Below are 69,893 nucleotides of genomic sequence, written 5' to 3' on the forward strand. Positions count from 1 at the left end.
TTTGGTGAGGATGGCAGAAGCTTTGCAGTCCCCATGGCACAGGCTAAGCCCCCTTGATGCTCAGCCATACTGGGCACCCTGTGCCAGCACCTCACCACCCTCACAGGGGAGAACTTCTGCCTAAGAGCTCATCTCAGTCTCCAGAGCGAAGCTGGATTAACTCCAGGCTGATCCAGACAAGGACAGGTGGCACAAGCACATCTGAGGGCTGCCTTGCCACCAGCAGCAGAGAGAAACTGCATCTACCCCATGTGCTAGGGGCTGGGCAGCACTCACTGCCACATGGGTAGAGGGTTGGTGACACTGGTGTGGTGTGGGGACATCCCCAGCAGCTCTGTGCTCCTTGATGGGGCCGGGGTTTTCCCACAGTTCCTGTGGGAACCCTGAGCGGTGTTCCCTTTGCAGGTGCTCTGCTCAGCACCACATCACTAACACCAACACTGCGGCTGTCTTTCCAGGAGAACAATAACAGGTGGAGGAATACTGAAGCTGCAGCCCAGGACAGGCACCCGGGAGGTGAGGCACAGCAGCCTAAGGAGGTGGCATTGACTGATGGGCAGGACAAGGGTGACCTAGGCATGCTGGTGAAGGCAGGGGAGGATGGGAACGGAGGGGAAGGATGGCAGCAGCTGAGGGATGTAAGTGAGGAGCAGGGGGACCTGCGGGGGTCCTGCTGAGGTCGGGAAGTGGCAATGATGATGGTTCCCATTACACAGTCTCTGCTTGAATGCTTAGGGCACCAGCCATGGCTCCACTTTGGAAGAGGCAGATGATGGTCAGGCACCATTATAGAGGGCTGGATCCTTTCATCTGGTTGTGATTAAAGCCTTCAAACCTGGAGGAGCTGAAGCTGCACAGACCTTGCATCCCCAGATCACCTATGCTGATAACTCCTTGAGTGACACTGCCCCATTGCTGAGGGTGCACCACTAATAGGTGCTCGGGGACACTTTCCTGCTGAGTGCAGACTGTGCTCACTGCTGATGGCTCCGCACCCCTGTTTCAGTATCTCACGGAACAGGACAGGCCCTGCAGACGTACCCCTATGCCCCAGCTTGCACACCGTGTCCAAACACAGGAATGCCATGTCCTGGGCAGTGGGAAGCGTGCTGTGAACAGCCCCACAACACCGACCTGGCACAGCTCAGGCCGCCTGCCCTCTGCCACTGGGATGGGGGTGCTGGCCATGAAGAGAACCCAGCCACTGGGCACTTCAAAAGCAGAGGCAGTAGGAGCTCCAGGGCTCCATGACCAGAGTGTTCAACCCATGTTTAATAAAGGCTAACTAACCTAGTTAGACTGACTGACTAATAGAGCACGATTCTCACCACTGAGCACACACACCCTTCCCCAACCTGAAAACCACACAGCTGAAACCAGACCTTCACCAGATGCTCCTGCACCAATGCCAGAGCCTTGGTGCCCAACAGTTTGCTATGGAGGAACAGGCACATGGCACTGTGCTGGGCGCAGGGGGGACAGACAGCTCACCCTCCTGTCCCTCCCTGTGCCTATCCTAGCCCTCTGCCCTGCCCTTGGGGCTATTCCCTGCCCAAGCACCCCCTAAGGCTGAGCCCCCCATGTAGCCACAGTGCCTGAGCCTGCAGCAGGGCTGTGCTCACCCACCCCTGTCCTTCAGCAAAGCACCTGCTCCTCAAGTCTGTACCTACCCCCATATCCCAGATCCTTCCCCAGCAGCCAAGACAGGCAGCCACAAGCCACTGGGAATTTCAGCCTAGGCAGTTTAAGGTCTGACAAAATGAGGCTTAATGCAGGCAAGCTTTATGGGAAGCACCACTGAACCCATCTTTGCTGACTGTGAGCTGCTGTGCTTTCCATGTAACTCCTACAGCTCCTTACAGAAGCAACAGGAATCTTCCACAGCCGTTCTTAAACTTAACACTCAACTTATGCCATTAAATCTCGGTTCTGTTAGCAGCAGTTAGCAATAACAAATGGGCCCATAATAAAGCCTTAGATACCTCAGCATTAATTTTATGGTCTATATATGGTCTATGAAGAGATCAAAGGAATAGAAACACATGGAATAGACAAACTGGAGGCGTTAGCAGTGCTCCCAGGGAATCATTCCAGACACCCAGGTGCTCCCCACTTCCCTGTTTACTCACTGTGGTAGTATGGCAGCAGGGAGCTGGGTCACCAGTGGGTCCTGCCCCTGCCCACATTCCAGGCAGGATGGGCATGGGCAGGATGGGCAGCACTGTGGCAGGACACAGGAGCTACTTGAGAAACAAGGGTCAAAGAAAGGCCTTTGCTGGGATAAAGCCAGGCAGGGGATGCACGTGGGACCAGACAGGAGGCTTGCACTGTGTGGATGAATTTGGAGGTGACTGAGTTTAGGCTGAGCCAAGCACAGCAGGACACCAACGTTTCATGTAAGAAGGACAAGCCCAACTTTAGCTCATCCAGTGTGCAGTTGATTTCTGTTGTATTCTCTCTCCAAGCATACTGCTGGATCCACACATTGCACCCTGTAGACAGAGGGATGCATTTGTAGCGGCATCCATCAGTAGGCACTTTTATTCTATCAATTAACTTTCTTCCTATGTTACAGTATTTACCACTATCTCTTGCCTGTTAAACAATCATTTAGAATGCTGTGGAAAACACTATTGATTTCTGCATGCCCACAGACACCATGTTCTGCGCCTTAACTGGTGTGTTACAGCGATACTCAAAGCACAAACCTCTCTGCTCCAAGATTACAAACATCTCAAACAAATGAATGTCCTAAGAAAGGCAATGGTTTTATTGCTCCATCAGCACAAATGATGTGGTCCTTCCCCTAATAAAGTAACCTGGTAAATACACAATAATAATAAATGCAGATACCCCTGCTCATGCCAACCCCTCTGGGGCAAACAGCACCCAGTGTGGGTGAGGATCATGAGTGTAAGACAGCAAGACAGCAAGGAGCAGGAGGAGCAGGGGAACAGGGGCTGGAGGTGTAACAATGGACAAGAAGTGGAGTTCAGGGTGGACTGCAGCTCCCAGGGCTAGAGATGGGACAGACACCCAAGCTGTGCCTTGGCATGGCCCTTGTGAGCTGTTCTAACTCATACTGCAGTAAATGATAGGTCTTAATAAGCTTCTACCCCATTCTGTGACAGCTTCAGGGTTTAAACAGTACATAATTTATACATAAAAGGGTTCACTGAGGACCAAAAGTGACTGGGAAAGGCAGGAAAATACCAAAATCAGGCAGGTGCTGCTCCTGTTGCCCAGCAGAGATATTTTCCACAGACACATGCAGCTGTTAAACAGAAAAGCTGAGTATTTATATTCAAAAAGTGATAAAGTCTAATGTATTATACAGATTTGTAGGAACATAAAATTGTCATCTGGTATCTTGTGTGACAGCTGAGGGAGGCCAGGGGACACCGCATGAGAAAAGAGATGGGAAAACTCAGGGTGTGAGTACCCACAGCAGTTGAAAACAGTAATATATCTCATTAATTATCTTCTGCATCACCCCAGGGATGTTAGTGGTTAGCTAAATGGACTCTGGGGTCCTTTCATCCCATTAAAGTGATGGGAAAAGGCCCCCATGTTCCTGAGAGCCAGGCTGTAAGTGAGCACCACTGAGCAGAGCAGAACTCCATCAAACCAAAACGGGGTTTAGTTCATTCAGCCCAAAGGGAGAGTGCAAACTGTCATTAACTCAATAGCCGTCAAGAGCTTGGAGACCTGCACATTAATGGCATTGGCTGCAAGCCTGCAGAGCATCAGCAGCACAGGCCAGCCCCGGCACAGTGGAGGGATGCTCCTGGGGATGGGAAGCAATAGTGCAGACAGCACAAACCCTGCCTCTGCCCACATGGCAGGGCTGTAGTGAAGTGCAATTCCTGCCCTGCCACAGCCAGTACCTCCCAAAGCTGCTCTGGCAGCAGAAACCCAGCAACACAGGGATGTTACTCAGGAGGACACCAGCGTGAGCTTGTTCAGGGCCCCCAGGAACAGAGAACCAGAACACAAGTCACTGACAGCCCTGAATATGCTTCTGCATGTCAAGCTCTGCCCCTTTCCTGGCTAGTTTGTGGCTGACACTGCTGAGCTGGCATAAAGTTATCTCTGAGCAAGGGAGGAGAACCCACATCACCCTGTGGGTGCCACTAGCTCCAGTCACACACATGGACTCTTAGTCCACCAAATCGTGGGCCTTTTCAGGATACACGTTCCCTATGGGCTCTGTGACCCTCAGGTGACAGCACAGTTCCCACATGGAACAAAAAGCAAAACCTTTTGGCTTTTGTCAGGCCAAGAATGGCAACTTGGTGCCAGTCCTGCACCTCAGGTCCTGGTGGAGCTCCAGCCGGGAGCAGGTTCATCTGTGTGCTCACACCGAAGGCTGGCAGCATAGACATGTTTGCTGTTATTCCCACTATCTTCAGTCCTAGATGAAGCCTCGGGGATCAGGAAATGCCTATGTTGGCATTGGTTTTGCATCATTTATGCAAAAGTTATGCTTTTTCAGTGCAGATTTGATGCGCGGATAGACCCCACAACTAAAGTTGTAAAGTAGGTAGGCTTTTATTCAGTGCTGAGGTGCATGGGGATGGCTCCTCCAAAGCATGCATCCCTCAGGGTTGTTCTCCCTTTCTCTTAAGGTATACACAGACATGAGGTTGCTCAATCCGCCTATACATATTTAGTATCTATCCCTGCTTCGTATTATAATGAGCCAGAAGGTCCTTTGCACCTGCGCAGTGCCCCCTCTGGTCATGGGCAGGGGTCTGAGGATGGAGTAAATGAGTCTTCCTCTTAAACTTTACACCTTTTAACCTTCAGACATGGCCTTAGGGTTTGGTCGGTGCCCAGTCTGCCTCTCCCTGGCTTACCAGTAGAACCAATCATCTGCTTTTGTCCCTTGTCAGTAGAACTGCATCTGCTTCTCCCCCTCCAGCAGTAATCAATGCCTTGGCAAGATGGCAATGGCAGGTACTTAGGACAGACAATACTTTTGTTTAAGCACAGGAATTCCTTTAACCCCCTGGTACAATTTCTCTGTATTACCCCCTGTACATTGGCCACCCCTGTATCAAATCCATCACGGGAGGATCCAACACCTCCACTCCAGCTCGTACCACTGCTGTGCCTGACTCCACAGCTCCTTAGCGGAGCTCAATTCACTCCACACAGTTTAATCAGCTTGCCACGGCTGCTGCTGCTCCCCCGAGCTGCTCCCGGGCGCCAGAGCAGCAGCAGCGTCCGGGATTGCTACAGCTCACACAGAGCTGCCCTCCGGTCACCCAGAAGGGGTCGGAGGGAGCCGCACCGGGCTCGTACGGCGGCGAGGGCCCGAGCTGCTGCCTGCGGCCCACAGCCCACACCGGCAGACGCGGCCTCCATGTGCGATGCTCGAGTTACACCGGATCCAAGCGGCTCCACCGCAGCCACGGTTTGTGCTCCCTCTTTCCGCCGGGCCCGTGACGGGCACGGAGCCCCGGAGCCAGCCCCGGAGCCAGCCCCGGAGCCTATCCCGGCCCTCACACACCGCGGCTGCGCACACAGAACGGCTCCCGCTGCCCTCACACCGGGCTCCGGACCGGAACCACGGCGCCTGCGCAGCTGCACTGCCCTGGGGGCGTGGCTTGACCCGGCCCCGCCCCTCGCCCCGGCCCCGCCCCAGGCTCCGCCCCCTTTAAGAGGCGGGGTCAGCACGAGCGGGCCGCGGAGGACAAAGCTGGGCGCGCGGCCTCGCCGCGGTACCCGGATGTGCGGGGGGCGTGGCCGCGCGCTGATTGGCCACCGCGGGGAGGGGGGCGGGCGGATAACGGGGACACAAAATGGCGCCGCGCTCGCTGCCGCTTACATAACGCGACCTCTCACCTCGCGCGCCGGGGGGGCGGGGCGAGCCTCAGCGATCGACAGGCGGAGCAGCCAATCGGGAGCCGGAGGCGCCGGCAGCCCACCAATCGGCTCGCGGATCGGCGGGGCGGGCCCCGCGGGGGCGGGAGCAGGTTGGGGTGCGCGCGGCCAGGCCCGCCCCGCCCCGCCGGCCGCCGCGGGGGGAGGGGAATCTCCCGCCATTTTTCAACCGTCCCGCCATGGCGCCGCTGCTGGGCCGCAAACCGTTCCCGCTGGCGCGGCCGCTGCCGCCGGGGGAGCCCGGGGAGCGCTTCGTGATCGCGCACACGCAGGAGGCGTTCCGCAGCCGCGAGTATCCGACGGGAACGGGGACGGGAACGGGAACGGGAATGGGGGGGGACGGGAACGGGATCCGGCCGGGCCCGGAGCCGGGCTCTGCAGCGCACCCGGGCCTCCGCGGGGGGATGGCGGAGAGGTGATTGTGCCGTGGCGAGGTTGTGCCCCGGGTCAGGACCGTGCTCCGGGGCGGCCGTGGAGAGCGGCGGACGGGGCACGGCTGCGGGAGCGGGGCTCCTTAACGCAGTGAACGCCGGAGCCGGTCTCGGGCTGCAGCCGGGTGGTGGGGGTCGGTATCGTACCCCCCGAAGGAACAGATGGGCGCAGCAAGGGGCTGTGCAGAGCCCAGGGTTTCCCTCCGGACGGAGCCTGTTCCTCGTGGCCGGTTTTACATGAAACCCGTCTTTACTCGTTACCTTCCTTCACGGGTTGCCGTGTGACAGCGGCAGGAAGCGGCCTTGGGCCCGGCCGGGAGCGGGGCAGGCGCTGGGCACCGGCGGAGGCAGAGCCATGGTCCAGGTGCCCTCAGACCGCTGTGAGCGGCCTGCTCAGGGCTTGCGTTGGGACCTAAACCTGAGACTGGGAGCGGGGAATGCATGAACCTCAACGGGGACGTACCCCGGAGGTCCTGGCGGTGCAGAGGACAAAGGGGCTCCAGAACTTGCACAGGGCCTTGTGCTGGAGCAGGTCTTGTTCCTTCAGATGAACAGCAGCTGCTGGAAGCCCCTGGGAAGGTTTAGGCAGCTTTGGAAGCAGAAATGCACCTCTTAACGCAGATAAGCATCGCTGGCGTATTCAGCCCAATAAAACGCTCTTGGGTACGGGGTTAGATACTTGCTTTTCACCGTATCTCAAATTAAAGCATTCTGCCTGTGACTCCAAAGCTGCTCTCGTGGTGTACGCACAATGAAAGCAGCTTGGTCATCCGTGTGCCCAGGAGGAAAGCTGTGCTCTGGACAGTGATCACTGATCACAGAGACGCAGATTAAACCCGATTGCTACTTTTGGGAAAGAAAACGTGACTTTGAGCTTTGCCTTGTGGGACAGCACAGAGGCACTTCCTGGGAGCGCTCCAGTGGTATGGCTGTTGTGGATCCATGGGTAGGTGGAGGAGGACAGGTTCCTGCAGACACTTGCATGGTATTCATATTAAGGGAAGAAAGGAGCGGTTTCTCATCTCAGAGGGGCTGGTGTTAGCTGCAGGGTCAGAAGCAAGAGGAAACCAGTGCAAGCACTGCGGTTCTAGAGAGATGCTCTGTGCTTGGGGAACGTACTTCATAGGGTGCTGTGGGAGGCGGGCAGCCTAGCACGTTCTAGAAAGTTCGTGGGGTAGGTAGACATGAAGCTAAAAAGAGAAACTGAGTAATGTTGGGTTTCTGTCTTGCTTTGTTGGCTCTATATAATATATGCCAGGCAAAAAGTGGAACAGAGAATTGCAAGTGAGTCAGTTGAAGGGAAATGTTACCTGAAGAACACTTGGAGAGGGGTTTTTGGTCACTTCTGTCTGTCCTTGGTAGCGCGGAGGAAGGAATGTTGGTGATGGGAACAGCCTGCAGAGGTACATGGGTCCTCCCCATGCTTGTGCCATTTGTGCAAAGGCCTTGAAAAGTAGAGTCTCCTGAATGTTTGATTTTCCACCTTGAGAAGTGGTTGATGAGCTCTTCCCGCAGAGGATGCACCCACCCTTACCCTGCAGCTACACATGAGGGGTTTGGAAGACATTGGAAGACTTGTTTTTTGTTAAGATTTGCAGCTGTAGTTTAGGTTGAACCAAATATTAAGATTGAGGTGTTGCCTATGAGATGTCTGCCCCGTGGGCATGTATCAGGAGCATGTCCAGCAGCAGGGAAGAGATGGATAATGCTTCCCTGTGAGGGTGCTGAGGCGCTGGCACAGGGTGCCCAGAGCAGCTGTGGCTGCCCCATCCCTGGCAGTGCTCAAGGCCAGGTTGGACACAGGGGCTTGGAGCAGCTGCTCCAGTGGAAGGGGTCCCTGCCCGGGGCAGGGGTTGGTGCTGGATGGGCTTTAAGGTCCCTTCCAACCCAAACCAGGCTGGGGTTCTGTGATAACGTGGTCATGAGAGCTCAGGTGTTTATTTCAGTTTCCTATTTATTTGTAGCTTCCTTTGCCAAATCCCCTGAAAATCTGAGCACCCATCCTGTGTAGAGCCCACTGTGTCCTGGTGGAGCCTCTGACCCATCAGGTCAGACCTGGTGCAAGCGCTGTTGGTTGTGTGGCTGTGGACAGGTGCATCCCTGGGAGCCTGGAGCTGAACTCGTTCTTGTAGGAGCTCTGGAGGCCTCTGTGAGGTGTCAGGCAAATGCTTCATGCAGGGTATGGCCTTGTCAGGTTCACCTGTGCAGCCTGTCTGTGGCATGTGTACTGAGCATCTGATGCCTGCCGGACGCCACATTTGATCCGTAGTGAACAGTGTGGGGCTGCTGCAGTGTGTGTTCTGTATTGGATGTGATTTGGAAGACAGTGCTCAAGGTTCTGAGAGCAAACCAGCCTGGAGCAGCAAGAAGGGACTGTTCCAGGCAAAGCTTTCCTTCAGCCATCAGCGTTGTCTGGGGAAGCTGTCCTGCTTTCCTCAGATAAAAGCTTGCCATCTGCCTCTAGTGTTCTGTGTGATAAGCAGCACAGAGAACATAAGGAATTTGGCTGCTTGTGGCCTATAGGTTCAAGGCTGTTGTGGTACCGGCCAGTTAAACTCTGGCTGAAAGATGACAGCACCAAAGCTCTGCACTTCTAGAAGAGCTTTGCCACCCCCCCATGGATGGTGTCTTAGAACAGTGCTGGCCTTCTGGGGAGGTTTGCTGCCTTAGGTAAGGTGAAGACAATTGATATATTGAATAGATATAGATATATTGAATTGAATTATTACATATTATATATTATTATATATTGAATTGAATAGATGCTCTAAAGCTATTTTGGAGTTGACAGTCATTTCTGGGAGAGGATCAGTTACGCAGGAAGAAGTAAACTTCAGATCTGTTTCATAGCTGCTGGTGTGTGGTTGGCTTGTTTGCTTTTAAACATGACTTTTTCCCCAGAAAGGGTCCCTTGTTTTTGTTGTGTTTTCTGCCTTTCGGCAGTAAGTGATGTTCAGTGTGATGCAGACAGATGTGATGTGTTAACTGTTATGCAGTGGGTAGGCAGCTGTTTAATTTAACACGTGTGTTACTGATGGCTTTTGGGGGAACATTCACAAGCTGATGTCCAGGGTTTGTTATTTATCACTGTGTTGGGACTCTGTGGCAATGGCAGCTCCAAGTGTGTGTGGAGATGGGCTGGTTGTGGCACAGCAGCCGCAGTACTGAGTCAGACCTGCTGAACGTTCTGGGGTTTGTTTTCAATCCAAGTGGAGAGGACAAACAGCACATGTGGAGTGGAAAGTTTGAGCGAGAATTAACTTTGCAAGAGCATCCTCCTGCCTTTTGGCTTTGTGCTTCCCAGGGTTCCATAGCAGAACCTGGCGTAGGGAGCTCATGGCAGAGCCCAGAGCACGGTGGGCAGGGGAGGCGTGACTGGAGCCTGGGCAAGGAATGTGTCCAGGATCAGTGTCAGAGCAGCTGACCAGCTGTAGGTGGAATTGAGTTGCATGTGAGAGGAAGAGCTGAGCTGGAAGGGGAAGTTGCTGTACCTGAGGCTTTTGAGTATAGTGCCCTGGTATAGTGCAGTTAAGGTTGTTCTCAGAGGTGTGCACAAGGAGGGGAAAGTTCTGTCAGTTTGGGAAATGATGTTAGGAAGAAGTGGATCTTTCAGTTCCTTTCCAGCTGGAGATCAGCATTTATTGGCTGTCCTTGCTGGAAGGAAAGGGATTTCCTCACAGGTCTAGAGAGAAGAAAGTTGATAAACTGGTAAAGGAGAAGTAGACCAGCATTATTTCCCAGCCATATCTCAAATATTTGTCTGCAGTTGAAACTACTGCAAGTGTGTGAAGGCAGCAGCATCCCAAGCCCTGAGGAAGGGTCTTTCCCCCAGCACTGCTGTTGCAGCAGCTGTGAGCCCTCCGGGTTGGTGGTGTCCTGGACATGCAGAAGGGGAGCCTGGGGGTGAGGTGGGGCTAACGAATGAAGACCACTGTTTCTGTGTGTCTGGGCTCCTGTTTGCTGTGAGGATTGAATTTGCTTTTAACTCTTCTCTTTGTGGGCAAGTCCTAAGAAGGAGCAGCATTGTGGTTGCAGTTTAGTCACTCTGAAAGTGGTTAATTGCTGTAATTATAGGGGCAGACTCCTGGGGGTTTTGTTGGATTTTTGTTCATGTATTTTGCCTCCTCATTCAGTTTTGCTACAGAGACCGGTTAAAAACACACCTCTGGTCTGGTCCGTGGTGCTGTGTGGATGGGTTCCTCCTCCTTGCCATCACGCTTCTGCCATGATGTGCTTCCTGCCCTGCAGCACCTCTGCAGGAGGGGTAAGGATTGGCCTGAGAGCTCGAGGCTCTGTGGGATATGACTTGTTGGGCTGCTGAGGAGCAGGACACTCCACAGGCAGAGTAAGCTGGGGAACTGCAGGGTTTCTCCTTGCTTTTAAGGCCTGCTCCAGGATGAGGGAATGTTCCATCAGTACAGCCTCCTCTGGAGGTGGGTCTGCTCCTGGCTCATAGTCTTGTGTAGCATCAGTTGCTGTGAAGATATGTGTGTATCAAGGTCCACAGTATAACTTCTGCACCTTAGTGTGCTTTCCTGTGGGGCTGTGAAGGAAAATTGGCTTTGCTGGAGTTGTAATTTCCAAATGGGAATCTTAGTGCAACTGATTTTGGTGGGATTTTTTAATTTCTTGAAAGGCAGAGGTGATGCTGGGTCTGTCCTCTGCAGTCCTGTGACCCCACTTGCAGCATTGTGTGCAGTTCTGGTGTCCTCAACATGGACATGGAACTGTTGGAGCAAGTCCAGAAGAGGCCACGAGGATGCTCAGGGGCTGGAGCACCTCCTGTATGAAGACAGGCTGAGAAAGTTGGGGCTGTTCAGCCTGGAGAAGAGAAGCTGCATGGAGACCTCATAGCAGCTTCCAGTGTCTGAAGGGGGCCTATAAGGATGCTGGGGATAGACTCTTCATTAGGGACTGTAGTGATAGGACAAGGGGTGATGGGTTCAAACTGAAACAGGGGAAGTTCAGGTTGGATATAAAGAGGAAGTTTTTTACTGTACGGATGGTGAGGCATTGGCACAGGTTGCCCAGATAAGTGGTAAATGCTCCATCCCTGGTTGTGTTCAAGGCCAGGTTGGGTGCCATGGTTCAGTGTGAGGTGTCCCTGCCCATGGCAGGGGGGTTGGAACTGGATGATCTTAAGGTCCTTTCCAACCCAAACCATTCTATGATTCTATATGTGAGACACAGAGAGCAGTTTGCTGTGGCTCTGCCTTCGCAGGAGCATGGAGCAATCTGCTCATTTGCACAGAGACTCATAATTAGCACTTGTGCTGTTCCGGGCTGAGCTGCTGCTCTGCTACAAGCATGCTTTGTGCACTGTGCCTGCTTCTCTGCTGGTGCGTGCACTGCAGGAGAGGGGAAGGATGCTGCTCTTACTTCTCCCATGATTTCTCCACTTAAATTACTCCTGGTAAGCATATGGCAGCTTGAGTAGACTGCTGCTGGGTAAATTGGTGTGGATTTATACTCTGCTGGGTTTTCTGATAACTGCCTGTACATGTGCTATCCATAGAAAGTATGAAGTAGCTTGTATCTGTTTACACTCCCAGTTAATTACTGCTTTGGTGGAATGGGCAGAGCATAGCTCCAGACACAGCACAGTAGCTACTGCTTTCATTCACAGTGCTGTCTGCATTAATGGGTATTAATCTGAACAGCCAGAGTAACTCAACCTTGAGGCTGCTGTGGTATGGGCAGCAGGTCATGTAGCTGGTGAGAAAGGTCATCATATTGTGCTGGTGCAGCAGGCTGCTCTTGTTGGAAGCCAGAGGAAGGGTAAACTTCCATGTGATTTCAGTTACAAAGCCCTTGGGTTTTTTCCTCCAAGGACTGCATGTGCTGGGTAGAGTGGTTAGAGCTTGCATCTAGTGTTTGTAACACTGCCCTCAGGCAGTAGTAGTAGTAGTTTCCTATTATTGTCAGGCATTTAGCAACAGTGGGTGCCATGACTCCTGCACGTGCCTCTGATACTGTTTGTGCTTTTTCTGATCAATCAGCCTGGAAAACTGAGAAGTAACTTAGCAATGCCACAGGGCATTCAGCTGTATGTATTCCTCTTGTGCAGTTCAGCTGAACTGCTGACGGTGTGTTACCTTCTGTATGCTTGATGAACAGGATGGGCATTTCAGTGCTGGAAGCTTTAGGGCATCCTGGTCTGAAAACCTGTCTGATGTAAGCAGCTTCTCGGTGGTAGACACAGGGTCAACCTGTATGACAGCAGTCCTCAGCCTTGGTGCAGTCCACTATCAAGGGTTTAATGGAATTAGGGTTTCGTGTGTTGTGATCATGCTCTCCACTGCATAAGTCCTGTTTTCCTGAGCTGCCACTTCTACAGAGAGTATGAAGCACGTCTGGAGAGGTACAGTGAACGCATCTGGACGTGCAAGAGCACAGGAAGCAGCCAGCTGACACACAAAGAGGCTTGGGAGGAGGAGCAGGAAGTCGCTGAGCTGTAAGTACCAAAGAATAAATTGGTATGTGTCTATCTTCAGGCACTGGGGCAGAATCGTGGGCTTGGGCATGATACGTTATTGCTGGCTTAGGAGGTGAGGTAAGTAGCTTTTTACTGGCCGCAACTAGATTCTGGAGGTGAAAGCAAGTTAAGTCCAAATTTGATGCCATCACTTAATGTACTTATTTAGTGCTGTATCATGGTATTACTAAACCAAAATAGTTCAGCATGTGGTGCTTGGCATGTTTTAAAGTCCATCGAGTAATGGGAATTTTTCGCGGGGTGGGGGGAGGAAATCTTGGAGGAGCTAAAGTAAAAATGCAGTAAAAAGAGGCTATTAAAGTACTCCATTAGTCAGGCCACAGCTATAGTTGGGGTTTCCAGATCTGTGCTGGAATCAGTTGTTGTACTAAATAAAAAATATATTTTGGAGTGCTCTTTTGGGGATCTGCTCCACTTGAAACCATAAAGAACACAGGAAAACCAGCAGAAATCATGGCTCTGTTCAGCCCACCAGTGTTCCAGTGGCTACCATGGCCCTGACCTTCCCTTTAGCACACAGCACTGGCCCCAAAGCTCTGGTTGAGATCCAGTGTCACTCATGCCATAGAAGTGAATTTTCTGTAGAGGTGCAAGGCCTTGGCTCAGACAAGGTCTGTAACTTGCTGTGTGGTCACCAAGTTGTAGGAGTGATGCCAAACAGATGGTGAACTGGTGGCTTGGACTTGTGTGACTGCTTTTCCCTGGGTTTAAACTGGGGGGATGGTCAGTGGTACTGCCGAAGAATGAAATGTTCTAGTGCCTCTTTGAAGAGTCTACTCTTTAGCCTTAGCTTAAGGAGAAATTTCCCATCATTTGAGGTTAATTGCATCCTTAAAGGCAACAAACAAGAAACCTGTTTGCTGATAGTCCTAATTCCCATGAGGGTTGAAGTACTACTGTCATCAGTCTTTCCTCCAGAATGTTCCTCTTTAAGAGGAGGGTGCAGAGCTAGCTCCATTAGTTTGAAATCCTGAGGCCAAGCCTACTGGTCTGGTGTCACTTGGCTTTGGTTAACAGTGGTGGGTTGGTTGGCCACTTCTGAAAGCACAGAGAAATATAAATAAAGGATAAATGGCAAATTCTCAATAGCAAATTTGGCTATAGCCTCTCTAAATATGGAAGGGGGAAAAAAGGCTGTGGAATGAGATTTTTAGCTTTGTCCCTTTGAAATGGGATGAAAAGCTTCCCAGGCAGTTTGCTGGCTGCTGAATACCTGATACTTGTCCGAATAAAAACAGTTCATTTAGCAGTTTGCTAAAGGGATACATTTGCCAGTGGCAGTTGTAGAACAGCAGATAGAGCTGAGGATTGTCAGTACTGTATCCTGGAGCCTGGAAAGCTAAAAGGGCTTTGGAAAAATGGAGTATTTTGTTCCTCCTTAAAGTAGTTTGAAATGGACTTTTTAGCCAGAAAGCTTTACGCAATGGATTTCCTAGTCTGCTGTCAGCAGAGACCTGATCTCCTAGAAAGAAAATCAGTCAGGTCAATTTGTAACAGTCCTTTCCTTTCTCTATGTGAAAGCATTTGAAGATCACGATGTGGTGAAACACAAAATATCCTTCTCTGGAAGGATGATTGGATTGTGTTAACCTGCCTCTATCTTGTTCCCTGGGTTAGCAGTCTGTTCGGAAAGAAAGAAATGCCAGGTCTTCATCAGCATCATAGTGGTGTTGGTTGGAAGCAAAAATCTTAAAGTAACAAGCCCCAGAAACACTATGGGATCTTGGTGTATATTTTACACATGTGGTAGAGAAGCAGTTAGTGACCAGCAGGAAGGAGTTCACCATCAGTGCTGCTCTTCCAGAACACTCTGGTGTTCCTTCTGGGAGGAAGAGTGCAGTTCATATTGTTATGCCAGTTAACACTGTTCGGAGGTGCTGGGGAAGGGCAGCAAAAGCCCAAGGATGTTCACGTGTTAACGTGGCATCTGCCTCCAGCATTGTCCTGGCTGTTAGTGTTCCTGGATTGTGAAATGGGAGGTGGCTCTGCAGTTTGGCTTTTATTGCTGGAATAATGAAAACTTCTGTGCTTCCTCAGCTTGAAGGAGGAGTTCCCCATCTGGTATGAGAAACTGGTACTGGAAATAGTCCACCACAACACTGTATCTTTGGAGAAGTTGGTGGATGCTGCTTGGCTGGAGATCATGACCAAATTTGCAGTGGGAGAGGAGTGTGACTTTGAGGTAAGGATCCGTTTTCTATTTTATCCCGTGCTTTTTGCACAGAGCTCCTTTTGGATATCTACAGGCAGGAGATGGGAAGGACGTGTTAGTCACATCGTCAGGAAGATGATGAGAGTTTCTTTTCTGTAGAATCCCCGTGACAGCACCTGCTTTTGCATGCAGAATGGTTCTATAAGCAGAAGCAAGTGGATGACCTATACTGATGGCAAGAAGATAATGACTTATCCATGTGTGTGTAGGGAAATAGAGATATGTTTATTATACTGCTTAAATGTGTGATGGTCTTTGTACATATTTAAATATATATAAATACATAATTAGAGGAAGTTAAAAATTACCACCTGCCATAATCTGCTCTAATGTGTTCCCAGGAGGAGTAATAGTCCTAAAGTAATGTAGCTTGAAGTCAATTGCTTGCAAGTCTCTATGCCCTAACAGTTGGAACTGGGAATGGTGGGGAAAACTCAAACCTGTTAAAAATAAGGGAAAGATACAAAGTGCTGGCAATCTATCTGGAACATACTCAACTGGGGCTGCTGAGAGAGCAAGCTTGCACCATGGACGTACTCCTTCCTCAGGCTGAGAAAGTAGCATCATTAAACACTGGAAGAACTTGAGGGTTGGCAGTTCTCTCTTTCTTAATAATTTGTACAGAACTTCCAGGTAGGAGTAGTAGAAAGAAACCCTGTAATTGCTTCGTGAGAGGGATCATCCTTCCTCAGGAAGGATGGCAGTTAAGTGTTTTGCCAAATTATAGCTTGTAGGTAGTCCTGGCTGCATATTTCCTGCTTGGGGTGTTTAAAGCTCATTAGTTCATGCCTTTTGCTCAGGTTCAGTTTTCATCACTATTGCCTTGCAGGTTGGTAAGGAGAAAATGTTACCTGTGAAAGTTGTGAAAATACATCCCCTGGAGAAGGTTGATGAAGAGGCCTCGGAAAAGAAATCTGATGGAGCCTGTGATTCCCCATCCAGTGACAAGGAGAACTCCAGCCAGGCAGCACAGGACAACCAGAAGGAAGCGATCTTGAAGGAGGATGACAACAGGAGGGAAAGTATGAGTAAGTAGTAAGATAGCATGCCAGTAGATAGCACTTGGAAGTGAGTATTTAAACTTACGTACATCCTGTGTCTGGGCTGTGAACATTGTCTGGGATGTCTAAGCAGTGTTATGTGTCGAAGAATTCTGTGATTGTCACTAATGATGGTGCAGCTTTGGTGGCATCAGTGCTATTGGCTCTCAGCTGTTCTTGCCTGGTTTAAAGCAGAAAATATGCTGTCATTCTAGGGTGTAATACTGAAATCTGCTTGAGGGTGGTGATTAGATGGGGAACTAGGTGGTCTTTAGAATCACAGAATAGAATAGTTAGGGTTGGAAAGGACCTTAGGATCATCTAGTTCCAACACCCCTGCCATGGACAGGAACACCTCACACTAAACCATGTCACCCAAGGCTCTGTCCAATGTGGCCTTGAACACCACCAGGGATGGAGCATTCACAACCTCCCTGGGTAACCCATTCCTGTGCCTCACCACCCTTACAGTAAAGAACTTCTTCCTTATATCAAATCTAAACTTGCCCTGTTTAAGTTTGAACCTGTTAGCTCTTGTCCTTACAGTCCCTAATAAAGAGTCCCTTCCCAGCATCCCTGTAGGCCCCCTTCAGACACTGGAAGCTGCTCTGAGGTCTCCACACAGCTTCTCTTCTCCAGGCTGAACAGCCCCAACTTTCTCAGCCTGTCTCCATACAGGAGGTGCTCCAGTCCCTGAGCATCCTCGTGGCCTCCTCTGGACTTGTTCCAACAGTTCCATGTCCTGTTTATGTTGAGGACACCAGAACTGCACACAATGCTCCAGGTGAGGTCTCACAAGAGCAGAGTAGAGGGGCAGGATCACCTCCTTTGACCTGCTGGTCACGCTCCTTTTGATGCAGCCCAGGATACGGTTGCTTTCTGGGCTGTAAGCGCACACTGAAGATGCCTTATGTTCATTTTCTCATCAACCAACACCCCCAAGTCCTTCTCCTCAGGGCTGCTCTGAATCTTCTCTGCCCAATCTGTAGCTGTGCCTGGGATTGCTCTGACCTGGGTGTTAGGACCTTGCACTTGGCTTTAAGGTGCCTTCCAACTGAAACCAGCCTGTGATTCTATGATGATTGTTCTCGGAACAAACACCCTCCAGTTTGGAAGCATGTTGCTCTGCGGGGACAAGCTCTAATTCCCTTTCATGTCCCCAGCTGACAAAAAAGAGGTGTTTTTTCTTTTGGTTTATCCCCTTTCCAATTTTCAGCTTCTGAGACAAAAAAACCTCCGTTTTTTTCTGCATGATTTTTTTTCTGAGGGTTCAAAATAAAGCATGGTTTGAAACACTGTCCCCCTCTTTTATACCAGTTCCTCGTTGCAGCAGAAGCACTCAGTGTCCAAGCACTGGATATCCAAAGCTTTTCTTAACTCTGAGAGGGAGCTGTTGAGAGAGGAGGGGAAAAAAGCTTCATGTCGTGTGTAACTTTTCAAAGATGGAATAATAAGATTGTGTAGAAGACATTTCAAAAACTGCTTTCAAACAGGTTGCAGTCCTTTTAATGCATTTATTACTTGTGTAATACACCATTTACATTTGTCAACGGCCACTTCTGCATCTGGGGTAGGTGCTCTGATATGTAGAATATAAACTCAGAAATAGCCCAGCAAGCTCATAGCAAAGTCAGGAGTGGAAGACAAGTTCTGCCAAGCTTAATAATTGTCAGCTGTTGCTGATGGGTGCTGGAAGAAGTTCTGAGCTGTTCTGATTTCACTGCAGTCCTCTGTATAACCAGGAAGAGGAAAAACAGATGTTGCAGAAGCAGTCTGGTTTTACCCTTTGAAATAGCAGTAGGGCTTGTGGGTGGGGGGCTCATCTGAGCTGTTCTCCTGTACTACCTCATCAAAGGCCTGGGAAGTACCTTTTACTTTAGAAATGATTGTTGACCAAATTTACAGCAGCATTTTGGGGCTTGAGAGTTAAGTCTTCCATAATGCTTTGTCCGTTGGTGTGCCTGTTGTGAGGAGCTGTGTTCAGCTGGGTTCTTGCTGGCAGTGCCCATTGGAGTGATTGGAGGTGGAAAGAATCCCCCAGGATTGGGGATTCCTGTGTTGTTTGCAGTTTCTGGCTCAGCTGATGATCTGACCTGTGTGTTTAGTCACGTCTGTAAACTCAGACTGTCCTGCCCTTGCCATAAAAGATGAACCTCAGTGTTTTCAGATCAGGGTCATATCATGGTCAGTAAAAGCAGTCACCACTGGTCATATGGGTTGAGGTCACCACACAAGTTTGCTACACAGGCTCTGTGTAGAAGCTGTGTTCTCCTGTGCACACACAAGGGGGCAGGGCTGCCCTGAGCATTTCTGCTAACGCTGGTGTCAAATTGGCTGGTTTTGTGGGAGGAGAATAAAGGAGCAGAGCGAGCTTCAGCTCTTCATTCTGGTTAGGAGTCTGCTGTGCTTCAGAAGCCCAAAATAAGGCTTTGTACCAGCTTCATTAAATCATATGTGCAGTCTGAAGTGGCTTTGTATTTTCAGCTCCTTAGGGAGTGAACTCTGAAAGAGGCAGAAATGAACTACTGAAGGCAGGTTCTGCTGCTTGAGCTGTAGTTGGAGCTAATACTGCCTTGGAAAAATCCTGAATAAGTGGAAAATGGGAGACTCCAGCACATGGATGATCTCTGAGGTTCCCGTAGTGTAATGACTGAAAGTTTTATTGCAGTGGAATTCGATAGCAAATGAAGTACAGTATGCTTTTGGTGAGCTGACTGCAGAAAGAAGCATGCAGTGGTTTCCTCTTCCCCACCTCTGAGTGTTCAGGTGCTGTTTGATGGGATTTGATGTCACCCCTATTTCTAGTATCTAGACAGTAAATTGCAGGAGAGGTCATGCACAGGCCTGTGGTAGGAACTTGCTTATGTGTGGCACATGCATCCAGTGAAGATCAGGTTCAGCCACTTAGATGATGTGGAGGCACATCTCTGAAAGCAGGACTTCGACAGAGCTTCAAGTATCCTTTACACAACTTGTGTTGTGCCATTGAGCAGTGAATCGTAGTTCAGTGATTGTGAATTTACTAAGACTTTTTTAATACAAATGGGGAACCAGAGCAGGCAACATTTACTCCTCAGCCTGTCTTGTGATGAGAGGATTCATCTCCTTTCACCTGTACTATCACTGTTAGAAAACCCAGTGGGGGATCTTAAAGAAAAACTACTGAAATGAGTGGGAAGACTCCCAAAATGAGTGATGCTTGGAGCAGAGAGTTCCACTTTGCATTATCTGAAATGCAATACTAAGTACCTGAGCATTTATGTAACATCTGTAATCTGTTTCTTAACTGAGGTGCCTGATTCTGGAAGGCAGGGGGCAGAACTTGGTTTTCTACCATGAAAACTACAAATGCTGCTGAAGCTTAAGTGCTGTCAGGCCTAGAATGTGACAAATCTTTATTTATTTTAAAGCCTGATTTTGCTCTACCATCTACTTATATTCTGCATGTAGATAATTGTTCTCATCTCTCATGCTTGCTTTAGTGTTCTCTTTGTGTCATAGCCACAAACAGAAACATTTGGGGATTGCTTCCTTCAGTAAGCTTGGATTTTTGTCTGAAATAATTAACGTTTGCAACCTAAATATAGAAATAGACTGAACGCCAGCTGGTGAGGTGATGTCCTTCAGTTACATCTCTCCTGAGAATAAAGAGGCTGGTTGGATGAGTATGCTTAAAATCTCAAGCTAAACAAGCCTGTACACATGGGGCTCAGAACTGGAAAACTTTTCATGGCCACCAAAGTTAAATGCTTTTAAAAGTGACTTTAATTTAGAGCCAGTAATTGCTGCAGTAGGGTTGTTTCCAGTATGGCATGGCAGAGGTAGGTGGGGCTCAGCAGCAGCTCCATAGACATGTTTATGGTTAGGTTATGAAACCTCTGTCCCTTTAATGGGAAAACGTCTAATTTTATAGACGTTTTCTCGCTCTCCTATTTTCTCCCTCGGTACTTTCAGCTTACCAGCTGCAGAGAGATGGGTTTAAATATTCCAAGTAAAGACAGGTTTTACCTCTTCCTTTCGAGCTGTTTAGGGACCCTGCAGTCTGAATCTTTAGGATGCTTTTAAAACCTCAAATTTACAAAATCTGAGGGGAGACTGAGCTGAGCTCTTGGGCAGAAGCTGTTCCCTGTGAGGGTGCTGAGGCGCTGGCACAGGGTGCCCAGAGAAGCTGTGGCTGCCCCATCCCTGGCAGTGCTCAAGGCCAGGTTGGACACAGGGGCTTGGAGCAGCTGCTCCAGTGGAAGGGGTCCCTGCCCGGGACAGGGGTTGGAGCTGGAGGAGCTTTAAGGTCACTTCCAACACAAACCAGGCTGGGATTCTAAAATCTGATTTGGGGTTTTTTCCCAACATTCTGGTTTAACTGAACACTGGGTGTGCAGGGGGTGAGGTGCTCCCCTGGCAATGCTCTGGGTTCTTTGGTTTTTTAATGTATTTTTTTCCTCCAATGCTAAGACACTGAATCTCTTCCCTTGCTTTACCAGGTGACCGAGCACGTAGGTCTCCTCGGAAGCTTCCCACTTCTTTGAAGAAGGAAGAACGGAAGTGGGTTCCACCTAAATTCCTTCCACACAAATATGATGTCAAACTGAAAAATGAAGATAAAGTGAGTTCTCTGTTTGTATCATTTCTAATTATGAATGTGCAAGTTTGATAAATCACTGTCGTTGTGTCTGTACAGTAACAGACTGTTGCCTGTTTCTACGTGTAATTGGGTTTTGTGCATGGTAACAACTGACCATTCCCTAGTACCACACACACTGAGTCGTGGTGCTGCCAATAACCTTAGAGGGGTTGCTGTTAACTGGATAATCTCCGGTCAGGCAGTTAGTGAAATTTGGTCAGTTAGACTAGCTAAATTGTGAGCAGCAGAGGCTGCTCTTGTTCTAGCTGAGCATCTCTAAGAGTTGTAGGTAGCTGTGCTTTGGGAAGCTCCATGTAGCTGCAGCACTGCTGGGTGCTTTCAGTCATCTGCTTGCTAATGTAAGAGTACACACAGAGTACAGCACCACTCACAGCTCTGGTCTCAGGGAAAAAAATCAAACCAAAATGAATGTTAACATGTAAAGTCTTTTAAGTTAGAAGCAGCTCAGCCAGAGGAAGGTCAGAGGTGAAGCATTGGCTAAAAATTTGCAACATAAACTAATATTGTTTACTTGTTTGGCTAATGGTCACCTGCCACCCTCTGTTGTGCATGTCAGTTCTGCGAGTTCTCTTTGGTCTTTTTGGCCTTCAGAGGAGCTTTAAGGAGTGAGAAGTTTGTGGGCATGAGGCATTACAATAGTCATGCCTCCATTTAGCCACGTGATACGTGTTTGTAATATGGTTAAAAGTTAAGTGTTACCAGTCTGTCTATTATCTCCAAGATCATCAGCAACGTACCAGCAGATAGTTTAGTCCGCACGGAGCGTCCTCCCAACAAGGAGATCCTAAGGTACTTCATCCGACATAACGCCCTCCGGGCTGGCACGTGTGAGAACGCTCCGTGGGTCGTGGAGGATGAGTTAGTGAAGAAATACGCTCTCCCCAGTAAATTTAGTGACTTCCTGCTTGACCCACATAAGGTAAGAGCTCCTAAAAGTACCTCCTTTGCTTTCTCACCCTTTCCCCACTGTTAGACAGTCTTGGTGGAGACTTCATGTGGCAGTTGGATAAGCTCCAAAGCTTACATCAGCTTAGCGAGCCGGAGAGCAGGAAGGTCCACTCTTGCATGCTGACCCTTTGGGAGGTGACACAGCTGAAGTTGGAACTTTCTTTTCTTGGCTCCCCCTCCAGTATAAGTTTTAGGTCTAATATTTGTAAATTTGTCATTATGATTGATATTGATGCTGGATGCTTTTGGCCCAGGAAATTGCCTTTAGCAAAGAATTCAAAACAATTTTTGTAGAATAAAGTTAATGCAGACACTTCATTTGATGATTGTGCAGTCTTCAGTAAGAACTTCTCTCGTGGCTATGAGGGCTCTTAAACAAAGCCTTCAAGAGTGACCATCCCTGAGTCAGAAAATCTGAGTGTTCCTATGGCAGTTGTAACTTGATCATGTTCCTGTATGTCTATTCTGAAATAATTGTTGCTTAGATGCTTGTGCCTTTTGCTGTGCTTATTACAGTGGAGATGTTTTATTGCTAAGGAATCTCAATTTTTTAGCCCATAAAGGTTATATCCATGTATTTTATTTTTTGCCTCTTGAAATATGTTAGTATTCTGGGTGCATTCTGAAACAGAAATTGAGATGCTGAGAGAGTTCTGAAATCAGTCTCTCTTTGGCTCTGGGTTAAACTGCTCTGTGCTAAAAGTGCTCTGTGAGGTAGGTGATTTCAGCAGCTTAAAACCAGTCACTGTTTGGTTCCATTGTTTCAGAACAGAATCCTTGCTCAAACCCAAATCCTGCCCCCCACCCCTCCATTCTGGGTGCTTTCAGGCAGTTCAGAAACCAGCCTCTGAACCCCTGTCTCCCATAGGTGCTCCTTTGGTTTTCCTCTGGGCAGTGAGCAGGGTGGGATCCAGGGCTGAACCCCCCGTGATTCATGAAGAAGTCTCTCATCAGAGGCCTTGTTTCTGCAGTCTCCAGGCAAACCCCAGAACTCGTTCAGGTTTTCTGTGATGTAGTTGGGAATGTTTAAAAGTTCTTTGTTGTGTTTCAGTTTCTGAAGTTAAATGTGAACTTTCCAGAGTGAACTGGTGACTCCTGAACCAACATAGTGATGCAGTGCAGAATGTTGAAAGCTACTGCAGAAACCTGTTACCCTTCATGTACTGAGTACCCCCTGTTCATTGGAAAAGTACATCAAAAGTGAAAATAGGCAAAAGTAGTTGACAGGAAAGGATGCTTTTAGTTACCTTTAAATGTTAATATAAATTCTTTCTTTAATTTTAGTATATGACCCTCAACCCCTCAACCAAGAGGAAGAGCTCTCGATCACCTGACAGAAAGCCTTCGAAGAAGTCCAAAGCTGATGGATCATCCCTGGGCCAGCCACTGAGTCCTACTCTGTGGTGCCACGTGCATTTGGAGAAATCTATTATTGGCTCTCCACTGAAGGTGAAAAACTCTAAGAATTCAAAATCTCCTAAAGAGGAGCTGGAAGAAGTGATGAAAATTGTGTCACCGGCTAAGCTTGGTTCTACCTTTCACATTCCAAAGAGGAGCCGACTGGGAAAGGGCAACAACAAATCCTTGGACAAAAAGCAAAGAGGCAAGAGGGTTCTGAATGGGCAGAAGTCATCAGGGAAGTCGAAGTCTCCAAGGAAAGGCTTGAAGACCCCTAAGATGAAAATGAAACAAATGACACTACTGGACATGGCTAAAGGTACCACTAAGGTGTCCAGGGCTCCCAGGAATTCAGGAGGCACCCCTAGATCTTCCAGCAAACCACAGAAACATCTGCCTCCTGCAGCTCTCCATCTCATTGCCTATTACAAAGAAAACAAAGACCGGGAAGACAAAAAGAGTGCTCTCTCTTGCATCATCTCCAAAACAGCTCGGTTACTCTCCAATGAGGATCGTGCCCGTCTTCCTGAGGACTTGCGATGCTTAGTACAGAAACGCTATGAGCTTCTAGAGCACAGGAAGAAATGGGCCACCATGACAGAGGAGCAGCGAAAGGAGTACATGAAGAAGAAAAGGGAAAAGCTGAAAGAGAAACTGAAGGAGAGAGCAAAGGAGAGAAAGGAGAAGGAGATGAAGGAAAAACTGGAAAAACAGAAAAGATACGAGGACCAAGATCTGAAAGGAAAGAGCTTGCCTACTTTTAAACTGGTTGATACTCCAGAAGGACTTCCTAATACACTCTTTGGGGACGTTGCCATGGTAGTGGAGTTCCTGAGCTGTTACTCGGGGTTATTGATGCCGGATGCTCAATATCCCATCACAGCAGTTTCCCTGATGGAAGCGCTTTGTGCAGAAAAGGGAGGCTTCCTGTATTTGAACCGAGTACTGGTCATTCTCTTGCAGACCCTGCTGCAGGATGAAATTGCTGAAGATTATGCTGAGCTGGGAATGAAGCTCTCTGAAATACCACTGACTTTGCACTCTGCTTCTGAGTTGGTTCGCCTATGCCTGCGCAAGTCAGATGTGCAAGAGGAAAGTGAGGTCTCGGATAACATAGATGAAAGCAAGGATTCAGCAGCTTTTGAAGATAATGAAGTACAGGATGAGTTTCTGGAGAAACTAGAGACATCTGAGTTCTTTGAGTTGACTCCTGAAGAGAAGTTGCAGATACTTGGAGCCCTATGCCACCGGATTCTAATGACATACTCAGTGCAGGACCACGTGGAGGCCAAGCAGCAGACGTCGGCTGAGCTGTGGAAGGAGCGCCTCGCTATCCTGAAGGAGGAAAATGACAAGAAGAGAGCAGAAAAACAGAAGCGAAAAGAAATGGTGGCCAAGAACAAGGAGAATGGGAAAGATGAGAACATGATGGGAAGAAATGAAAAGAAAAAAAATGAGATGATGAAAATAGAGCACAGGGTTGAAATAGAAGCTGATGATATGATCAGTGCTGTGAAGAGCAGGCGCCTTCTTGCCATCCAAGCCAAGAAAGAGAGGGAGCAACAAGAAATACAAATGAGAGGTAAGAAAAATACCAGGAGATTAGAGCACTTGTGTGTTGTGCAGTAGAGGTGAATAAGTTAATGGCAAAATCGACAGCCTGTTCTCAAAAGTATTACCTGCTTTTAAGGGATTTCCTCACTGGAGGATTGTGATTCAGCTGCTGTGGTTCCTATTACAGTTCAAAATCTGGAGTGTTCACAAAAAGCAGTAACTGCTTCTAGAGCAGTGTTCAGTATCTTTCTAATTCTGTCAGGCCCAGGAGGATTGGAGAACAGAAAACAACAATAAGTATTGGTCTGCACCCAAGTATCTTCTGACTTTTATGTACAGAGGGGATACTTCCTGTCTAAAACCTATTTCCTGCAGCTGCTGCTGGTCTTGTTGCCATGCACATTGTCAAGCTGATGCTAGCAGCCCACCTCCCAGATAAGGACCTGGGCAACACATCTCAGTTTACATTTTCTCATTTTAAGTGCTTATGGAGTTGTATAAGCTGCCTGCTCAGACCTCTGTAAAACACAGGCTTCAGTGCCAGGCTCCATATGCCTCTGGAGAAATAGTGCCTTTTGCTACAGTGGAGTGTGAAGAGCAGAATACTCTGGAATTACAGGTCAGGAATTTTTTGGTTGCAGATGTGGGTACAGGACAGCCTGGCTCATCTGGTTGTTAGTTCCCTTCTGAAACAGTCCCACATGGAGCATGATTTCTGTGCCCAGGCTGGAATCTGGAAGTGTCTGTTCTAGAGACCAGGAATAGGTGAATAGTGTGTAATACCTGAGGCTTCTAAGGGAGGGCACTGGCCGTAGGTTTTTCAGACCTTTCTTTAGGAGCTGTGAGTCTCAGAAGTGCCAATAAACTGCTGAAGATCTGGGCTGCTCTCCTGCTACTCCAGAAAAACAACATGCCAAATAGCTCCAATACAAATAGCCTGTAGCTGAGGGGCTGTGGCCCCAGGTCTTGTAGGGTTCCTGTTGCTTGACCACAAGTTCAAATTCATGGTAAGATTTTACTGCAAAACTTGATACATTTTGGACATTGCTCCTTTGGATATTTCTTGTAGCTCTCACTTGATGCTTTGTGCTGTTATATGTGAGGAAAAGCAAGATTACATTGATGGAGATAATAATTTGACTTGCTTGCTGAGGAAGTTTAATCCATTCTTCATTCATTTAACTTATTCATTCACTCCACAAGGAAAATTATGTCCCTCTGGCAGGGAAGGAAGGATTAAGCCTTTCATTATGGTTTGAATTCATCATGCTTCCTTTCCACAAAGCAAACCCCAACATTTCAGGCATCCAGGGCTGCTTTTACCCAATAAGTAGTTGCTTCAGGCCCAGAGGTAGCGTTCTGGAGTAACGACTGTGGTTAGTGTTGGTGGGCACCAGTTAGGGCTGCAGGGTTAGCAGCTCAGGGGTAGCCTGCTCAGGACATAAGGCCTGGGGGCTGGTGTGGCTTCAGGATGTGAAAAATACTTGTAACCACAGTGAGAGCTGCATCAGGTGCTCCTGCTGCCGCCCAGGCTCTCTGCAGGCTCTTTCAGTGTACTGGCTTTCACAGCCCTTCAGTTGCATTTGGTTTTAATAATGTTAGTGTCTCTGGGGGAAGTAAAAGGAGTTGCTGAGAAAACACCTATTGTGCAGTGGTTCTGTATTCATACATGTATACATGGAGCAATGCACAACAGGTGTTTTGTCATCAGCTTCTCTTTACACATCTAGAGATATATACCTCACAGTCAGAGGTTTCCACTGCTCTGGTAGCATCTGTAATGTGGGGAGCACCAACCTCTTTCTGGTTAAAACCTATCAAGGTTGAGGCCAGTGCTGCCTCTCTAGTCTCAGCTCAAAAAAGAGCCCAGTGTAAGAAAACATAAATGGGCCTTTTTTGTTCTTTATTGACTTTAAAAGTAGTCAGTATAGAACTTCCTGTTGAAATAACATGATTAATATCTGTATTTTCTTGATAGTAAAAGTCAAGCTACTTTCATTTCTGTGTTACTGCAGCACTAATTGTTCTTTGCCTTATCACTCTATGAAGCAACAGCTCCTGTACAGTCTGTTGCAGGAGAGCAAAGCTGGAAGCTTATGCAGCCTATGAAGCCTGCTAGAGGAAAGTACCAAGTGAGAGTAGCTTGCCATCACAACTGAAAGTGAGGTGCAGGGAGGAGCCCACTAGTTTGGTGTCTAATTTGGTGTTTGGTGTCTAGTTGGTGTCATTTTGATTGAATAGTTTTGGCATATAAATAAATCTGAGTTTATGTTATTTCCTTGTCTCTTTATTCCGGCACTTGATGGTGCGTGCTGCAGCTGGGTTAGGTAGAATACCTGTCTCATAGTGCCCAGGGTATCCCAGGTTGTAAGCACTGAGGAGTTTGCTGGCAGCATGGCTGGTTTTGGTTGTAGTCTTGGCTCTTGAGGGGAGGGTTCTGAGGAGGAGGGAGGTGGCCCTTGTGCTAGCATCAGGCACGGCAGCAAGTCTTGAGAAGGTGTCCAGGGGAGAAATTGTTGGAGAAATCCTATCACTTCCATCTCCTAGTGAAAGTGAGGATGGTACTTCCTGTAGTATGGGTCTCATGATGTGGTTTGGTAAACTCGGGTTTAGCTGACCCACATCATTTGGTACCGTGAGTTGTGCCTTATTCTGATTCCAGGACTTCAACATAGGGAAGCAGTCATAAGGTTTAGGGAGGAGTTGATGTTTACAGATGTACTGTGAGGGTGGTGAGGCACTGGCTGAGGTTGGATGGGGCTTGGAGCAACCTGCACTAGTGAAGGTGTCCCTGCCCATTCAGGGGTTGGAACTGAATGGGCTTTAAGGTCCCTTCCAACCCAAACTATTCTAGGATTCTGTGATGTGGGTTGTGCAGCTGCTTGTGTCTGGCAGGCATAGATTCACAGGATGGTTTTGCCATGCTGCAGTTAGTGTAAGTTGGTGTATTGATGGTATGTAGTTATCTAAAAGCTGATAGAGCGAGTTGGTGTAAGAAATGCAAGGGTGTGTTTCTCAGCATGTCTCCTCTTATCAGTCAGGATTGATGGCAGTGGCAGGACTTCAGAGACTTACAGGTATTTGTTGATCAGCTGTTATCAAACCTGTCTGGATACAGAAAATGGCTGTGAGAGAGCAGTAGCCCTGGGAGAAGTCCTAGCAAGAAGCTGGCTTTCTCCCTGGGCAGCAGCCAGTGTACAAGCTCCCTATACTTGCTTTGACCCCTGAAGTCTTCATTTCTTCATTCCTTTCAGGTTTCTTTAACTTACATTTTCTCAGGACACAGGAATGTTGCTCACAGCCTTTTGCACAAGTTCTGAAGGGGTGATGTCTTTGTCAGGCTGAAATCAGGCTCTGGAGAGCCAGTGTGACTCAGTTGGGTATTTGTTCCTTTTTGTCCAGGTGAAAGTACATCTATTCTTCAGACAGGCAGAAGTGGAGAGAGACTCTTGAACCATCATGAGGTGTATATCCTGTTGACCTTAATGTTCTGTCTCTTGGCAGAAGCTTGCTCCTTACCTAAAGACATGAAAGGACATGTTTTGTTGTGTAAGACCCTGTGACCAGGCTCAGGACCCTGTGATGCCAGAATTTAGGCCACTTCATGTTTTTCTTTCCCTTTTTTTTTGTCAGCAGGTGTGGATATTGCCAGCTACTGAAATCCCAATATTGTCATGAGTTGGAAACCTAAGGTTTCTATTTTCATGTTCTTCAAATTATAGACTATGTGGGAAAGTGTAAGATGTGAGGAGCTGTAATGTGGTTGCTGTTGTGAGACAGCGCCAGGTCTGGTGTTCCAGGAGGTGAGGCTGTGGGGGCAGAGGTCCCTGTAGCTGTGGCTGTAGAAGTCCAGCCATCCATGAGCCATGCTGGCCTCTGGTGTGATGGCTGCACTGCTGTCAATGCTTGGACTCCTTGAGCAGCTCCTGTATTTTGTGCTGTAGCTAAAGATCATTGGCCCTGTTGTTACATGGGGTTGCACAGCAGTGGGTGCCACTGTTGGTATAGAATGAGGAATGGTAATGAGCATGTTTTATCCAGACTCTGCACTTTTCTCAGTCCAGTTAATCCTTATGCCTTGTTAACAATTCTTGACCCTTTTTCTAGAATGGTGGGTGCAAAGCAGGGTGAAGAGTGAGTGCCTGTGCTGAAAGAATATTAACCAAAGTCACCAATAATTTATTGGGTTTACCCCCATGGTGTGATCAAATAAAAGAAAATATTGATGTCTGGATACAATAGAAGAAAGTTACTACTTCTCTGTCCTAATTCCAACAGTGAGGATGGAGAGAGAAGCAGAGGAAGAAAGAATCCGGAAGCATAAAGCTGCAGCTGAGAAAACGTTCCAGGATGGGATTGCCAAAGCAAAGCTGGTGATGCGCAGGACGCCGGTGGGCACGGATCGCAATCATAACAGGTGGGAAAGGAGAAGATCCGGAGCCGCCAGCTCTGCCCTCTGGGAGGAGCTTCATCAGACAGGAGCCCCCAAGAAGTGTTGAGAACTCCCTGTGTATTGAACCATGCAGGAGAGCAGAAGAGACAGCTTTGTGCATGTAGGGTGTAAGAGCCTTCCCTGGATTGCAGTGGCAGCTTGTTGAGGGCTTCCTGCGGGGGCCATGGTCCACCCAGTGGAGCTCTGTCATGCTTGCATTAAAAGGGACGTGACAAGCAGGATTCTGCCCCTCTTCTTCACTCTGATGAGACTCCCCTGCAGTCCTGATAGAGCTCAAGAGGGCAAGTGTGGGGCAATAGCACAAGAGGGATGTGGAGCTGTTGGAGCGAGTCCAGAGGAGGCCACAGAGACACTGTGAAGGCTGGAGCAGCTCTGCTCTGGAGTCAGGGGACAGAGCTGGGCTGGGGCAGCCTGGACAAGAGAAGGGGAGACCTGAGAGCAGCTCCAGTGCTTAGAGGGGTTACAGGAAACCTGGAAGAGGGGCTGGGGACAGTGGCCAGTAGGGACAGGCCAAGGGGGAATGGCTTTTACCTGCCCGAGGGGAGATTGAGATGAGCTCTTAGGCAGAAGCTCTTCCCTGTGAGGGTGCTGAGGCGCTGGCACAGGGTGCCCAGAGAAGCTGTGGCTGCCCCATCCCTGGCAGTGCTCAAGGCCAGGTTGGACACGGGCTTGGAGCAAGCTGCTCCAGGGGAAGATGTCTCTTACCCCCACAGAAGGCTTGTGGCAGGGGTTCGAACTGGATGAGCTTTAAGGTCCTTTTCAACCTGAACTATCCTATGATTCTGTGATTGTTCAATAACCAAATTACTGTCTTCTTGTTTTTCATGTTTGTTGTGCAGGAATGCTCTCAGAATGGATTCTAATGAAAGTGTTCCCTGTTTCTCAGCTGCACTAATATAAATATATACATGCATCCAGTCTTTGACTCAAGCACGTAGATGCTTTTCTATGCCAATAAAAGCAGATGTATGTACCTAGCCAGGAGAGCAGACAGGACGTGTTAACATTTGTGTTTCCTACAGGTATTGGCTGTTTTCGGATGAGGTTCCTGGCTTGTTCATTGAGAAGGGCTGGGTACATGACAGTATAGACTACAGATTCATCCTTCCCCATCAGAAAAAAGAGGATTTTAAAAAGGACTACAGCCCAGGAGGTATGATCAGCTTGCTTCTCTGTAGGTGCTTCCTTTGCTGCTGTTGGAATGTCTGAATGGATTTGTGGATGTGAAAGAACTGTCTAGTCTGAGTGTCTTCATGGGGATGCTCTGATTTAAGCCTTCTTTAAACTCTAGAAGCCTACACAGAGGAGAGTCTGCTCATGATGCTCTGTCCTGCTGCTGCAGGTCTTGGGACTGCTCACAATGTACCACATGAGGGCCACAGGATACAACCACCTCTCTTAAAAGCAATGAGGTTGTGAGTTGTGGACTAATCCCTCTTATTTACTCTGAACCTGCTGAGTTGCAGTGTGCCAAACTTCTTGGTGATCAGTTGTGTGTTGCAGAGTATGAGGGCATCCATCATTGTGTTAATGTCCCACCAGTGTGAAGAGCCCCAGATTAACCTGTGAAATAGTATGGAGCTGTAGGTATCTCCAACATAGTGATAGCTTTGCTGATGGAGACCTGCAATGATGCTGCATGTGGTGGGTGCAGAGCTCCAGCAGTAGTGCTTTGGGCATTGGCAGAGTAGGCATCTACAGAAGAATGGGTCAGGACAAACCTACAGTAACAAACCTAGCTGTCTGTGGCTTGTCAAGCTGGAGGTGGTACCACTCAGTGGTCCCACATGGGTGTAATTTCTTATGTGAACTCTTTTCAACTACAGACCAACACTGCCCCTGTACACCAGCCTGCTTCCATTTCTTACCTGCTGCCTGAGTGTTTGCCACTGTGCAGGATTTCAGCATGTTCCTTTCAAAGTTTAACAAGCAAAAGCCTAAATAAGCAAAGGATAAAATTCATGTCAGGCTGTTATCTAAGATGCTCTGAAACACAAATACATGTTGTTTAGAATTCAATTCTAAATGTATTTTGTCAGTGTATAGGTAAAAAGCAAAACCAGTTTTATGTGTTTAAAATAGCAAGAATGCTTTTCTGAAGTTTATGTGTGTGGTTTAACATACAGTATTTTCTTTGAGATTCTGTTACAATTTTCTGTTCATGTCTATAAATGCATATACCTTGAGGTAATACTGGATTAGTTTTCCCTCCCAGACAGATAGATGCTGGATATAAACCCTACCCCAGCAGCAGGTTAGTTTGTGCAGAACACACATGGTTGCTGGGGGGAAGGAGAAGAAGCCACTCAAGATTGTGTTTTTCTTTTGCAGACAAGAGGAAGAGCACAGCTGCTGATGGCAGAGTGAGCAAAGTGCACAGACCCATGCACGCTGCAGACCTGCCCGCGGAGACCACTGTGCCCAAGCAGGGACAGAACTTATGGTAACACAGCTTTGGTAGCTGCCAGGGCCTCACAGGGCAGAGATGAGGAAACAAGACCCATTTCTTCTGATAGACCCTACTCTATACCACCACTCTTCCAATACTCAACAGCTGGATCGCTTCAGCTCCCCAGGCTGTTACTGGTATTACCACTAGTAGTGAGTGGCTAATAGGGCAGCCAGTCCCAAGAGCCAGTGGAACTGTTATAATCAATCTCATCAGTCAGAGCCAGTATGAATTAAGCTGGTAAAATGCTACTTAGGTATATTGCTTTTAAAATATTTTCTATTCAGGAGAAGAATTAATTTAAAAGAGTTGCTGTGCACTTCTTTTGGTATTGGGAAGTGACCAAAACCAAAACACCCAGAACAGAGGAGGGGAGCAGTGGCCTAGCTGAGTGTATCTGGGTTTTCTTTCATGGTTCATCTCAGCAGACCTGAACTGTGGCACATGGGGTCCTTTTAAGCACATGAAATTAAAGTCTTCATTGAGATCCTTGGAGACAGACCTGTACAATGTGAGACATGCAGAGCCATCCTCCAGCTCCTTGTCAGTGTCTTCCCAGCAGACTGTAGTGGTGTCCGTTTGTTCGCCTGTAGCACCATATCGACTTGATTTTGTTGCTAGTGATAATTATAGCTTGGCAAAATCCTTCTACCATGTTGATAGCCTGTTACCCTTCCATGCTTCCCAAAGCCAAACAATAGCCACCTGTGCCTTCTACATGAGTCAAATCTAAAGCTCTAACTTCGAGCATGGGTGATTGTGACTTGTTCCAGTAATTTGCCCTACCAATGTCTTGTTGTACCTTTAAAGAAAATCTCCAGTGTTAACTGTTGCTCTATGTGCTAAGGACTGGTTCCAGGCCAGGAAATAATGACTACACCTTCATCTATTAAACTGCTTGTGAAGGACTCTGCATTTTTCTAGATAACAGTGGCTTTTCCCCAGTTTTCTACTTTTGACCCACAATGATCTTTGATAAGTACCACCTGCTCCAATGCATAGTTTCACTGCTGTGAGTCTTTACTAGTGATGTTCCTGTGCCCCCCAGAAACTGTCAAAGAGACTGAAATGGGTAGATGCTTTCATTCATCTAAACCATCAGTACTGAGTACTCACTCTCTGTAGTTCTCTGCCCCTTGTCTTTCACTGCTCACAGGCCATAGGAGAGAGCGATGTTTCCTGCGCACACTTTTACTCTGTTAATATTGCCATGACAGATCTCCCTTTCTCAGTCTAGTCATCACAGAATCACAGAATAGTTTGGGTTGGAAGGGACCTTAAAGCTCCTCCAGCTCCAACCCCTGCCATGGGCAGGGACCCCTTCCACTGGAGCAGCTGCTCCAAGCCCCTGTGTCCAACCTGGCCTTGAGCACTGCCAGGGATGGGGCAGCCACAGCTGCTCTGGGCACCCTGTGCCAGCGCCTCAGCACCCTCACAGGGAACAGCTTCTGCCTAAGAGCTCAGCTCAGTCTCCCCTTGGGCAGGTTAAAGCCATTCCCCTGTGTCCTGTTCCTACAGGCTCTTGTCAGTAGTCCATCTCCAGATTTCTTGTAGGCCCCCTTAAGGTACTGAAGGGCCATAGTAAGGTCTCCTGGGAGCTTTGTGTTCTGCAGGCTGAACAACCCTGTGTATGTCTTGTCACAACAGCATATATCATGCAGTTGGCCTATCCTAGGGTGCTAAATGGGAAGTCGTAGAGAACTGTATAGACCACAGGGAAGTCCCCTCTGCTCTGCAAACTGCTTCTTGCAATACTTGATCTTCATTTAGCAGATGTGTTCCAGTAGAACTAATTATATAAAGAAAATGGTAGCTTAAATTAATAGTGTATGTTGCTATGAAGTCAAGATACAGCTAAATTAGATGAGTGACACAGAATCCCTGTAATTCCAGGCTGAACGTGAGAAAACATAGTGTTTTACATGGCAGTACTGACTTGCTCAGTTAGGTTGGCAACTGTCAGCGACATGGTGGGGGAGATCAGAGTGGTTACACAAGTTGGGAGCACTTTACACAGCAACCAGGCATCCATCCCAGGAGCAGAAACTCCTGGAACCAGGTCCTGTATGCTCTCAGGACGGAGTTACGTTCTGTTACAAAGAGCTGCTTTGTATGAATTGACCATAATATGTGGGTTCTCCTTTTTTTTTCTTCTTTAAGGCAACAAAAAGAGTTAAGAACTGTTTAGAATAAATAAAAAATAGCTTAATATGGCAACCAAAAGCCTGAAGTGCTTTCAGAGAGATGTCGATGGGTCTAAATTAAGGAAATAAAAAGGATGATACAGTACAGACTAAGAGTGGAACAATTAATTCTGTTCCTTTTCTTGGAAAAGCAGGGAGATGGGGAGTGCTGCTGCAGGAGAACAGGAAAGTCTCCTAAAGAAAGGGGATTGCCTTTTGATACAGATGAAAGGGATCAGGAAATAAAACTAGCAAATGGCAGGTTTGAAATAGAGGAGGAAGTGCCACTTCAGATCTTACAGCTGCTACCAGCTGCTGGGGATCTCCAAGCCTGTCCCTGTTCAAAGCACCTATTGGACAAATTGCTGCAAGAGGAGCTTATTGGGGAGTGTTAGGCACACAGGTTCTTGTCTTGGCACCGAAGGAGGTCCTCAATCCTACAGATGCTGAGATCTGTGGGGGCAGATCAAAGGAATGTCACTGCATCCCTGCTCTGCCATGTCTGCACTCAGACATAAGATGCTGAGCTGGGTGGATTCTTTTTTGTCCCAGTGTCTTTGATTTCTGTCCTTTTTGGTACCTGCTGGGAAGAACTTTGAACAGTCCCAGCATGGGCTGGCTCTTCACTGAGGATCACACCTGAGTGTGGTGTTGTGCCAGGCAGGTTGGCAGTGTCAGGATGTCGATGGGCAGAGCGGTGCAGTTGGAAGATCTGTGCCAGATGCAGGGCTTCACCCCTTCAAGTGAGCAGGGGGCACAGTGTCATCTTGTCAAAGGAAACCATCAGTTGTAGCTACACATTCTTCTGTGCTGTCTGCATGGCTTTCTCCTCAGCGACAGGGCAACCTAAAGCCATTTCCACAGACAAGCAGGAAGCTTCCTCAGCTGAAAGCTTATTTAAAGCTCTGGAACTGCAAAGAGCAGTTAGTTAGGTTTGCTGAGTACCTGTCTGACAGCTGCCAGCATTTACAGGTCAGCTTCTACAAAAAGGCAAGTGCCACCCTAAGAGCTGTTATTTCAGGGATAGACAGTGACTACAACTTTCCTCTGAGGAAATCCAGATTCCTATTACTGCATTTTTGCCTTGGCCATTGATCTGTCCAATCTCAAGGACTCCCATGAGCACAGATGGGTATGGAAGTGTCTCCTCCTTGGCTGCTCTTTGCACATTGTCCTTGTGCACCCTGAGAATCCTTGAGACTGCTAAGGTCCTTGGATACCTCCATTCCCTATGGCTTAGGTACAAGGACTTGCTGAGCTGTAACTCGTGATATTAGCATGTGCTGCATAAGTCTTGTTTCTTGTGTTCTGCCTTACCTCCTGCCATGTGTCTGTTTCCTAGTCATAACATCTGACGTGGGATTGAGAGCAGCCTCACAGTGCACATAGAGCATTTTTAGCTTTACCCTTTTAAGATCTAGTGTGATAAGACTTTACACCAAATTGACACTGCTAATGGTTGGATTTCACAGAAACTGCTCATTTGCCCCTTGAGAATGGGAGCTGGTAGGTTGTTGATAAAGGGAGAAATAAATTCCATACTTCTGCCAAGAGTTACAGAAACAGTATCTCGTGCAAGTGGTTTCTGCTTTCAGTAATTTGTCCCCCCAAAGAAGAGGGCCCAGTGTTCTGTCCTAGAAGTGCAGAGACGGAATCATTGTTCTCATTCAGAATCGTAAGAGCTTGGTTACTTCTGTCCTCCAGCCAGAGGCACCAGTCCCATTTCTAACAATGTTCAACACTTCCACTGATGTTGAAGCTTGTTAAAAAATCTCCCTGTTTAAAACTTCTGGGCATGTGGTCCCTGGAAAGGTCTCTTTCTGTCCTGTGGTACTTGGGGAGCTCTGTACATACTGAGCTTCCCTGCAAAAGCCACAGATAGATCACAGTGTGTCAGTCTGTAGGAGACTTCTTGCTCATCCTGATCAGAATGCAGTTGAATTTTGGCAACAGTGGCATCTCTGCAGAGTAACTCCCATTGTTCTTCATCTATCAGGAATACACCATGATATGGCGGGTCCCCTCTGCAGACAGTGTGAGTTAACCATGAGTGGGTGCTGACAGACTCCATTCTCACGCCTATATTCTACAGATGGAGTTTCCCTGTTTCTACCAACCCTCCAGAGCAGGTACTGATTCTGGGCTCCTCTAGGTGTTGTCCTCTTGATTTCTTCATTCCCTAGTCTTCAGTCAGGGTTTTAGGCCTTTCTCTGTCCCTTGTAGCCTGAGAACAGGTAGGACTATTCAACCTAATGTGCGTACTGATCAGTCTGAAGACCTCTGTGTGGTCTTGACTCTGCCAAAGGCATCTTTTCCATCACTAGGTTGTATTAGTAAATTCAGTGTCAGAACACATGAAGAGCATCAGTTGGCTTCCCCTCCTTCTTATCAAAAGCCACAAACTCATAGCCCTGTTGCCTCCCATGTTTAAAATGCAAGCCCTGCCCTACTGTATCCGTGCTCCTGGCTGAGCCCTAGCTGCAAGTGCGGGTGGTTTCTTTAGGTAGGATGTAGGGCATAGAGCTGAGAACCAGGAGCTGTGGCTGCACAGAGCAGCAAGGTGTCACCTCTCAAACCAATACAGGTGCCTCTTTGATATGTTTGTATTTTGCACGTTGGAGTTGAAGCTGCTATAGAACAGTTCTGTCTTCCAGAATTTCCAGTTCCAGCTCTCAGGGTGAATTGGGAAGACTCAAGTACCTGTTGCAGATGTTCTACTCCCTGCCCTGTTTCCTTTTCAGCAGGAGCAAAGTTGTGCTAGGTCTTAGCTCTACTGTGAGATGATAGCTGTTTTCTCACACTGGTGGCAGCTTGTGCTGTCTTTCCCAAGCCACATAACCCTGGAGGAGCCAAGTGCCATGTGCTGACTGCTTCCAGGGCCCTTTCATTTTTACAGTAACAACAGTGCAGGGGATTCCCCCCTTAGAGTTGCAGCTGTGGGGGAAGCTGAGAAAGTTCAGGCATGGTCATTTTGGATGTTTTTCCAGCTGGATCTAGTGATATATCGCCAGCAGTGACCCGTTTTGTTTCATCATAACCTAGGCAACCTTCTCAGCATGCCCAAGGAATAGTTCTGTGCTGGGTATCTGCAGGGCAACTCTTTTGAAGCTTGGTTCATGCTATTCCTATATCATGACAGATTCTTCATACTGAAATATGGCTTAGGACCAATCCCAAGGTCTGCCTCAGGTGAATGGAAGCAATTTCATAGAATGGTTTGGGTTGGGTTGATAGCAGATATTCTAGGAAATTTCTCTTTTATTTAGCAGAAGTCCAGTAGACATAGAAACACAAATCCTTGCAGGGGTCTGTTGGAAGACCTTCCAGTGAATCTGGGAATTGCCTGTCAGATCCCATGGCTGCAACATTTGAGGTGCCTGTGGTAGGCTCTAGTGGGTGAGATCTAGAGCCATTCTGTCCTGTTGCTCACAGGGAGGGTATGTGGAGGGTAGTGCTGGCCAACAGATTTGTGAGGATGGAGTGTACTGAAGCAGGTGACTGGCAGGAAACTGTTTTTCCTCAATTTTTTAAACAATGAATCCTGTGGTTTATTACAGTAATTAGTTTTCTAACTGAGTGCAGATTATGAAGCCATTCCCCTAGTAGGAGTCTGTGAAAACTCTGAAATATTGTCTTTGCAGGTATGATATTTAGTAAGTGTTTCTGCCAGAAAAATAAGCACTGTGTACGCTGTTATTCGAGGAGGAGCCAGAACAGCTTTCTCTGGCTGTTGCTTGGCTCATCTGAGTTTGTGCCAAAGAAGAAAATTTAGGTCTGGAGTCCTGTGTGTCTGGTGAGGATCGCATAGTGGTCCACTGCAGTTGTGTCCATAAGAGGCTGATGTGCTACTCCCTCACTTCACTCTTCTAAGGAGCAATTCTCTTCTGGGAGATGTGGTCAGCCTCATTTGCTGTAAATGAGCTCTGCGGCTCAGATAGGCTTTGGCCCCCACCAGGTGAGGAGGCTCTGTGGCATCCTAGGGTGGAGCTGGGGGGAGAGGGGGGAAAGAGGAAAAGAGCAGAAATTCAGGCTGTCTGAAAGTTAGCTTAAAGCATTAAGAATTGATTGTGCTCTGGAATTGCAGAGGATGCCTCGTGTAGACAGCTGCAAAAGCTTTCCTTTTTTAGGTCCAGCTAACTGGTTGCTTACTGCTGCGGGCCTCAAGGACCTCCTTAGCAGAGAGGTCTAAAGCTAAGTGTTGGTTTCATTTACTTCATTTGAGGTTTCAAGTTAAGGCAAGCTTCTTAACAGCAAGGACTTCTGTACTTGTAGAGAGCATGGGCTTCACAATCACAAATCCTCATCATGTGCAGGCATGGTATGAGTCAGGACATACCCTGTGATAATATAGGGACTTCTTGTGTGAACAGAAGTTAAAGGGTCTGCATAAAGAGCAATTGAATTGCTGTGCTGTGCAGTGTATGGCATGTTTATCTTCCCTGGTACTTCTGAAACGATGTTTCAGATTACTTAAATAGACTGCAGCTAGTGAACCTAACCCCTGGGGTAGATGACTGAATTCAAGTGCCAGTGTTTCAATAAATTTTATAGGGAACAATATAGAAAATCAGTTCTGTGTTTATATCTTCACTGTGAGGGTGCTGAGGCACTGGAATGGGTTGCCCAGGCAGGTTGTGAATGCTCCATCCCTGGCAGTGTTGAAGGCCAGGTTGGATGAAGCCTTGGGTGATATGGTTTAGTGTGAGGTGTCCCTGCCCATGGCAGGAGGTTGGAACTGGATGATTTTAAGGTACTTTCCAACCCGAACTGTTCTGTGATTCTATGATTTTGATTTGATTTTTCTTACCCTGGATTTGACTACATTTGAGGACCTGGAAATGAGGCCAATCTGAGTCAGGAAGTTTTTATGCCAGCATTACTGGAAGCATTTCACCTTGGTCCATGGGGTTGGGAAATAGGTTACTTGTCATCCCTGCCCTCTAATACTTATGCACCATTTGGAAGGAGGAGTTGTCTTGCCACAGAGACACACTGGCTGATGCTGGTGCACGTTCTGTCTTTCAGGTTTCTCTGTGACAATCAGAAGGATTTGGATGAGCTGCTGGATTGCCTGCACCCACAAGGAGTAAGAGAGAGCCAGCTCAAGGAGCGTTTGGAGAAAAGGTGAGCCTGCTCCTTTTTTATCTTCTTTGTGCCTCCTCCAAGTCAAAGCGTGTCCTTCTCATAGCAAGCATTTCCATTCCTGCAGCAGCATTCTGCACTTTGTCTTGATTGTGCCTGTGCTGAAGAGGAGAGGATACTGAGGATGAGAAATTGCTGGTTTTCTTGGGCAGGTTGTTGATAACCAATGCTCTCAATTCTGAAGAGGTTCTGTCAGTCTTGAAGCTTCTTGGAGCTGGAAACAAAGGCAAAGCTTTTTCATGCAGAGCCAGAACTGCCACGTGCTTTCCAGTATCTTTCAAAGAACGTTATGCACTGGTGGAGCCTGGAGATCACAGGGGATCCCATTCTTGCTCCAGTGCCCCCACAGCTCACAGGGCAGGAGCCTGTGTGTATTCAAAGGTTGGTTTTGATTTTCCAGGTATCAGGACATCACACATTCTATCCATTTGGCTCGGAAACAGAACTTGGGCCTCAAATCCTGCGATGGCAACCAGGAACTGCTGAACTACCTCCGAAGTGATCTAATTGAGGTTGCAACTCGGCTGCAGAAAGGAGGCCTGGGATATGTTGACGTGACACCAGAATATGAAGCAAGAGTGAGTGAAGAGGCAAAAGTAGTACTGAGCAAGACGAGCATGAGCACTTTGTGTAGAAGGTCTTGACTCTTGTTCTCCTCAGACAAGAAGATCAGGACAATCAGTTTTCTCATGCCCTTTCTTTTTAAACTCTATTTCAAGATTACACAGCTGCTGGCTTGAGGCCTGTTTGTAGGTGGGAGCTAGGCATCCTCCACACCTGGTAACTTGTCCTTCATGTAGTAGTGAACTGCTTTATGGAGCATTAGCAGACCTCTTTGTAGCTGATGTTTTAGCTTCTGCATCAAAGCCAGTGTATCTTGGTGAGAGCAGTTTTCCAATTTGGAGCTTTTGGGGTATTTTTGTACATTCAGACCAGTTTAGCCTTGGGATGATGATTATGTCCCAGTTCCAGAACCTAAAGGATGTTCTTTTCATGGGTATATCAGCATGAGAAAGTTACTGTGCAGTGAACTGAAGTATGAAATCTTGGTGGTGTGGTTAGTTCAGCCAAACTCATGTGAGAATCACTGGTGCACTGAGTGGGGTAGATCTGCCTGGTGTGGGTAAGTACCCACTCCCGTGATTAGTGTGTGTTCCTCCTGCCAAATGATGTTGGCTTGAAATAGTGAAAGCTGTGGTGAGGCTACGTCCTGAGTCACTGTAGAGACTTCCCCTTGTAGATGAGACCATAAGTGTTAAAAGGAGGGGAAAAGTTATGTCACTACAGGAGTGGAAGAAAGGCTTAGTTCTTGGTCATTGTGGATTTGAGTTTTTGGGCAATTCTGGTGTGTTTGGTTTTTTGTTGTTTGGTTTTTTTTCTCAAGGCATGATGCATTTTTCTGACCAGTATTATGCACGGTCAGCTGTATCTGAACTCCAGTAGAAGCAGCAGCAATACGCTGATTCCACAATCAAGTATGGTAGATAACAACATTGCATTAAGAATCCCATGTATCCATTTGCAGGACAGACTTACCTAAAACAGACGGGGGAGTAACATCAGCTGTTATGTGACCCTATCCTCTTCCTAACAGGTATACTCACTAGAGAGCCTGAAGGATTTTGGCGAGTGTGTGATCGCACTCCAAGCTGGTGTTGTTAAGAAGTTTCTGCAAGGTTTCATGGCCCCCAAGCAGAAGAGAAGGAAGCATCAAGGAGACGACTATGTTGCCAAAGCTGAGGAGATTGATGAAGACAAGAAAATGGCAGAAGAAGCAAAGGTATTGTTCACTTCAGGGCTTTTTGTCTTGTGATGTACCTCTTTGAGCAGGGGCAGTGCAACTTACTGGGTACTAAATTTGGAGTGACTTCCCCATTCCAAGTTTGGAGTGTAGGTGATGGGGCCTGGTGTTCCCCGTTTATTTTGAAGAGTAAAGGCATTGGCAAAATTGATATCATAGTGATATCAAATGAATTATAGTTCATTTTCTCTCTGAACAGGAATTGGGTGAAGTCAAATATGTGAGTTTCTTTGTGAAGTTCCTCACACAAGTTGGGTACTGTAATAAAAGCATATTATGGAGCACTTATAGAGAAAGTAACAGGAGTTGTATCTATCAGAGAGGACTCATGGTCCATAAAGAGAAGTAGAGACATGTTGAGGTTTTGGGGACTGCAAGGGCATTAGGTTAGAGTAAATCTCAGCATTTTGCAGAAAGCAACACAAGTCATCATGTGCATGGAGACACCCACACAAGAGGCCAAACTGAAGGTTGCACACAGCATGTCTGCACACCTGGGCACACAAGCTGTATGTGGCTGCAGTAGAGAAGAGGTATTGTGGGGGTCAGTACCCAGCCTTCCAAACTGAAGCTTGGATGGGGTGGAGGATTGCTATGAAGGGTTTGGTTTGTTCCACAGGCAGTCGAGCTCTACTAGTGTTTCATCTGAAGAGGGATGGATGCTAGTAGCATCTATGAACTAAGGTGAATAGGATGCTAGTGCCCTATAACAAGACTTTACCCACTGCCCCCTTCAGTGTGCTTTGCCTGGGTTGATCACTGACTTCAGCAGAAGTAGCAAGATCAGAATTGGATCAACAGAAGCATTTAAAGTTCCCAGCTTACAATACTGCTTGTCTGCTGGGGTGTAGGGATTTTGGTTTGGCTATTTTGGTTGGTTGTTTTTTTAAAGCTCCTGTCAGTGTGTGCTGGACCCTTGCTGGAACATTAAGTCTTTGCTAGGCTGTGGCATTACCATGTTAGCAGGGTATTCAGATAGGCACTAGAAATTTTCACACTACTCAGTTGTCCTGAAATATTTAATCTTTGCTAACTTTGCATCTTTCAGTCCTGAGTGCAAGGGGAGTGAAAGCCTGCCTTGCCCTGAAAGCTGTCAGCAGAATGCAGAGCTGTAGAAACCAGTTATGTCTGAGAGAGAAAGGACCTGGATCATCACATTTCCTGTATCTGCAGCAACCTTACTCTTATGTGTCTTAAAGCTATAAGGGCTAGGGTTATAGCTGTGGAGCATACTTTAGGGGTAACATCAGATTTACTACAATATCTAAATGGATAGTAATTTAGCAGTATGATCTCTGTATCTGAGCCCTGGTCACATCCCTACTATTGGTTCAAGATTTTCTTAAGAACCTGAATGTACACAAGTCCATGGGACCTGATGAAATCCATCTGCGAGTCCTGAAGGAGCTGGTGAATGAAGCTGCAAAGCCACTGGCCATCATATTTGAAAAATCATGGCAGTCAGGTGAAGTTCCTGATGACTAGAAAAAGGGAAATATAACCCCCATGTTCAAGAAGGGGAAAATGGATGACCTGGGGAATTACAGACCAGTCAGTCTCACCTCTGTGCCTGGTTCTCCTGGAAGGCATGCTAGGGCACATGAAAAACAACCAGGTGCTTGGTGACAGCCAGCAGGGCTTCACTAGGGGGAAATCCTGTCTGATCAATTTGGTGGCCTTCTATGATGGGGCTATGGAACTGATGGACAGGGGTGGAGCAGTTGATGTCATCTACCTGGACTTGTGCAAAGCGTTCAACACTGTCCCACATGACATCCTTGTCTCTAAATTGGAGTGTCATCAATTTGATAGGTGGAGCACTTGGTGGATAAAGAACTGGCTGGATGGTCGCACACAAAGAGTTGTGGTCAAGAGTTCAATGTCCAGCTGGAGACCAGTAACGAGTGGTGTCCCTCAGGGATCGGTGTTGGGACCGGTCTTGTTTAATATCTTTGTCAGTGACATGGACAGTGGGATTGAGTGTGCCCTCAGCAAGTTTGCCGATGACACCAAGCTGTGTGGTTCGGCTGATCCACCAGAGGGAAGGAATGCCATCCAGAGGGACCTTGACACACTTGTGAGGTGGGCTGATGCCAACCTCATGAAGTTTAACCATGCCAAGTGCAAGGTCCTACACCTGGGTCGGAGCAATCCCAGGCACAGCTACAAGTTGGGCAAAGAAGAGATTCAGAGCAGCCCTGTGGCGAAAGACCTGGAGGTCTTGGTTGATGAGAAAATGAACATGAGCAGCTTCAGTGTGCGCTTGAGGCCAGAAACCAACCGTATCCTGGGCTGCATCAAGAGGAGCGTGACCAGCAGGTCAAAGGAGGTGATCCTGCCCCTCTGCTCTGCTCTTGTGAGACCTCACTTGGAGCATTGTGTGCAGTTCTGGTGTCCTCAACATAAACAGGACATGGAACTGTTGGAACAAGTCCAGAGGAGGCCACGAGGATGATCAGGGACTGGAGCAGCTCCTGTATGGAGACAGGCTGAGAAAGTTGGGGCTGTTCAGCCTGGAGAAGAGAAGCTGCGTGGAGACCTCAGAGCAGCTTCCAGTATCTGAAGGGGGCCTACAGAGATGCTGGGGAGGGACTCTTCATTAGGGACTGTAGTGATAGGACAAGGGGTAATGGGTTGAAACTCAAACAGGGGAGGTTTAGACTGGATATAAGGAATAAAATCTTTACTGTAAGAGTGGTGAGGCACTGGAATGGGTTACCCAGGGAGGTTGTGAATGCTCCATCCCTGGCAGTGTTCAAGGCCAGGTTGGACAGAGCCTTGGGTGCCATGGTTTAGTGGGATGTGTCCCTGCCCATGGCAGGGGGGTTGGACCTGGATGAGCTTAAGGTCCTTTCCAACCTTAACTATTCTATGATTTTATTTTCTCATATTCTGTGTAAGAAACAAGTCATGGCTCAATAGGCCCCTGTTTGCTGACATGTCTGTACCAAGGGTTCCTGCTGGCTGGGTTCAGAGTCACAGCACAGCCTGGGCTTGTGGCTGTTCCTGTACCACTGTGCCTGTGAGAACAGTTCCACTTTAATGGCAGCAGCACCCTGTGCTGTCCCTGAGAGGACAGGAGATGTGGCCTCTCTGAAGTGTGACATCACAGCACAGCTGCATGGGCAGCTGCTACTGGCTTTCAATGGCAAAGGGAAAGCCTAGAGGGGGTCAAGTCCTCACCTGCAGACCTCAAAGAGCAGCTCCACATCTGGATACTGGGGAAGAACCTTTGTAGCTGGAGGTTTGTCCACCTTTCCCCAGGGTGGTTTCTGTCACTGAAGTTGAAATGCGACTGAGGACTTCTCCTTTGGGTTTTTTTGTGGGGTATTTTTTGTTTTCCCTGCTAGATTGCCCCTCTGCAGTCAGGAGGGCACTTAAGTAACTCAGTCTCCTGTTTGCGTACTTGGCAGTCTGAACTCCCTTGATAATGGTGCTGCTAAAATGCCACAGTCTCATGATGCTTGGGAAGCAAGACTAAAAATCTGCTAAATTCCACAGGCTTGGGGAGAAAAATCTAAGCAAAACTTGCCAACATCTTGTGCAGATTTATCTTGGCCCAGCAGTTACCCAGTACATTAACAGCAAAACCCAGGAACAGTTCCTTGGAAAATCAATTGCACAGTATGTGAAGCACCTCAACAATGTTCTGCAAATAGCTCAGGGCTGTGTGATCTGCCGCAGCTCCTGCACAGGTTTCCGTTGGTCTTGAATGGCTCAGGCTCCAGGTTCCACACTAGCAATGGCAGCGAGGATGTTGGCATTGCAGGAGTTTGTGTGTTTTTCCAAGCATCTGATATATGCTGTGCTTCCTCAGATTGAGTCAGAAGAGAATGTGCAACTCTGCAGAAACCCTGGGTTTTGTTTGGCTCCCAAACTGCTGTCAGCTGCAGAGTTTAGATTTTCCCATCTGACACTTCTGTGTTTGTTTTTTTCACTCTCCTGGGGTAGAAGAACATTACCTTGAGTCCTGTTATGTCCCTGTCATGTCTAGGCCATCACCTCATTGTTGTAAAGCAAAGGAGTTGGAGTGAAGCGTGTAGTAGCTCTGGATCTCTGGTGCATTTTAGACTTACCACAGTGTTGTTTCTAAACTTTAGAGTGTGAGATGCCACATGTGGCTTGAGATACGCAGGCTCCAACAGTTACCTTGGTACCAACCTCAGGTTTAATGCTTTCATCCCATCTCGCAGCTAATTCTGGCGTTTCACATGCTCCAAAGTCATCTTGTCTCAGGACAGTGGCTGATTTCCTGTCTTGAGCTCCACATGCTCTGCTTGACAAACCTGATGGTAGCCAATGTCTGGTCTCCCTTGCCTAGCGTGCAGGTCCAGGCCTGTGGTGGGTCTTGCTGCTGGTCTGGATTACAGCTGCAGTACCCACGGGAGGGCAGCACAGGCTGCTCCAACTCCACCATGCTGAGCTGTGCTGCCAGCTGTCTCCTCACTTCCATCAGCATTTTACAGTGCTACATTTCTGCCTTTTATTTTCTTAGCCTAATGGTTATTTGGGTTAGACTTTCAGAGCAAGAATTCATTGGAGTTCATGTAGGTTGTTTCAGCCTGGCCGTGAAATGCGAAAGGGCTCTACTGTTACGAACAAGCTGTCCCATCCAGTGAGGCTGGTTATGAATAAACCACAAATAGGACTGCTGTGGCTGTATAGAAGGAAAGAAACAGAGAGTTGTGCTTTGGTTATTAAGGGCCCCAGCTAAAAGATATAAAAATGTCTTCAGACTGTAGCAAGCTATGTCTGTGTGCCTCGTTGTAAGTTGTTAGGTCTGTCTGCAGGTTGCTTCAGCCACGGAGAAGTGGAAGACAGCAATCCGTGAGGCCCAGACCTTCTCCCGTATGCACGTGCTGCTCGGGATGCTGGATGCCTGTATCAAGTGGGATATGTCAGCAGAGAATGCCAGATGCAAAGTGTGTCGCAAGAAAGGTAATGCATTCCTGCCCCACGCCTGCGTAACAGTTGGACGCTGTCACCTCTCCATGCCCTGCTTAAGCAACATGCCCTTGTAGTCTGTCGGTTTCTTTGGCTGTATTTTGAGTTTTGAACATCAGAATTTACAGTCAGAAGCATTGATCTTACAGAAGCATTTGACCCTGACTCCAATAAACTGTTCTTGTGAAACCAGTACACAGTCTTGCAGAACATTGCAGAGCTGCTGTCCCCTGGGTACTTGGGGTACTTGGGCACAAGTCATCAACAATCCTTCTGGAAGCACTTGTGCCACTGTCCATTTCCTGGTTTTGTTTTTGAGTTGGAGTGGTCTTTGGGTTTCTGAGCCTTTTCAGTTAATCCCATCTCTTACAGAAGGAATGAATAAGGAGAGGTTGGAAAGGATGTTATCCTTTGGGAGAGAGTGGGGCAGGATGATGCTACTTTGAGGCCAGGGTGGCAGCAGAATTGCTGGTGGGCTGGAAGCCTTATCAGCTGGGGAAGTAACCAAGTAAGTGACAAGAGCCTGCCTTCTCTGTACACACTATGGTGTGGAGGGCTTCAGAGTCTTGCAGGTGGAGGGGAGAGTCGAAGGGGTGCCACCAGCAAGAGTGCTAGTATTTGTTCTGCCATAACCTCTCCTTTTGGATGGAAGCCTGGAGAAAAGAGCTTGGTAGTACATTCTGCCTCATCATGTGCTTTTTGTCTCACTTTCTATTTGCTGAAACACTAGTGGGAAATGAGGGCAGGCAGGAATGCTGGACCACTTGTGCTTACCAAAGGGCTGTGCCATCCACCTCCTCAAAGAAATAATGACTATCGGTGCAATGTCTTTCACCGTGGAGGCTCAGGGATATTCCAGACCAATGCAGAAACTGTACAATCTGCTGCTGAGAGGGGATTCTGGGCAGATATAAGGAGGGGGCTTACCTGAGTCTAACAGATCTTAGTTTCACAGAACTTAAGAACTGGGCTGTTAGAGAAAAGAGAGGTGCTGGCATGCTCTCTGTACTTCTTTTTTTCCTTCTCCAGTAAATGAAATAGCTGGCTCAGGACTGTCTCCCTGTTTTCCTGCATTAGTGAGAAGCACAGAGAGGCTAGTTCTGCTGCATACTGATTTTCCTTGTAGGCTTGCTGCCTTAATTTGAAAGCAGATGCTGTGCAGGTTAACCAGATGGAGGGTATAATAAGAACACCTTGTAATTATAACTTCTTGCTGGGCTCTTGGGCACATCAGCAGCAAATTTCTCTTCCCCTGTGTTTGGTTTGAGATCTAGCCTGGATGGAACTTATTTGGCAGTTTTCTACCTCTGCCTCAGCTGAAAGCTTTGCAGGGCAAGGGACTCTGCATTATTTTGTTTTTCAGTGCTGCTGGTTTCCACTGTATTGGTGGAACAAAGAAAGGGCCCTGCCATCAATGGGTACTCTGCATCTTTATCCTGCTTTGTCCTAACCTCCAGCATTGTGGCAGCTTCTGCTCTTCGGGCCGAGCAAGGCTGCCGTACTAGTTACAAGTGTGTTGCCCTCTCCTAGGTGAGGATGACAAGCTGATCCTGTGTGACGAGTGTAACAAAGCCTTCCACTTGTTCTGCCTGAGACCAGCACTCTATGAGATCCCAGATGGAGAGTGGCAGTGCCCAGCGTGCCAGCCTTCCACTGCCCGGCGCAGCTTGCGGGGCCGGTGAGTGCCTCCCTCTTCACTTTGCCTTCCCAGCCATGCACAGCTCTGGCTGTGCTTCCACAGCACAACCAAACCGGCGTGAAACAGAGCCCCTTTAACAGGTTCTTGATAGCCTGGTTAACTCCCTGGCACTGGAACAATAGGAAAGCCATTGTTGCAGGCTGTAAGTTCAGCACACCTGTGTTGTACTGACCCATGACAACTCAGGAGTTTTAATAAATAACTTACATTTGGCAGGGCTGTGCACTAATCATCGACCAAGATCAGGTGTGCTGAGGGCTGTTGTTTCTTCAACTGAACAACTAGCTGGGTAGCTTTTTCATGGAGGACAGCTGGTAGTGCTGCAGCAGTATGGTCCAATGGGCTGAGTTCTGTTGTGGTCAAGTGGTCAAGTTAGAGCAGACATCACTCCAGGCTACAGCTCTGCCCGTACTGTGCTACTGAAAATCAGTCTGCATGGTTTTCTGGACATGGTAAAGCTTAACAAGGCAGGAACTTTGTGGGGCTACAGAGAGAACATGATTTGAGGAGGAATCAAAATTGTTCTATTCACCAGAAATTAGTGGTTTCTTCTGGAGAGCAAGGTGGTAAATGAGGTTTTGAACTGCAAGCTGGAAATTCAGGGTATACAAGATGTATTCTTCCCTTCACAATATATGTCCTCTGCTGACTGACTGTGCTGCACTTACCTGTTTGTCAGGCTATCAAATGGCACCTGAAACAGAAGCAGCCAGCAGATCTCCCAGAGTGGCAGCACAATAAGAGGTGTACTGCCTTGGAGCATGCAGGTGGTGTATGACCTTACAAGTATTACTTACTCCCTGGCCACAGTCTGGGGGTTCATCAGACTTGTACAAAAACGACAGGGCTGCAGTGCAGCTGTTCCAGCCTGAGATCATCATCACTTTGATGTGGCAGTCACCTGCAAGCTGGCACCTGGACAAGAGCCATCAGGAGGGGTATCACCTGCCTGGTTACCTGCTTGCTGCTATTGTCTTCCTACCTGAGGCAGGAAAAGAATGTTGTCCTGGGAGTGCTTTTGCCCCCCTCTACTGTGGGAACGTATTCTTACTCCTTTTACTGCTCAAGATCCTCTCTCTCCACAGGATTGAGACTCCCACAACAGCTTTGCCTTTGTCCCCTTTTGTCTGAGTGTGCTGGTTTGTTTGTTTTCCTGTTTTTGTAACAGCTTGAATGCTTTAAGAGACATCTGTGAGAACTCAGAACCGTCTTGGTCAGGGAGACTCTGTGGTTTCTGAAACCAGCACGCAAGAAGCCTGACACTGCTCACTGATAAATACAAGCTTAGCTGTGAATATTACTGAACAAGGGCTGTTTCCTGTAGTGCACATGCAAGTGGCATGACAGGGGGAGGAATAAAATGGAAAATATTCTAGCAGAAACCAAAAGCCCTGCTCTTGAAATTCCTTAGGCCTGGCCTGCAGACCTGGGCAGGACATCATCCTCTCAGGGAGGAGGAATTGCACAGCAATTGCCATCTTAAAATCCATTATTAAAGTGCCTAAACCAGCAAGAAATATCTGCGTTCAGCTGTTGGGCATTTTCAGCCCAGATGTTCAGACAACAGCCTGGAAAGTGCCCTTTTAGCTGTAGCTGCAACTTGCTACTTTCTGAAATAGCTGCTTCAGTGTGGGGCTGGTGGTTATTTGCCATCAGGGTGGCCAGCAAGTGAACACACAGTAGAGAGAGCCCAAAGCTTCTGGTGCCCACACTGTGGTACAACAAATATGTTTATCTGCCTTACTGTAGGAACTATGCAGAGGATTCTGCTGAAGATGAAGGTGAGGAAGGTGAGGACGTATCAGAAGAAGCTGAGGATGCTGAGGAGGAAGAGGAGGAGGAAGAAGATTACGAAGTTGCTGGTCTGAAATGTAAGGCTTTGACCGTTCAGGAAAGAAACAGAAAATATAAGACTCTGCCTTCAGTATCAAAAGTATTAATCCTATTTGGAACTTGTGCTTTTCCTCACACTGAACAGGGTCTTGCTTGTAAGTGGTGGGAGATGTCGTGGGGGGAGGCTGTGGTGGTGCTGTACATTAGCTGAGGAGCTGGAGGGAACCCTTGTCCCTTATGATAAGGGTCAGTGTTAGCAGAAATGGAAGCTGTGTTGAGCTCTCACTCACCACCCTGGAGACACTGCCCAGACCATGAAGTGCTACAAGGGCAGTGGAGGCTGCAGTATCATCAGTTACTGGCATTGGCAGCCTCTGCACCTACAGAGTTGGTTGGTAAACTAGATGCTGTCAATAGGTGCTTAAGGAGCTTTAACCACAACCCTTCCTCCTTGCTTTTTCCCCTCTCACCAGCTCATAATCTCCTAAGTGCAGGACTCTTAGTGATTTGGCAAGGAGGCATTTTCAAATAGCAGGACTAGTGCTTCCTCTGCCTGTTCCTGTGCGAAGGTACAGTACCTGAGGTGTGGTGTGGCCTGGAGCACCAGCACCCTTTGACTGCACACAGACAGCAGTCAGGGTGCACAACTAGCACATTCCTGGGAAGCTGAGTGGAATAGAAGAGGATTTTCTAGACTCCTCACTGCCTGCTTCTCCAGTTCACCACTTTTTAGTACGTGTATCCACTTTGACTTGGTCTTATTTGGGCAATGTGATGTGGTGAAAAGATCGGCCTTGGAATGGCACACTGCCAGCCTGTGCTGTGTCAAAATGCCCTTGACTGACATAAAATTAACTTCAGATTGGTTTAATCAGGGCAGATGGTGGAACCTGCAGACTAGGACCCAAAAGATTAACCCCATGTTCTTCTGAGGGTTTTCCATTCCTGGTCTATCAGTCTTGCTTTATTCTGGTTTCAGGGATGTTCACTGATTCCCTCGCTACGTTCACTCCTTGTTGTTCTGTGGTGTATCCATGTCCACACTTGGAGCGTATTCAGCCTGTGTTGCAAGGCCAAGTCAGGAGCTGAGCCAAGGTTTCCAAACAATAGCAAAGAGGGTTACAGTCACTAAAAATAAAGTGCTAAATGCAAAGTTTTAAAGAGCATTAACATGAAAAGGTCACGGTGGAAAACTTTTGTTTTAATAGAGAAGTCCCATTAATCCCCATGGCGTTTATCCTGAGCGATAGAACCTAGAATGCTGGATTGCCAGACATTTAACACGTGCTGCACGGTTGACACACAAGCAGAGTGACAACAGGCAGACGTCCCGCAGCCCTGACATGCTGCTCGTGCAGGGGGCCCGGGAAGATGATTTATGGGGCAGGGCTGGATTAGGGGCTGCACATCAAGTGCTGCAGCGTGCTGGATACAGCTTGCTTAGGCCATAGGGACCAGGTGGAAGGAGCTTAGTTGGGGAAGCTGACCAACACATTCCCCTGCTACAAAGGGGTCATGGGGGAAACTTAAGACAAGGGAGTGCACCAGCACACTTGCATTTCCATCAGTGTGAAGCTCTGACAGGCCAGCTAACAAACGGGCAAGTGCTTTTCTGTGGGATATAATGCAGCGGTTTTGGGGAATAAAATCCTATTGTGGCCTGCTTACAGTGTGGAGCAGCTCCCTGCTGCAGTAACTCAACAGTCCCCCTTGTGTGCAGTTCAGTTTTCATGAGAGCTCAGCAACTGGCTTGTCCCACTGTGTGGGCCACTTGTAAATGCTTGGAAAAGCACCCATCCCTGAAGCAGTGAGGAGCAGGGGGACAGCAGGAAACCAGAGAAACCCCAAGTTTCTGCTCCTAGTGCTTTCAAAAGGGATGTTGCAGTTTTATGTTGGAAAACTGCCTCTGCTCCATTCCTTGCTCTGTCTCACTCGGCACTCGTTCCATGGACAGAGGGGCTGTTGCAGCCCGGGTCAGAGATGCTGGAAGCTCCCTGCTCTCGCTTGGGGCTGGAGGATCTTGCCCGTCGGCTGGTATGCATGACCACCCTTGCAGGAGGCTGATGCCAGATAGCAGTGGCCTCTTTGTGGACTGGAGGTGATTACCCATATATCTCATCTGCAGAGGGTATCAAGAACACAGCTGACAGCAGCATGTGCCACGTGAGGACTGGAGCTGGGTCCAGTGCAGTCATCCAGGGGTTCACCAGCTTCCCTGCCCTGGGAGCGGTTCTCTGCCTGGCATGTGGCTGGGCAAAGGGCTTGTGGTCTCTGCTTCCAGGTTAACCTGTTCCTCTAAGGCCGTGGCTTGTGTGTTTTCAGTGAGACCCAGGAGGGCAGCCCGGGCCAAGCAGAGCGCAGCCATGTACTCCTCAAGGCAGGGGAGGCACCAGAGGAAGAAGCAGTCTCTGCACCCTGCCCGGGGACCCCGGCAGCGAGCGACACCTGTCAACGGTGCAGACATTGATGAGCTGGTAAGAGCCACGCTGCTCCCATCACGAGTTACAAACAAAGCAGGTGTCATTGCTTCCTCCCCTGCCCAAAGACATGCCCTGAATCCAACCGTGAGGGCCCTGCTGGGGGAGGGCTGACAAAGGATGCACATCCCCAAGGGCCCGGTGCAAACAGAGAGCAGCTATGCCAGGCATCCTTCCCCAGCCGTTTTCATACATTGTCCCCTTGAGTAGCAGGCAGCCTGCAGCTTGTTAAAGGGTTTTAAATAGTATCCAAATGTCTCTGCAGAGAGGTGGGGGTCCTGCTAGGCAGAGAATGCCAGCAATGCTGGACCCTTGCTCCCCAGCCTTGGCCATTTTCTTACAGTTGTTGTCTGTATGGTCACTCCCTGACCTCCAGGACATAATTTGGCTGGTTTAGGTTTCACTTGACATTTAAAGAATAAAACTGTCTGCTCCTGAACAGAGCAGTGCTCTGTGTGTACACTGGGTGGGGTGGAGCTGCGGTGTGCACACTGCAGGGCATACATGAGGGTATGCAAGCCCCACAGGCCATGCCTTGAGCCTGTTAGATCTGCCATCTGTTCACTAATCAGAACTAGTAGTGCTGGTGTGTCCTGGCACTCTGCTGGAGTGGTTTTGATGGTCTTTGGTCTCACTGCTTCATGCTCTGTGTGGGTGGCCTGGCTGCTAGATCTGTAGTGTCGTTTTAGCTACTGTGCTACAGATTGGAGGGCAACCAAATCGGCAAGCCCAGCATGGGCAGCCACAGCCAGCTTAGAGGGATGTTCAGGTGGGGAAGTCTTACTTGTTCAGCTGACAAAACACTTTAACTTGGGGAAGAGGACTCCGGTGGGGCTCTTGCACTTCACCGTTTGTCCTGGGAAGAGACTGAAGCTGGGTCAGGAATAGTGCCCTGTGTGTGGAGCCTTCCCATCGTCTGACATGCTCTGAGCAGCAGTGCCTGGCAAGCTGTGCGCCTGGAGCCAAGGGGATGTCCCTGTGCTGGTGGCTGACTCAGGCAGATGACCTTGTGTTCATCCTGTGCCAGTGTTGGAGGCATCAGCTGCTCTTTGGTATTTAAAGTGCATGGTTGGCTCTGCAGTGTCAGTACAGCAGCACAAGTGCTCTTCTGCATCCTGCGCTGTCCCCAAGGGGCTTGGAGGAGGCAGGGAGGGAATTCAGGCTCTCTGTTTGCCATCCTTTATTCTTTGGCTGGTTGTTTTGACCATGTTGCCTTTGAACCTATCTTGAAAACACTTTGCTGCCCCCAGAGAAAAAGACAAGCTGCTGGTGAGTTATTCCCACCAGAGTTTCTGGATGGGGCTCCTGTTCTGTAACTCCAGTTGCCACTGCGTGTCTTGGCTGTTGCCATCAGAGGTCCTGCAGCAGTACTGCATGTCCCCAGCCCTTGAGACACAACTGAGGGGATTGAAAAGAAAACTGCTAAAACCCAGCTCAGAACTGTTTGCTGAACACTAAAACCCACAGTGGTTCCCTTTTAACAGCATCCTTTGTGTGTGCAGGTCCTTCAGACAAGGAAGACGACACGGCGCCAGAGCCTCGAGCTGCAGAAGTGTGAGGAAATCCTCAGCAAGCTGATCAAGTACCGCTTCAGCTGGCCCTTCAGGTGAGGGCGGGTGGCCTCCTGCATGGGCACAGGGCTGCTGCAGGCAGGGGAGGTTGGCAGTGCTTGCGGGCTACAAGACTGGGGTGTCAAAAACAAGTTATGGGTGGGGACGAAAGGGGGTGAAGCTGCTGCAGAAGAAACCCCTTTGCTCTCTCAGTCTTGTGCTGGACTGAAGACATGGAGCGCTTCTGAGGTGGTTCACTGTGGGCCAAAGAGGGGAGGCTCTCTGCAGCCCCAGGAGTGTGCAGGGCACACTGCAGGCAGTGGAACAGAAAAGGTGGCTGTACCTGCCACCTGCCAGTCCCTGTGGCCAGACCAGCTCTCTGCAGGGACATGCTGCTGTCCTGCCTGTCATCACACCATATGACTGAGCTGCCGAGGTGCTGCGTGGGCTTGTTAGGGCATGGCAGGTTGTGGGTCAGGGCTGCTGCCCAAATGAGGGGAATGGGGTGGTTGTGGTTCTCCTCAACAGCCTGCACTGCTTGTGGCCGTCATTGTCCTCCTATCGTTGTGGCTCTTCATTCGGCAGGGAGCCAGTGACCACGGAGGAAGCTGAAGATTACTTTGAGGTCATCAGCAATCCTATGGACTTCCAAACTATACAGAGCAAGTGCTCTTGTGGCAACTACCGCTCGGTGCAGGAGTTCCTCTCTGACATCAAGCAGGTGTTCTCCAATGCCGAGTGCTACAACCAGAACGGGAGTCACGTACTGTCCTGCCTGGAGAAGACGGAACAGTGTTTGATTGACATGGTGCACAAACACTTGCCTGGCCACACGTATGCACGCAGGAAACGCAGGAAGCTTTCTGCCAGGTGCCAGGGACTGGAGGAGCAGGAAGGGGACAGTGAGTCAGAGCCCCTTGAACATTCCCGGGGGCGGAAAAGGAAGAAATGAGGGATGGGGAGACATGGGGGAGAGCCAGAGCTGGAGCAGGCCTGGTGCTGCCGGGTTGTCTGGAGGGGGCTGGGAAGCAGCAGGCACTCTCTATGAATCCAGCCTTCCCTTTGGCCTGTCCTAGTTTTAATTTTCCTGCAATTTCCTCACGTATTCAGTCATCTGTTGAGTGAGCAGAGGTGACCGTCCTGCTTCCTGCAAAGTCCACAGTGCTCTTGGCAAGCCTGTCCTGCGAGGAGGGGAAGGTGGGAGAGCACAGGAAGGGTCTGGCCAAAGCCTGGCTGGGCAGAGGAGCATGAAGCCTTCTCCAGCTCAGATGCTGCAGGCTTCCCTGGGATGAGCCTCTTCCTCCCCTCCACGAGCAACTGGTGCTGGAGCTCAGTGGGACCTTCTGCCTCTGCTGCCTGTGATGTGAAACCAGCCTGGGGCTGGTGCAGGGAGGGATCATGTTGCTTCATGGAAGGACTGGGTGCCATCAGGCCAATGGGCTGCTAGTTCTTGTATGTATATATTTATATGGTGTTAATTCTGAGCCCCTAGTGAAGGGCTGCATAGGGCAAGCAAGCACTTACATATATGGAGATCCGGCTTTCACCAGCATCCCAACACCACTGGCTTTGAGGTGCTCCTGCTTCTCCCCTCTCTTCCCAGGGAGTGATCTGTGGAGGTTGAGCCATGGAGGGTGGTTCTGAGCCCAGCTCACACACATGAAGAGGAGGCAGCTGGCTCCCCCTGAGCAGCCCCAGTGCCAGAAGCATACCCAAGAGCGTGGTTTTCTGCACCCCCGCAGGGAGCTCCAGGGCAGGGGGGCAGCGGAAACATGTTCTGTGTAACTTTTAAAATCAGTTTTCTAATTAAAAGGGGCTTGTTTCTAGCTGAGATCTTGTACAAAGAACACCTGTAAGATACTGTTGTCTTGCTTTGGCACATGTACAGTTTATATGAAATCGTGTTTGCTTTATATTTGCCCCCCACTCTTTAAAACTCATTTTCCTAGCAGGAGCTGGAATTACATCAGGGGACTTGTTGGGGGGGGTCTCCCAGTCCCTCCGTAGCCACACTCACCATGTTTTGTAGTGCCACCTTCCTCGCCATGTGCAGCGGGACCAGCCCGGTGCTGCCGGAGGCTGCTCCATCGTGGCCTGTCCTGCCCCAGCACTGCTTTTCCCTAAGGAAAGGATGTGTTTGTTCCTCACCTCTCCCTCTCCATCCTGACAGGTTTTGATCATACAATCAAGGCTCGAACTGTTTGTTACGGAACTGATTTGGCACCAACCAGACCCAGGGCTGCTCTAGACTGGTTTTGTAACAAAAGCAGAAGCAGCTGCTGCAGCTCCTGTGATTTGAGACGAAAAGAGTCATCGATTAAAAGATGCAGAGAGGTTTTGTGAACGTTTTACCTTTGTTTGTTGGGGTTTTTAACAGGTATTTGTTTCAGTTCTGGGCTGTCCCCGGCTGTGGACATCAGGCAAGTTTCCAGCCACTTCCCTCTCCCCAGCCCCAGCTCCCTTCCCCTCAGACTAGCACTGGCATTTGTATCTCACACATCTCCTCCAGAGGCTTGGGTTTGTCATAGAGAACATTTTCTGCAGGTCCCACATGGTGAACCCTTTGGAACTGTACGGTTTTTTAAACATAACTGTCTGGGGGGAGGGGGTTTCTGCCAAGGGCTGTACTTGTAATAAACTGGGAACTTCAAATAAACATTATGTACTTGTGTTTGTAGAGCCAGTGTGCGGCCAGTCCTTTGTGGGGGTGTCAGGGATGTCCCCTCTGCCTGCCCCAGAGCCCCCACTGCATGGGATGGCTCTTGCCTTCCAGAGCAAGGGGTGGAGGGACCAGCAAGACTGGGCCAGGTCAGAGCTCTGCAGCATCATCGGCCAGTGCCGCTGCTCCACTTTGGTTATAGCAGCCCCTGGCTAAGCTTTGCTCCCTTGCCTGGTGCAGGCTGCCAGTGGCACTCATCCTGCCACAGCAGCTGGTGGCACCGGGATGCTGTTCTGAAGGGAGTACTCGCAGGTGATGGGGCGGTTCAAGGGTGGCTCTGCCAGAGGGATGTGATGGGGATGCTGTAACCGCAGTTCTGGGGGCTGTGGCTCAGAGCTGGGCTGTGGCCAAAGGGATGGCTCTGGCTGCTGGCCCAGGCTCCTGGAGTGAGCATGGCCCAGGCAGGCAATGTAGCCCCTGTCAGCGGTGACACCAGTGCTCTACCTGAAGGGAGTGATGGTTCCTGGGTGTCTCCAGGCAGCGCTGCAGCCAGGACAGGAAATCCCTGCCCTGGGGGTGGGTTTGGAGCATGGAAGGCTCTCAGTGATGGACAGGTCTGAGAACCCTCATCCACCCTGCACAGGAGGTTTTGCTTTGCTGGACACGCAACAAGACAGGGATGAACCAGTGTGACTGCAGCTGGGATGTTTCCAGGCCCAGGCATGGAGACCTCTCACCAGCATCTGCTCGGAGACCTTTTCAGACACTTGCTTTTTATAGCAGCCCCTGCATGGCACAAGTGTCCTGTGCGGGGCCAGAAATAGCTGTGCCCATCCCGGCAGCCGTGGCCCTGCGGCCAGGGGAACACTGGCCAGCCCTGTTCCCACTGCCTCACCGGGGCTGGGATGTGCCAAACCCTGGGGTCACTGCATCGCCAGGGATCCAGCCCCAGGAGGAGGCCATGGGGGGCAGGGGGTGAGGAGCCTGGAGCTTGGATCCTTAGGAATATCAACCAGTTGAGAGTGTGTAACTGGGCATGTGCCCAGAGCACAGCAACGTCCCTTCTGGTGCTGCAGACCCCAAGGGAACATCCTGCCTTGCTTGGGATAACGGCCACAGCTCAGCAAGTGCTATGGGGGCACCAGCTTGACTCTTCCATGCTTATTTTCCCTGTGAGGGTGCTGAGGCGCTGGCACAGGGTGCCCAGAGAAGCTGTGGCTGCCCCATCCCTGGCAGTGCTCAAGGCCAGGTTGGACACAGGGGCTTGGAGCAGCTGCTCCAGTGGAAGGGGTCCCTGCCCTGGCAGGGGTTGGAGCTGAATGAGATTTGAGGTCCCTTCAACCAAAACCATTCTGCATTCTGGGTGTTTGGCTGCCTTTGGGTGTTCTCCAGGTAGGATGAAGAGAGGATGCAGGGATGATGGTGGGGACTATGGAGGAAGAATGAGCCTTCCCAGGACAGGGCTGAAAGCGCCTGTGACAAGGGGGCAGCTGCTGTCCTAGCACTGAGCCCTTCCAAGGGGCAGCCCTGCTTTGGGGCAGGCCCTGTGGGGCAGCTCTGTCTCCCCAGTGGGGCTGGCCATGCCCAGTGTCTTGTTGGCTGCATCCCGAGCTTGCTGGGCTGCAGGGCTGATAGTGGGTGGTGATTGGGCACCAGCAGCTCCCACTGCTGCTGATAACAGGGGCCTGTCACTGGGGTGGGTGCTCGGGATGCAGGCGGTTACTTGGCAAGTGCCAGGGCAAGAGCAGCCTGTCCCTGCCAGCACCAGCACATCACCGAGCCAACGGTGCCACGAGCTCTGTGCTGTGGGGCTGCTGCACACAGCCTGGGGCAGGGGGTCCAGCACCCTGCGAGCCCTCCCCAGGCTCTGCCCCCACCTGCACCGTGATGGACTTTGGAGCCTGTCCTGCAGCCGGTATTGACTCTCCTGCCCTGGGTCACGGCCCTTGTGGCTGCCCAAACAAACCCCCTGTGTGCAATGGGGGCAGCCCATGAGGCTGCAGCCCCCAGCAGCACAGGTCCCTGCCCTACCCGAAACAGGCTGGGTGCCCCCAGCCCACCCAAGGCACATCTGCCCCCCAGCACCCCAAACTGGGTGTGAGCCCCTCAGTGCCACCGCAGAGGCAGGGGGGGCTCCCAGGGGAGGCAAAGGCTTTTTGCACCTCAGTTTCTCACCTTCTCCCCCTGTCCTGCAGCCTGGGCAGGGGTCAGATGGAAGATGCTTCACCACATCAGTCCAAAGCCCTGGTGCAGCACAGCAGCAGGAGAGGGGCTGCCAAACACATCCATCCCTGCTCAGGGTTTGGGGGGGTCTCTTGCACGTCCCCCTTGGCTGCAGCCCTCACATGGGGCTCTGCCTGGGCAAGCACCAGGAGCTGTTGGTGCTAAGCTGGGTGCTGCCCAGGGGGTCCCTTGCTGGCTTCTTGCTCCCTGGGCAAGATCCAGGGGCCCCATAGACCCTTCTTAGGGCCCCATAGACCCTTCTTAGGGCCCAGCGCTGCTGCCACCTGCACACTGGTTAATTAACAGGCAATTTGATGATGGCCAAGTCTGAGCATCACCAGGCTGTGTCCCTGCTACAGCTGCCTGCCTGCCACAGGTCCCACACTGCCCATGTCCCTGCCCACAGCCCCTGACTCGTCATGGGGCCAGAGCAGAGCCCATCTCTACCCCTTGGCACTGGGGCTAACCCACAGCAGAGCCCCTGCTGCCCACCTCTCAGCCTGGCTCCCCCAGCAACACCGGCTTGAATGTCCCTCTGGACAATGGGGAAGGCAAGTGGGGATTGTAACCAGAGCAGGGGATAAATAAAGCTGCCCATAAGTTTCCATTACCCACTCCTCGGGCTTCTGCGTGGGACATCAAAGCTGAGCCCTCCCCATGCCACCGTCCTGCACCCCCAGCCCATCACCCGGCTCCTGGCCTGCCATGCCAGGAGCCCCCCTTGCCTGGCACTAAGGGTCCACAGCCCACGGCACTGACACACATCACCTACAGAGCGCAGGGTGGAAAAGATGATTCATGAGCCTGACAGCACAGGAAACCCTCCTCCTCCTCCTCGCTGGGAGGCAGGCACGGGGGGATGGATGCAGGTTGCCTCCAGCACCACGATCCCGCTGGCACCAGAGCTCCTGCCCCACATGCACCCACATGGGGATCCCATGGGGCTGCTCCGGGCCCCCTGAATTCCTGCAGACAGCACCAGGCTCGGTTGAAATAACACATCCAGGGTTTATTGTTGTTTCCATTCCTCGCAGCTAATGATTAAAAAAACCCAACTCTAAAATAAATTACAGAATTAAATAAACACAGGCTGGATTCTTGCCCTCCCGTCCCCACTGCCCCCCGAAGCCTTAGAACAGTCACTGGATTCGGCAACAGCAACAACAAAACAACCTCTAGGAACAAGCAGCTCCTTGGGGTGCTGGGGTCCCGCAGTCCTTGCCACCCCAAACCAGTGTCCCCGTGCCCGCCTCGGCATCCCCTTACCCCCGGAGCCGTGCGCTGTGCGGGAGCAGCCCCTGCTCTACACGTGCGTGGGGTTGTCCAGGTACGGGTCCGTCTTGGTCATGTGCAGCATGACCGTGGGGGCTTTGTAGTGGCAGTGCCCCCCCGCGCAGCTCACCCCGCTGCAGGGCTTGCCCCGCGTCCTCACGCCCAGCTTCCTGTTGCACAGGCTCTGCCAGGTCTGCAGCGTCTTGGAGCTCCACACCCACACCCCACTGGTGATGCCGACCACCAGCGACATGAAGATCTTGAGCATGAAGATGGCCACGGTGGGCACCGAGGCCTCCAGGGAGCAGTTGGCAGCGCGGCGGCCAGGGAGGTGCAGGCAGCCGCGCTCCAGGGCCATGAGGTTCCAGTAATCCATGTTCAGCCGCTCATAGAAGTAGCAGACGATGACGCAGGTGGCTGGGACAGTGTAGAGGATGGAGAAGACCCCGATCTTCACCATCAGCTTCTCCAGCTTCTCCGTGTTGGTGCCGCCCGTCTTCATGATCTTCCGGATGTGGAAGAGGGCGACGAAGCCCGTGAGGATGAAGGAGGTGCCGATGACCAGGTAGCAGGAAAGGGGGATGAGGACGAAGCCGGTCAGGGCGCTGACGTCCATGCTCCCCACATAGCACAGCCCCGTGAGCTCATCCCCTGCCACCTTCCGCATGGTGAGGATGATGATGGTCTTCATGGCTGGGATGCCCCAGGCAGCCATGTGGAAGTAGCTGCTGTGGGCCTCTATGGCCTCATGTCCCCACTTCTTCCCAGCAGCCAGGAACCAGGTGAGGGTGAGGATGACCCACCAGAGCGAGCTGGCCATACCGAAGTAGTAGAGGATGAGGAAGACGATGGTGCAGCCCGTGCTCTCCAGCCCCTCCTGGATGATATAGAGCTCACCATTCTCCCGGTCGCAGGCGATGTTCTCGGCCCCTGCCACTGAGCGGATGATGAAGGCCACGGAGTAGACGTTGTAGCACATGGAGAGGAAGATGATGGGCCTCTCGGGGTACTGGAAACGGTGGGGGTCGAGCAGGAAGGTGAGGACGGTGAAGGCAGTGGAGACAAAGCAGAGTGTGGACCAGATGGCCATCCAGATGAAGGCAAAGTCCTTGTCCTCCCGAGACCAGTACACGTCCACGCCAGGGGAGCACCGGGGGGCGCAGGAGAGGCTCTTCTCCACATACTGGAACTTCTCAGGGTTGTCGCAGGCCCCCAGACCGTCGGGGCCCCGTCCCTCGGCAGTGCCCGGCGGCCACGGCCGGGGTGCCACGGGCAGCATGCCCTGGCCCTTGTGGGGCTCAGCGGCTGAGGCATTCTCGGGGGCCTCCATGCAGAGGGCATTGGGGTCGTTCTTGGTAGGCAGCTTGCCGCAGTCGAGCGACTCGGGCCAGCCGAAATTGAACTGTTCCATGATGGGGACGCACTTGTGCCGGGCCTGCTCGCACATGGGGCGGCAGGCGGGGATGCTGGCGCTCACCTGGTCGGTGCACATGGGCGCGTAGAGCGAGCAGAGGAAGAAGCGCAGATGGACGTGGCAGCCGTACTCCACCAGCGGGGCGAACTCGTGCAGCTTCAGGGCGGCCTCGCGTTGGCTGTCGTGGCCCAGCAGGTTGGGCATGCGGGTCAGGTTGTACCCGATGCCGCGGCACATGGGGATGTCCACGGGCTGGCACCGAGCCGCGCGGCCCCGCGGCCCCTCCAGCGCGGGCAGCTCCAGCCCCGCCGCCAGCTGCCACAGCACGGACAGGGCCAACCGCAGCGCCGCCATCGCCCGGCCCCGGCCCCGCTACAGCTCCTCCATCCCCCGGCGCCCCCGGCCCCGCCGCCCCGGGACGGCCGCTGCCTCCGGCTCCTGCTGCGGCGGCGGCGGCGCCGCGACGGGGCGGCCCCCCCCGACCGCGGCCCCGGCCCCGAGCGCCATGCGGCGGCCCCGCCGAGCGCCCCGCGAGCCCCGGCAGCGCCCGCGGGCAGGGACCGGACCGCCCCGCACCGCCCCGCACCCCCGCACCGCCCCTCGGCGGGGACGCGCCCCCGGGGCGGGCACAGCGACGGGCACCGCCTCCGCGGGCACGAGCGGGGCGGGACCGGGACCTGCATAGGAACCCGCCCCAGGACCGGGACCGGGATCTGCCCATCAGCGCGCACCGGGACCGCACCGGGACCAGCACCCATACTGGGGCTGGCACCGGGACCCGCACCCACACTGGGGCTGGCACCGGGACCCGCACCCATACTGGGCTGGCACCGGGACCCGCACCCATACTGGGGCTGGCACCGGGACCCGCACCCATACTGGGGCTGGCACCGGGACCCGCACCCATACTGGGCTGGCACCGGGACCCGCACCCACACTGGGGCTGGCACCGGGACCCACAACCACAGCGTCACCCACACCCCTTGCAGGGCTGTATCCCCCCCGCCGCGGGGCATCCACTGGTGAACACCCCAGCACAGTCCTCTCGGGGTCACCTCCCCCCCACCTTCCCCGCTGCTGACAGCACAGGTCCTCCAGCCCACAGCACACATGGGTGTCCGTGCCCATGGGGCTGGGCACAGCAATGCCACCGGCGCCGGTGTGGGTCAGGCTGGGCACACAGCTGGGGCTGCCGTCCCCCACAATCCAGTGTCCCACCGGGTCTCATCGGGAGCAAGGGGAGGACGGCAGGAGCCATGGACGCTCGGGCCAGCACTAAGCCATGGATGTGCCATCACCACAGGATGCCACCAGCTGCCTCCCACGTCCAGAAGCTGATGCCCACCCACCCATTTGGCTCTTGTGCACCAGTGCAGGGTGCTCCGTGCCAGCCCAGCACCCACTGGTGCGGACGGGCAGTTCTGGTGCTGTGCCGGGTGCCGGCTGTGCTGGCAGTGGTGTGGGCACAGGCTGGCGCCTGGGGGTCCGGTTCCTCGCCGTTCCCAAGCATTCCCCGCAGCCCTGCAATTCCTTTAGTAACAACATCACAACCTGTCAACGCGGCTCCTAATCGCCAGCCACACGCTGACACCCGGCCATGGTTATTCAGACATCCCTGATCCAGTGCTACAAGGAAATTCCATGGGAGCCACTTATCGGTTGTTCTAACGGTATGGGAGATAAGCTGTCGCCACAGCATTTCCCTCTCACACAGGGTGACTGCTCACCCCAGCTCTGGGGCCCTGGGAAAAGGGTTATTTGGGGGCATTTGGGATGCTGGATGGGGCTTTGTCCCATTGGCCACCAACTCCGGGGGGGCTCCCAGGAAGCACCATCCCATGTGCCCAGGTGATGAAGCAGCAGCTGGCATCAAGGAACCTCACACCACAGCTGAGGCCATGCTCCTCCTCTCATGCTCTCAGAAATGGGTTTGGGGTATTTTGTGCTGTAGTGCATCTCTGGCAGCACCCCTGCAGGGTCCCTCATCCCACCGCGACCCAGCCCCAAGGATTCACATCCTGTGTGGGGTAAGGGACCCAACAGTGTCACTGCCACCGCTCCAGGCACCCTAGAGCCCAGCTCCTGCCACCGAGGATTCCCTTTAGGAAGCCATTTGCTATGGACTCATCACCTGGAGACACCCAAAGGCCTCAGGACCCAGCTGGGACAGCAGCCGGATGGTGCCAGTCCCACCAGCCCCACTCACCCCCAAAGGTGCCCTTGTACCTCCTGCCCTGTCCCGTGGGTGGCAAAGGGTTAATGGGGAAGGGGGGGAAGGGGGGGGGGCAAAGGCACAAACAAATGTCTTTTAATTGAATTTTGCTTTAATATGTAAAACTGTTGCTGTTGGCAGCAGGAGCCGCAGAGCAGCCAAGAGCAACACGGGGGGGTTGGAGTCAAGGGGCTCTTTTCATGCAGAAGAGTGGATGCCCCTCACCCCAGGGCCCTCCTCCCTCACCCCAACACCCTCCTTGGGTGCTCCATGGGATGCCCAAGCCTCAGGGACCGGCATGGGGACAGCAAAGGACCCTTCCCAGAGCCACACCTCACACGTGGTGGTGCCCAGGGCAGCAGGGGCTGAATTGTGCCTTTCCTTGCACAGGGTATTTGCCGTGCCCACACGGCAGGGGTGCAGCAGCAGGGAGGGCACAGCACCACAGCACCATAGCACCATAGCACCGGGCTGGGAGTACACAGCACCACAGCACCGGGCTGGGAGGACACAGCCACGCACAGAAGCCCAGATCTCCAGCAGGTCTGGAAGCCTCGCAGTGAAAACAAGAGCACCAGGTAGAGCAACACAGCAGATTTACGGCCTTGGAAGCAGCCCTGGGCTGGGAATCCAATATCAATAGCTGGAAGAAAGGGCTCACAGAGGCTGCACAGAAATCCTGCCCGGGAAGCAGCCAGGCCGGCGGAGCGGGGCCGGACCACAGGAGCCCGGAGCCTGTGGTTCCTGGCAGCAGCTTTGCCCCATTTCCTTTCTTCCCATCAACAGCCCTTGCAAACCTCAGCGAGAGCCTCAGTGAGGGGAGCAGGAAAGAGAGCAGGAAGGGACACGGGTGGAGGAAAACCCCCACTGCCAAAGAGTCTGCAGCGGTGCCCGTCCGGCCCAGCCATGGATGGGGGTTCCTGGGGCTTGGGAGGTCCCCCTCAGCACCAGTGATGGGCACAGCACTTGTGTGAGCTGAGCAGGGGGTGATGGAGCTGGGCAGGGGGTGATGGAGGTGGGGAGAGGGTGGTGGAGGTGGGGAGAGGGTGGTGGAGGCAGGGAGGGAGCAGTGAGGTAGAGGAGGAGGTAACAGAGGAGGTGATAGAGCCAGGGAGCTGGGGAGGAGGTGCTAGAGGTGGGGAGAGGGCAATAGGGCAGGGGATAGGGTGAGGGGTTTGGGGAAGGGTGATGGATTCAGGGAGGGGGTGATGGAGCTGTGGAGTGGATGATGGAGCTGTGAAGGGGGCCTTGGGTGCTGTCCTGCTGCACCTTGTCTGGGGCAGGCCGGACAGGCTGTGGGGTGCTGAGGGCCCCACTGCCCTACCCTCGCCCCATTGCCCTGGTGGTCCCAGATTGCCCCCTGAGCAGGTCTGCAGGCAGGGGCTGGGGCAAGAGCCAGGGCAGGCCAGAGGCCATGTGCAGGGCCCAGCCTGGCCTGCACGGCAGCCCCTGCTCTCCCTGCCAGCCCACAGGGACCCACGCACCGATCCCAGGGGATGGGTTTCCCTTCCTGAAGAATCTCACAGGAATAGCTGGTGTGAAGGCCAATGGGTCCCATTTCAAAGGGATGCCAGTGCTGGGGCCGGATGGGCTGGGGAGCAGGTGGAGGGCTCTGTCCTGGGACCACCCCATACCGGGCACCCCGGGGGGCTGCAGGCTGGCACTGCCCCCCTGGGGACACCCTCTGTGTCACCATCCTCCTACCCCCAGGCACAGTCCTATGTGATGCAGATGCACACGTGTGCCAGCCCCATGAACAGCATGGGGCAAGGGATGGTTTGTGCCCCACAGCCCCTGTGAGTGACCTGCCAGAGTCCCCACCATAGCCAGGAGGCAGCGGGTGGGAATCCTTATGGATTCTGGGGAAAAGACCCCAACCAAATGGGTGGGAGGAGATGGGTGAACATGGGGCATGAATCCTGCCCAACCCCAGCCAGTGCCAACAGAAGGGAAAACCCTCATCCCTTCCCTAATGCTGGCATTAATTACATCAGTGAGACCCCCAGTGCAGGGAAATTACCAACCAGCCCCATTCATTGTACATCCAACTACAGCGACTGTGGTGGCTTCACAGAACCCCACATCTTGTGCCACCAGACAGGCAACCCACTCCTGGAAGGGCACCGTGGGCACAGGCAGTGGTAGTGCAAAGCATGGAGCACCCAGCACCCCAGCCCCGTGTCCTGGGAGGCTCCAGTGGCTCCCAGCTGGGTGCTGATGCCCTCGGACACTGGCACATATCACCTACAGGACAGGACTGTCCTCTCCTTTTCTCCCATCACTGCTCCTGGTGTCCCGGTGGGAACACCCCCAAGCCATGCCTAAGGCTCTGCAGGGTTCCTAGGGCCGCAGACCCCCCTCGCTGTCCTCCTATCCAAGCAGTGCACCCATCCTGCAGGGGCAGGCAGCTGCAGGCAGCAGGCAGGGTCCCCAGGCCCCTGGTCACCTCTTAGCCTTGAGTCCCCTGTGTGTGTGTGATGACAGCCCCAGCCCATGGTGCAGGGAGACTGTGGCCTGGGATCAGGGACATGGGGTGTCAAACGCTCCTCAGGGATGCTTGCTGCAGCCTGGTCACCCCATCACCTGTGTGCCATGGGCACCCTGTGCCTGGCACACGTGGGGTTGGCATGGAGGGACAGTCCTGGAGCCAGCCCTGGGGACAACGGCCACAGGGTGCCTGAACCACAGCAACCCCTCAACGCAGTGTGGGCATGAAGCAGGCACTAAAGTCACAGCACAGGACATGTCCCACCCCCAGGAGCCCTGAGAGACCAGCACAAGGGTGGGACCATGTGCAGCTATGGGCCTTGAGTGATGGGGCAGGAGGGCAGTGGGTGCCCAAGGTACCTGTCAGTAAGAGCACGGTGGGAAGCTGGCTAGCAAGGGGAAGGGGGGACTTTGGGCAGTCCCCCACCATGTCCCATCCAGTGTCTGAGCTGTCAGTGAGGCTGGCAGTGCAACAGGCTGCTTACAGCCTTCCTCAGGGCTGGGGGGCATGGCCCTGGCCATGGGGAACCCTCTCCCACTAAAGGAGAAACTGAACTGAACCATGTCCTGCTCCCAGCCACATCACTCACCCATACTCACCCTGGGGAAGACCCACGCAGGCTTTGGCAGCAAGCGTTCACTCTGAACCCTACTGATGGCAGCTTCCTGATGGAGGTGGGTGAAGGGCTGGAGCTGCCTCCCAGCTGGCTCAGCCTGGGAAGAGCAGATCACAGAGATGCCAGACTGGGCCATGGGGTGACCGTCTGCCCCCCAGCTGACCTGCAGTGCCCAGCCCTGTTTGCTGGCAGACAAGGATGGGCAGAGGAGGCACCTTGTGCTGGGAGAAGCCATGTGGGGCTCCTTGAGGACGTCCCAAGCCAGCACAGGAGCCCTTTCATCCCTGGCCCTGCTTGCCCCCAAAGTGAAGCTTCTTCCCCAGTGCAGCACAGACACACACAGCCCTTTCTTCGCCCCACGGCCCCGCGGGTGGCTCGGTGCTGGCAGGCAGGGCTGTGCCGCACAATGAGCCTCCTTGTTCGCCCCAGCCCAGGGCCGGCTTGCATGGAATGGCAGGGAATCGCCTCCGTTTCCTGGTGGAGTTTTATTACATTCACCGTATAAATAAATATGATCCAGAGGAGGAGGAGAACGATGGGGCAGCCTGAAGCCAGGCAGGACATGGGCTGGGGCTGAGCCCCACTGCACCAGGGGATGGGGCCCCATGGCAGCTGAGCCCCATGGGATGTCCATGCTCTCCAGCTCTGTGCCAATTCCTTGTGTCTCTCCAAGGAGCAGCTGAAGTCCCAGCAAATGCAATCCAGGAGGCAGCTCTGCAGACCTGGTGCTGTAAGCGCTCAGCAAGGGTCTTGATGTGCCAGGCAGGGACCCTGGCCACTTGCATCCCCATCTTGCTCTTGTGCATAGCTCTGACACCTCTGAATGTGCCACGGGCCAAGCACACCTGCACCAGTTCAACCTGTGTCAAACCAAAGATCTCCAGTGCAATCCCAATGGATGTCACCTGGCAACCTCCCGTGGGTGCCCCATAGCATGTGTGGCCTTTTGCCAGCCCCCACTTGCTGGCAACGCCATCGGTGCTGTGGTTGAAGCCTGCCTTGTGCTTGCTGGGAGCTCCAGCGCTGCTGTGGTAGCTGGATGCAGACGCACCCTCCAAGCCCCATGGACTCATCAGGGTGGTCTGGGAAGCAGTTTGGCACTTGCAGTGCTTTTGGGTTGTGCTGGTTTCAGCTCCTCCAGCACAGCTCAGTAGTGAGCAGGCTGGAGCAGCCCAGCCCTGGCTCCTGTGTTTGCAGCCCCTGGCACACACCTGCAACCTCAGCCTCATCCCTGCTACTGGACAGAATCCATCAGTGCTGGGAAACACCATGTTCAATTTCTTCTTCTCTTCCCAGGCCCCAGATCAGTCCATGTTCAGGTCACTGCCCTATTTCTGATGGTTCTTAGCCAAGGCTGGGTCACTTCTTCCTCTTGACAAACCCCCTGGTACCAGCATCCTTCTCCCTGAACTGAATCCTCCTTGAGTTCCTCTCTCCTCTTCTCCATGGGGAGCATGCCTTGACACCATCATCTCTAACCTGGTCAGAGGAGCAGCTCAGGCAGTTCTTCAGCTGTCTCTGATCTGCTTACCAGGGTGCTGCTGTCGTGCAACGATTTCCATCAAAGCCCCCACATGGGCCTCTCTGGAGAAGAGCTACATTGGATGAGCTGCTTTAGTAAGGACCTGAATTACTGCAGTGCCTTATTTCTACAACAGACAGATGCTGACATCTCAGTGGAGCCAGTTGATGACTTTGGGGGACAGGGAGCCCAGGGCTCTGCATCCCACCAGGGAAGGACTTTGCTATGGGAGCGGCATCAGCTTCACCTGCTTAACAACATCCCAATATGCAAACATCTATGAAGATACTCCAGAACACAAAGCTGAGCCCAAACCCTAAGCCAGTGCCATGGCAGGTGGGTCCGCTGCCTCCTTCCCTTTTCACAAGATGGGGCAGTGCTGCCTTAGGTCCATCACCATCATCATGGCATCAAGAGCTCAGCTTGGAATGGAAACCCTCAGGTATGTCAAACCAAAATACAGTTTACTGTTAACTTACTAATCCTGTTCTCCTCGGGGGGAAGGAACCACACAGCTCCTGTATTTATTCAGCAGAACTCAGCACTTCTGGGTTTTGCCAATGGTGCCTAAATATAGTCTGGGAGAAACAAATCATCTGTGAGGATTTCTGCTCCCTCCACCTCTCCCACCCCCTTTCCTTACAGGCCAGGCTGCTGTGGCAAACACCCCCCCCCCCCCCACTGTGGGCATCAGTCCTGAGCTAAGGAAAGGTCCTTCCTTGGTGCATCACCAGGGCTGTGAGGGGGTCACCCATGCCCTGGTGGGCTGCAGGACTCTGCTCCATCCCTGGCCCCGGCCCCTCTCCGGCACGAAGCCTTGGGGCCATGCCAGGTCACTGGAGCAGATGGGGAAGGGTGGAGGCTCAATGGCTGTTATCAGGAAGGTCAGTATCTGGAGGTAACATCCCCTCCCAGAGCCCTGCCAGACATGGGTCCCAGCTCCCTGGGTGCTGCTGGATCTGCTCAAGACATCATGAAAAGCTTCTGCTGGATGAAGGGAAGGCAGGATAGCTGGTACCCAGCTGGGACCCCAGCTATGCGGGAGGGAAGAGATGGAGATGGCTGTGAGGATGGGACGTAAGAGAAGAGGAAAGAATGAAAGGGTTCAGGAGAAAGCAACCCCTCAAGTTGCTGAAAGAGGATGAAACGTGAACTCAGTCTTCCTTTGATGTTTTACCTGCCTGTTCTTGCCCTCTGCCTTGCCCTGGGGTACCCCTGAGTTACCTTTTCCCCTCTCCATCCCTCATCCCACAGGCACTGTCTGCTCTCCAGCTTTCCAAACCCCAGCCCTGCAAAGCAAACATCCCTCCAGCAGAGAGGGGCCAAGGAAATGCCCCATCCCACCATGCAGGTCAGCACCGAGGGCAGAGCCCGGCTGCCCTCCCAGGTGGGCTCAAGCCACTCTGTGCCCAGCTCACGGCTCCTCTTAGAGTCAGGTTTGCTGCCACCCCTCAGAAGCAGCAATGTGCTGAGCAAGCAGCAGTCCTGGGTGTCTGCATGGCAAGAGGGATGCCTCGGGTGGCCACGGGTGATGCTGAGCTGGTCCCTGCTGAGATGCCATGGCAGGGAGCTGCAGCATGGCAGCAAACTGGAGCCCATCCCCACGTCCTCTGGCCTGACAAGTCCCCGGTACCCTCTGAGCATCCCCAGCCTGCATGAGGCCCTCAGGGCTGCCAGCCCATCCCGTGGGAGCCAGGGAGGCAGAGCAGCCACAGGGTTTGGTGGCACCATGTCCATGCCCCCCACACTGTCCAGCAGAGCCGTCTGCCTTGGGTAAGGTGCAAACACCCTGGCAAAGCAAACCCTTCCCCACCAGGCCACTCACCTTCCCTCTGCCCTCTCTCCCCTCCCTCCTGCTGCATTTTCCACCTTCTCTGCAGACTCTCCAGCACAGGAAAATGTGAGGCCATGGAAAACAGAGCCAGTCCCAGCAGCTGAGCCACTGCTCAGCCCCTCTGCAAGCCCCAGCTCCTGCCATCTCCAGTGTCCCCCCCCCAGCAGGACCCCACATGCCCTGAGCTGCAGAGAGACAGTTTTGGGGCTCGCTGTGGGTTTCATGGAGTAATGTGAGCTCCAAGAGGGAGAATGCTCAGGACAAAGGGTCGGTGCTGCTGAGGAAGCCCCGGTGGTTTCCTCACCCATCCTTCCCTGGGCTGCTCCCAGGCCAGGTCTTACAGGTGTGCATTGGCTCCAGCTTTCCTCACCTTCAGGACCAGCCTCACCAGCATGCAGCATCTCTGCTGCTTACAAAGCCAGGGAAGTACCAGCATCCGTGGGAGCAGAGCTGGGAATTGCCTTTCCCCACTGTACTGGGCAGCACATGCAGCACTTCCCATTCCTCAGCAG

At 51.1% G+C, this 69,893-nt stretch overlaps 2 protein-coding genes across 2 annotated transcripts; one reads left to right on the forward strand and one right to left on the reverse strand.

Moving 5' to 3' along the window:
* Positions 1–6,056: 6,056 nt before the first annotated feature.
* BAZ1B (bromodomain adjacent to zinc finger domain 1B) lies at positions 6,057–55,818 on the forward strand. The gene is made up of 19 exons (XM_005141713.4): positions 6,057–6,181; positions 12,658–12,774; positions 14,854–14,998; positions 15,858–16,056; positions 20,550–20,671; positions 21,432–21,629; positions 22,943–24,638; positions 28,889–29,027; positions 30,086–30,216; positions 31,395–31,506; positions 38,721–38,819; positions 39,238–39,415; positions 40,432–40,617; positions 45,429–45,576; positions 47,113–47,260; positions 49,031–49,152; positions 51,437–51,588; positions 53,094–53,197; positions 53,727–55,818. Exons 1-19 carry the CDS (start codon positions 6,069–6,071, stop codon positions 54,091–54,093), a joined length of 4,476 nt encoding a protein of 1,491 aa, XP_005141770.2. The 5' UTR covers positions 6,057–6,068; the 3' UTR covers positions 54,094–55,818.
* A 3,193-nt stretch (positions 55,819–59,011) lies between these two features.
* FZD9 (frizzled class receptor 9) lies at positions 59,012–61,064 on the reverse strand. The gene has a single exon (XM_005141712.3). The coding sequence runs from the start codon at positions 61,061–61,063 to the stop codon at positions 59,327–59,329; it is 1,737 nt and encodes a 578-aa protein (XP_005141769.2). The 5' UTR covers position 61,064; the 3' UTR covers positions 59,012–59,326.
* Positions 61,065–69,893: the final 8,829 nt, after the last annotated feature.

This window comes from Melopsittacus undulatus, chromosome 13 (genome assembly GCF_012275295.1).
Source record: "Melopsittacus undulatus isolate bMelUnd1 chromosome 13, bMelUnd1.mat.Z, whole genome shotgun sequence".
Taxonomy (NCBI): Eukaryota; Metazoa; Chordata; class Aves; order Psittaciformes; family Psittaculidae; genus Melopsittacus; species Melopsittacus undulatus.

Coding starts and splice junctions, on each gene's coding strand:
- BAZ1B (XM_005141713.4), top strand. CDS start 6,069: ATGGCGCCGCTGCTGGGCCGCAAACCGTTCCCGCTGGCGCGGCCGCTG. Junction 30,217..31,394: donor AAAGGACTACAGCCCAGGAG/GTATGATCAGCT, acceptor TTTCTTTTGCAG/ACAAGAGGAAGAGCACAGCT. Junction 53,198..53,726: donor CGCTTCAGCTGGCCCTTCAG/GTGAGGGCGGGT, acceptor TTCATTCGGCAG/GGAGCCAGTGACCACGGAGG.
- FZD9 (XM_005141712.3), bottom strand. CDS start 61,063: ATGGCGGCGCTGCGGTTGGCCCTGTCCGTGCTGTGGCAGCTGGCGGCG.